Raw genomic sequence first — 72,089 nt, forward strand, 5'->3', positions numbered from 1 at the left:
GACCGCGCCCAAACCTTCGGGCAAGCGAACTCCGGCAAGCCGTTCGGGAGTGCATTCGGGTTGGCTCCGCGCGTCCACCATTTATTCATTGGCGTGTTAACTAGCGACACGGTCGCGGCGACTTAAGTTGTTTAAGCGGCGCCGACTGCACCCTCGATGTCTCCACGGACGAGGACAGTGACTGTTTCAAAAAAAAAAAACATCGTCATTTGGCTATGATAGCCCAATCGACTCCTGCGCGACGATTTTGTAGCGATGCATTCCGCTCGATTCTATAGTCGCCCTTATCATCCACTGTTCTCTGCCGGCTGATACTATATAACGCAGGCGGAGCGCCGCTCTTATACCCATGACGAAGCGCAAGAAGCGGCAGCGGAAAAGACTTCTCTACAAAATCGCGGTCCTGTTGCCAAAGGTTGAAGATTTGGTGCATGCATTAATTGTACTTTCGTCTATTTGTGGCGACAGCATAACAATGGTAGAGATACGGACAGACTAGATTGTAGGCAAGCGTGCGTGCGTGCAGGACTGCGTTGACAAACTTCGGCTTTATTTTTGGACGATCCCTTTCCGGGATACTTCCACTTTCGCGACATTTCGCGCGACTAGCACTGGACACGTCTACGGATGATAGCGTTCCTGGCACACTACCAAGTATGCCGACGCTGACGCTAGTGACGCGAAATCCCGCGAAAGTGTACGTATCCCCGAAAGTGGTCAACCGAGAATAATTTCTTTTTTAGCCACTGGCGGAGTAAATTAAGTTATTTTCTGGCGAATTTGGATATTTCCGGCTCCCAATTATTTGTAATTTTAGGCAGTTCCCATCGAGCCCGAATTATCGGTCGCCGTTCAATTTATGAAGCTGCTTTAGTCATGCGCGCTGCGCACGTCTGCGGCCACCCACGTAATGCGCAGGCGCTAATTTTGGCGCACTTCGGCGCAAAATTGTGTATATTTATCAGGATGGCGCAGGAAATCTCGTATGGCGCAATCTGGCGCATTTTGCGCAGGAGTGGGAGCGCTGAAGTATGGAACCACAAGGTGATAATGGAGGTACTCACAAGTCTACGATGAGGACGTTCTCGGGCTTCAAGTCTGCGTGGATGATACCACACATGTGCACCCTTTGCAGAGTGGTTAGTAACTCGAGGGCAAAGTAGAGCACCAGGCACTCGGGGATGCAGCTGCGGCCTTGCTTCTGGTACCGGTCCACTAGACTCTGCCAGCACAGAGCACACAAGCCACATAGTTTCTCACAATGGCATAGACATCAAAGTGGCACTGCTGTGCTGACGTATGCATGAGAATGCTAGGATGCAGAAGGGGGGCTTAGGACTGGCACCTTTCCTGGAAAGCCCGGACATCTTGAAGAAGCATCTAGTGAATTGTTCAATTTGTCAGAGTGGTTTAGACTGTACATTCAAACCCACTTATAACATAAGACGGTGCAAAAAGAAACATGAAATTCTGGAAAAGAAAAAAATGTGAGCCGCCGTGCACGCCACGTGTCTTCACGCCAACACCAGCCGACGCCCGACTGCACTGTTGCCACAGTCGACTCGTGTTTTGGAGGAATGGAAGAGAGGTGGAGAGGGGAGCATGACGTGTGCAACACGCAGGCGGCTGCAGAAGCTCGCCTTTATTATGTGCTTTTTCCAGTATTTCACATTTGTTTTGCTTTCGGAACAGACACCCAGTAGTCAGGTTTAATTACTATACCAATAAAGTACCATGAGAACAATGGAGTTAGTGGTTTATTTTACCATAGAATACACAAAGTTCACAGTGCCACGGCTGCTCAATTTCTTACAGTAAAACATCAATATATTGAAGGTGCAGTATACTTGCAACGAAAACCTTTGTTAAATTGCGAATTTCGTTAATTCGAATTTTTAAAGTTTCAGTAGTAATAATAATTTCACTAATTCCCAGGACATTCCTGGTGCACAGTATCTTATCAGTAAGAACTTATAAAGAACTCGCAAGGAGGTCAGGCCATAATGGCGCAGTTATGAGCACCAGCACGTGCGGCGCAGATCGCGCTGAGTGCAATGCATTGGTGTGGCTCACGGCATCCGAGATCTGCGACTGTTCCGTTGCGTGGTGCTCACAATTTAAAAACGAAAGTGCAAAAAGATACAGATAATCGTTCATAGAAAAAAATTCAGATTCGATAGCAAGGAAACCACTATGCCAAGTAATGTCTGTAGTTTTATCGGTGTCCATGCGCCACACGTGAAGATATCTCAGATATCCCACGAGCACTTGGCTGTCACAGAGAGCGAAGGCTTCACGCCGTGTATCGGAAACATGAGATTATGAGGCTGCCAACACTAGACATGCGAGAACACAATGCACATCAAGGCACCAACCACCTTGGCTTTTGCCTTTGCACTTGCCGCAGATTACCTCCAAGATACGTAGCGCGGCCGTTGTATGGATCAAGGGTAGAGGAGGAGATGCGCACTCTTGGGGAAGAGCGCTGATGTGCACGCTTCTCCTGTACCCCCCACCTCCCTATCGCATGCTTGATCATGTTATCGCACGATCCCTCCATTCCCACCACCCTTGCGCTTAAGATATCTCGCAGAGATGCGTGCCTCACAACTCTGCAAATTTACCAATGCGACACATTCTTCCTGCATACTGCGTCGTGGTGCACACGCTTTGACATTTCTGCCACTCGAACTTTTCATGTGGAAGGACACTGCGAATAACGTTTTCCTCGGCCAACCTTTTCATACCTTTTTGCTTGATTTACCAGTAATACAGGCTCCAAGCACATGCTTGAAATGGTCAACAACTTCATTAAATGAAAACCGTGTCACAGAATTACTTTCTCAAATCGCAAAAAAGACACACAGTTCTCAATGGAACTAAACTTACGAAATTAAAGTAGTTTGTTACATCGTGCATCATGCTACATCGAGGTTCACTATATCGAGCTTTAACTGTATTCAATATATTGGTAAACCACCATTGTTGCTAAATTATTAGTTTTTAAGAATTTGTTATTCAAGGGACACTAATGAGAAATGGTAAATCAGTTGTAAATACCTATTATGTATTTCATAACTATTTTCAATAATTTCGCTTTTACATGTTTATTATTGAAATAGAAAACCACCACCAAACTGTTAGTTTTAGAACTTTGTGCTGAAATCCAAGCACTGCAATGTCAGAGTGACGTCACAGACTTCAGAATGATTTCTCTCATGTTTAGGCTGTTGCAGCACAGTAAGAGTTCTTAAGGCGAGACTAATTTCATTGAGAATCCTTTAGGAGACAACTTAGGCCATTTTAACCAAATAAAAGATTAACTACCCCCAAGCAGGCATTCTCAGAATTCACGACATCATGGTGAGTTAATGTGCTAGCTAGAAGGCAATTTCTTTCTTGCATTTTCTCTGGCTTACGACATTTCCTCTTGCAGTTAGAGCGGTTTTTTGGTCCAGTAGACTTCTGTTAATACTAATCCGGTTAATTCAATTTTTCGGGTAATTTTATTCTAACTGAATCTCCTACATTTCTGTGGGCCCAAATTTTTCAATCCTGAAGTTGGCCTTCACCGGATAATTCAAAGTTGGGTGCTCAGCATGCACACAAGTGACCCCAACAGTGAACAATCCAATAGCGAGAGCATCTGGCGCGGACCTTGAAGGACAGTGAATGCATCGGACACATGTCAATCTCCACTTTTTTGTAGGCCTCCCCAGGAAGGTTTTAAAGAGAATGGTAGCTCACAATTAATTATTACAGTATTTGCCTGATCTTAATGCAATTTTTTCACCAAAAATAAAGTTAACAAGGATGGTAGTTTCTCAAGAGCACTAGTCAGAAAATTGCCTGTGCAGTGCAATCTAACACAAAACCAAAACCGCATTCGCAGCATTCACAAATGCCTACTGTTTGAGCAAGCCTAGCCCGTGAAATTCTCATCACTATCACAAGATGGTGACCATGAAGAAAGAAAATTATGGCAACAGAACAAGTTCTTGGATAGCACGATGTCGACGATGCACCACTTTCAGTCTTATTATGAAGCACATTCAAACAATAAGATATGTTACATATTACCCACGCAGCAATATTTCATGTCACGTGTTCTTGGCGTTCCGGAGAATCGCATGCATCGCAGGACGAACTAACAAAGAGGCTACACTAGTCGCATGTCCTCATCCTATTTGCGTTTGCTGTGAAGCCATTACATAAATTCAGAATATCAAATACACTATAGACCGTATGGACAACAGAATGTCGAGGTTCTTCACAAACCGCGATAAACTGCTATCTAAGGGTGATCACAATGGACATAAAGGGAATGAATTTCCATTCTGTGAAGATAAGCAATGGTGTTATTTTTTTCTTATTGCCAGAATGAAAGGCACACTATGTTTTTCTCTATAAAAATTGGGTGTGTGTTAAAGTTTGATAAGGAAATGGTAAAAAATGGACAAATTCTGCCAAATGAACTAGCGGAGTTTTTTGAGAACAGCGTGAGAAGCAAGGAGAGACACACAAAATGCGAGCGCTGTTTTTTCTGCATCTTGTTTAATTTGACCCAGCAGATAACTTGAACAATTTCATCGGTGCCATCAGGCTCAAAATAATGGAAGTTGTCTGTATTGCAGAAAAGTTTACTACTGCAGATCAGCTTATTTTTTCCTTTAGTGTTCCACAGTACTGATATCCACAATACTGACTGGCACTACAGTCTATAGTTATTTCAAATGTGAACAGAACCAGCAAAGTTCTGAAGTTGGAGGATAGGCAATAAGGTATGCACTCAATGCATGCAAGTTTCAAGGACACAATCTGTTCTTGCTTTCGTCTACTTGTGCAACACGTGAGCAAATATTACTGCAGGATTAGAAGCAAAAGAAAAGTTCAAGGGACAATGGAGGCTCGAAGTAACGAACAGTGATTGAAGAAGGAATGTCGCCGGAGCCAATGTTTCACCAAGGGGTAAACACAAGAACAATGTTCCCAAGCTGTGTGTCTAAGTGTTTGTCCAGTAGCCTTATTCGTTACTTATCGCTTGTCTCCCTCCTAGCTGTTCTACAAGATGTCGTGGGCAAGAAAGGTGCGACGACCCAACCACTCACCAAAAGTGAGCCATAGGGGCTGTAGGGGAACACCAAGATGGCGCCATTGTTGAAAAAGCTGGCTAGCTGCAAGTCTGGTACGCACTTCGCCTGCAACAAACATGCACGACATCAATTCACTCCTAGCTGCTGCACCTAAGTTCCTCAGATCAGCCTTGACAAAAACTGAGAGGAGAAAAACAACAACAAAGACATTCCAAGGTGCTTACTATGACAAGGAGATGACCAATACCATACCATGAACAAGCAAAACCAATTTATTAGGGGTGTGCGAATATTCTAAACTTTCGAATAACGAATCGAATAGTGTCTTATTCGATTTGGTCTTCAAATCGAATAGTCAATAGAGCGCCTGCCTCAGCTGCGGGAGGTTGTGGGTTCGATTCCTACCGCCACCAGGTACCCCTGGTTCAAATGGGTACAAGCGTACCCCGGCCTGGCGTTAGGCTTCCTTCAGGGGTGATACGCTTGGGAAAGGAGCCTGCGCCCTGAATTCCCGTCGAAACCGTCGTGAGAACTGTCGTCTTCACTGTGTCCGTGTCGATTGTGTGCGCTAAATATTTCACTAGGAATAGTCAATATTCGTAAATGCGAATAGTTTTCGAATATTTTTCGAATACTTCAGATGTCAGCTACACCAAAATAAACACAAAATTGGAGAAAAATTACGATAAATTTTCCGATACGGCACAGTATGGTAAAACCCCATAGGCATAGTATAAACATAAAACATGAGAACCTGCGTAGTGAAGCACGCTATATTACTTAAGTAACCATACCTTACAGGCTGTACAGTGATCGTTCGCACTCTATGAAGAGCCCTGTGCATGCGAAGGAACTACTTGCTTGGCTCCAATGCTCCATTTGTGCTTTTAGCGCTTATTTATAACGTACTATGCAATTACAGGAACTTGTTAGCTTTAAGATTACTGGGATGTGAGCATCGTTTTATAATCATTGTGATAACGGCTGCTCATTATTAGAAAACTATTCAAAATGTACTCGAAATGTATTCGATATTTGATTCAAGTCTGGGAATATTCGATTCGTATTCGATTCGGTCTCAAAAATCACTATTCGCACACACCTACAATTTACAAAGCATCATGCAAGCAGATTGCACAGTGCCACATCATCACAATAGGTTTGAGCGAATAATTTTTTGTTGTTGCAAGTGAAGATGAAGCGAATGGTAATTAGTGTCAAAATATTTTGTATTGAATAGTTCAAATAGTTGTGGCATTTGAATTAAACCTTCACGCAAGTGCCAAATTGTGACCAATCTAAACAGAAATGGTTCTTTACTTGCAAAGAAGGAAACAGATTCATCCCTGGAGGTTGGAAAAAGACAAGACAATGTACTGGCCTCATTTTATCTGCGCTCTTGGCATAATGAACGTAAATAAACTAGCAGAGTCGTGCCGAGTTTACACAAATCTATTTCGTAGCATCTGTATGGCTCTCAGCAGCCAAGGGTGCATTTCGCGTTCACCCGTCGCAATGCGTGCGGTCGCAGTCTGAACTGTAGACATTACACATGCAACCTAACCGCCTCAGCTTTGCGTCCACACGCAAGCTTTCGCCGTTCCTACCAGTAAGGAGACGTACACATTTTGTAGGCGTTCACGCTATAGCTGCCGGCTTATCAACCAACCCAGACTTCACTTCATGTGTGCTGGCATCAGTTTAGCCAGTGTGCATTATCTCTCTCCCGAATTCCATGTAATGTTAAATATGTTTATGAGGCACACCATAGCGAGAAGCTCCAGATTAATTTTTACCACCTGGAGTTCTTCAGAGGTTCGCTAAAGAGAAAGACAATTCGAGCTGCATTAGCAAATTATCCATCAACAGCAAAAAAGCCTCTCTTACCGTAAGAAAACATGCTTGGTAAGCCGAGAAAAGGCACAAAAACGAGACATGTGGTGATGCCACCTCGAAGTTCCCACACCAGCCAGCCATGAGGTCATGAATTTTGGCAGAGGCTGCACGGGCCTAGTTAAGGTTTTTTGGTAAAGATCGACTGCATTGTATTGTAGAGGAGCAAACATAACAAGTTTGGAGAACCCCAACAGCCGAAATATGAGAAAGTACTTTAAAATTCGTGATGCCACACTGACATGCCGACGCTAGGATTTCAGAAATAGATCTTTGACCTTTATTCTCTCTTCTAATACTTAACCTGTTACTGCGAAAATAAGTAAAATAGTGTTACCAAAGAATCCTTTATCAGTTTAAACCGTTTAATTCCTTCTCTTTAGTGCTGAATTGACATGCGTCCAGTGTATTGTACTCGAGCGTCATTGCATTCCACACCTCTGAGAATGTGGCCGCTGCAGCCGGGATCCAAGCCGCGACCTCAAGCTTAGCAGCACAATGCCATATTCACTGGGCTACAGTGGCGAGTAGAAATCAGTGACCAAAACTCTTCAAAGCAAACACATGGCACTCAAAAAGCAGAGGAAGCAGCATCTCAAGTTGCAGTCTGCATGGCTTCTATATGGACCAAGAGGTGTCACTGCCACCTCTTGGTCCTTTTCTTTTCGACGAACAAAATTGGCAATGAACGCTGTGCAGTAATTTTTTTAATTATCTTGAGCCGTTTGCTGCCACAATTCCGGGAGCAGGTCCCTGAACTGGAATGATTCAATGTTTGACTAGCCTAAAAAACTGTTTTTTTCTTTGTTTTTGAGGGTGTGCAAATATTAAAATTTTTGAATACGAATACTTAATTTCGAATATTGAATCCAATATCAAATAATGATAAGCACATCCATATATTAGCAAGTTGGGTTAATTTGATATGTCGGAACATTGCAATTACATTCTCAATGTTACAAAACTAGACCAGTCAGCCATTTACTATAACATTGTGCATTTGGCTCATCTTAACTTAAAAATTTTGTAATTCCCACTAGCTTTCCTTGACAACCTGTGCCTTAATATACCGCATCAAATGCCCGTAGACGGGGAGGCATTTGACCCTGTGCCAGTCGTCACTCATCGCACTTACTGTCAAGCAATAAGCTCAGAATTGAATGTGGTGTTGCAAAAAATTGGCTGTTGCTTAACTCAGTTATGCCTGGGTGTGCGTAGCGAGAGGTACGGTTAATCTTATTGTTAAGCTTGGATCTCTCGATGGTTACATCTTTATCGTTTAGCTTCATACGTCTGAGTGTTTAGGTATGGTTGTTACCTCTCGTTAAGTTATGGTTACATTAAAGACTAAACATTTTTAAAGTGTAACGCATTTATTTTGAAAGTCTTCATCTTGTTGTTTCAATTGCCACAAAGACGGCCCGATGATCGGTGAGGTGGGAGGATAAGGGGTTGTCGTCCAGTGACTTGAACACGTTTCGGTTGCTATCCTCATCTGAATCCACTCGCCTGGCCACTTCGTACTTACGACGCTTCTCGAGGCGTGCGGCTCGTTCTTTCACCATCTCCTCGGCTCGCTGCCTCCTCTTAGTTTCGTTCCGACGACAAAGCCTGGCGTCGTCGTCTTCAGTCTCTCCGACTCACTTTCCATATCTGCCGACGAATCCCACTGAGCCACCTCTTCTATATATACGATGCAACGACGGCTCCTCCTCTGTTGCAACGCGGTTTCACCGGCTCCTCCTCTGACGTCATGCCAGATGGCACGGCGAGCGGCGCTACCAGCAGCGGTGGTTGCTAGGCAACAGCTCAGCTCGCGGTGCGGCCACCGGCCACAACGAAACGGCGAGAATGCGGCCAAGTCTTGTTACAATAAAAAGAACGAAAGTGCACCTGCGCTACCTATAAAACCGTGCCCCTTGCTACTGAAACCAGCTTTCCCGCAAAGTTTAGACGTTTAGTGGCTAAGTGTGGTTTACAGGCGAAATTTCACCAGCAGCACGAAATTTTCTGAAAATTCAGCACAATATCGCCCCAATATTCTTAGATTAGTTATAAACAAATGCTAAGAACCATGTTTGCTCCCGCACAGCCAGTAATATATTCGATTTCATTCTAATATTCGAATCGAATTCAAATAAAAAATTTGTTGGCCCTTGTACTCCATGAAGATGGTTAACCAGCGAAGTTGCAACATGCGGCCCCGGTGTTTATCATAGGGTTAATCTCGATGGTTCATTAAAGTATTTCTCAATTATGAGGTAACACGTTTGGCTGTGATGAAAAGAACGACGTCACTGACGCTATGCCCGCAGTATGCCGTTGTCGCTTGCGTTCGATGTCTCGAGTTTGCTCGGTGGCATGTTTATAAGCAGCATTCGCCTGTCATTGCCGCTTGCAATTCATCGAAATTAAATTGCTTCAAAATTAAATCTGTCCGTCACGTAGGATAATGAATGGCTCATACCCCCTTAAGCAATGGCTCACACCACCGTAAACGCGGCCTCCCCATTACGACGACACAAGTGAAATTCTACGCTGGAATGATGAGTGGCAACGGAGGCAGCTGTCGAAGCAGACGACGACGAATGCGGGAGCAGTGCAACACTGCGTGGCGGCAGCGTGCGTGACGGCAGCTTCTGGTGCAACGTTCTTGCCAACTCAGGCCGCGTCGACAGGAACGCTTGAGAGGTCGTTGTTCCGATCGTGGAAAGACATAAATGATCGTTCTAAATCGTTGAAACAGGCATAATGCACATGGTGCCGCATTGGCAATTGTACAAAAACTAGAGTGACGCCGTCGTGGCATACAATATTGCACCGTCGCACGCCTCGTCCCATGCTGTCTATGCTGTACGCGGCACGCCTTTAAAATTCGTGAATTTCGCGACTTTAGAAATCTGTGCGAGGCAGTTGCTCGCTCATCTCGAAGGTTGAAGGTCGCATGGCGCTACGTGCCATGCGTTCTTTATATGTGGTGTAGAGCGGGGCGCACGCTCCTGTGCGCTCAGTGTGGTCGTGCTTCCGGGCTTTGGCACTTCGCGTGTGCCCCTCTTTTTACCGCGACCGGGTTCGAAGCGTTCGTTGTATCAGTACGGCCATTTTAAAAAAAACGTTTGTTATATCTGGAAGCAGTTTTCATAGAGAGGGTCGGAAAATCGTGAATGCACTGAAATGTGGTGGTTGTGACCGACAGATCGTTATATCTGGGATCGTTATAAGTGGGTTCAACTGTACTGACACATGCACTTACTTATCCGTTTACCGGGGACTGCATTTCACCGGCTAACAACTTAATGTTATCGCTCAGTGCAAGACCCACCACCATATTTTGGGACTTATTCCAATGTTATCATTGATTCTACCTGTTGTGTGTTCTCGCCGAACCTCGTGTAATCAGATTGTATGCTCTACAACAATTGTGTAGTCGTTTCCGGACCGCGCGCGGGCACCAGCGTTTACGCTGGAAACTTCAACCAGTCATGCACAACAGTCGACGTGCTTGACCGGCACATCTAGTGATCGCCGACTTTGCTCACCGCTTTCGTTGTGCTCGAATGTTACTTGTTTTGCTGGGCACAAGTTTGCCCAATAAACAGTTAAATTTGTAACTCAGTTTTGACACTGCACCATTCTTTACCGTCACTACAACGTGACAGTATCAAGGTGCGACTCATTTTAATCTTGGAATTAGTAAAGAACTGATCCGTGAAGCAATGGCATGACAAGTAAGTACAGTTATCCCGGTCTCTACTGATCTACTTTGCCGTTATTTTTGGGGTTGTGTTGGCTGGCCCTATCATAGACATGGCTGGTCGGTCAAGTAAAATATTCCAAACCAGCCTCTTGCTAGTTTTGTAGCATATATCTTTCCCGAGGGCAAGAGTCCCAAGTGCCTTCCCTCTGTGGCATGGCTAGATTATCATGACCAGTAAATGCAGACTGCAAAGGCAAACACAACTAGCCGTAGTTCGTGACAAGTCTTGGCCAAGCGGTCACTCACAGGTGCCCCAGAAAAGGCCTCGCTGAAACGCCGGCGCAGTTCGGAGCAGATGTAGGTCTCCCAGCAGGCACTGGTTCTGCTGTTGTCTGCCTTCAGCACAACCTTTATCTGGGAAGGTGCCTGCACAAGGTGGAGCAAAGCTTATACAGTAAAACACCATTGGGGATACAATCTGAGTACCCAAGTAACAATACCCTCTCACCAAGTTAGCTCAACTCAACTACGTTAGTACCAGTTACCCCTTTTGAAACAAGGTCCCAATAATGTCACAGCAGGAGCTGATGAAAAAGTTGAGTCACTTTAGCATACACTAAAGAGGATGAAGATGAAAGCCTGGACACTCACGAGACATTCATTAAATTACTTCACATTCTCATTCGAATGCCTTGTTACTTCCTATTGTTTTTTTTCTCACGAAAGGTCATGGGTTCGACTCCCACCAAAGGTTGTGGGTATGAGTGCCTTAATTAACAATACCTTAATTACCTGTGACTAATTAACTTTACCATCAACATCAAAGGTCGTAGGTTTGACTCCCACCAAAGGTTGAGGGTTCAAGTGACTTAATTAACTATATTAATTAAGGTAGAGTTCATTAGGGCACTCTAACCCACAACCTTTGTTGGTGGCACCATAAATTTTGGTGCCATAAAATAGGACGTCAGATTTTTTTACCATGAGCCTTAAGTGCTGTTCCTCTTGAGTATGTTGCGGATCTTATATCCAAGCCCCTAGCTCATATTATCAACAGCATGTTCGATTCTGGTATTTCTCCTTTCAATCTTAAACTTGCCCACGTGTGGCAGCTAATACGCATATACGCCTCCGGTGCGTGCAGTACACAATAGCAGCAGTCACCCTTGCGAGTGACATTGTAAACAGGGTATGCCCAAACTATCCACAATACAAGAAATTCTCACTTCAAAACTATCGTCACTGTCCAGGTAGGTCTCGTCGGTGTTCAATATCTGCGCCAGATACACCCGTGCATAGGCACCTGATGCCAAGTGGTGGAGCACCTTAACCTCCTGGCCACCTGGAAGCAAGAGAAGGACCGGATGAGCACCCAGACACACACCACTGCTGAATTTAAGGGCCTTTTTGTACTACTATGAAAAGGTGGTGCAGCTCATAGTTCACGAACCCTAAGCACACAAAGGTCTGTTCTCTGATTTCAGATAATTTCGAGTCATGTCTGTACAATCGAAAGGAGTGGTGGAAATTCAGGAGACTCCCGGAAAAAGATGCGAAGTTGGCAGGTACGTACCAACAATTATTCTCACCTAAGGGCCGCGCTCATCACATGCATAGATGTGTGCCCGAGTTTCTTAGATTCGGAAGCCGAAATTACTTGGTTATATCCACTACTTCGTTATATTGACTATTGCCCTTTATGCAGTATATGCCAAATGGTGTGCACAACATGAAACATGCAATGAAGGCTACGGCTCGGCGGCCTGCAGAACGGCAGACGTGTTCTGCCCATGAAGGCAAAACTATCTGATTCACCACTCTCTCGTGGCCCCATCTGCCCCACGGCTGCCACAGCTCAGATGTGTGAGCAAGCCGCCTTGGCCGGCTTGTGCCAGTTTCACACAATTTTGGAGGTTATGCCTGTAGAGGGCGCTACGCGCCATGCATTCTATATATGTGGTGTAGTCCAATAAAGGTGTGCATTGATTCATTCTACTCGGCTCCGAGTCACTTGTGTAGATGCGGCGAGCGTCGAGCTTCGAACAGCTATCGATCTTCGACTTCGCCGACCCAAGTGCATGGTCTACCTGGATTGAGCAATTTGAGGAGTATGCCTACGCTACAGGATTGCACCGAGCTATCAACGAGGTTCGGGTTTGAATGCTTCTTTATTGCCTGGGTGTTCAAGCTTGACGCGTGCTGGCGTCTTTCAACTTGTCGGCGAAAGAAGTTTAGTCGTACATTGTTGTGAAAAGCAAGTTCACCTCGTATTTCGTGCACCCACTAAACGAAGTTCACGAGAGTTATCGTTTTCATAAGCGGACGCACCAAGGAGACGAATGCATCAATGCTTTTTATCCCGCGTTGTGGAACTTTGTAAAAAGATGCAACTACGGCTCAGCGTCCGTCGAGTACAGGTTCATTCGAGACTCGATTTATCGTTGGTTTTTTGGAAAGCAGGTTATCGGAACAAATCTGTCGCACTTCCGACTTGACACTTGATAAAGCGCCCCTACATGCGCGACTGCATGAAGATGCTGAACGAGAAAAACGTGAACAAGAAAACCAATTATCTGGGCCAGTCGCCATTGATGCAGTGAAACACGGGCCAGCGAGAAGGCAGTCACGTAATCAAGCGTTAGGGATCAAGAGAAACGCTTCTCGGCGGTACGCGCAGATCGTGTCACTTCTGCGGACGAGAACAGCATCAGCGGATATTTGTCCTGCCAAGAAAGCTGCTTGCAAGTTTTCGAAAAAGAAACGACACTTCAAAGCAGTTTGCTTAGCTAAACAATGCTCGCAAAGCCGACAGTCACATGCCATCGAGATGCATGCTGTCAAGACCAATCGTGAGGCTAACGCTAAGTTTGTTTTAGTCCACATGAATGGAGTCCAACTCAAGTTCAAGGTCGACTTAGGAGCGGAAGTTACCGTCATTCCAAGCACTTTTTCGGGACTACCGTAGCGACTCAAAAAACCGGAGGGTCATCTCAGCGGTCCAGGAAATTATTCTTTGAAAGGAACTGGCCAATTCACAGCTACGTTGGAGTGGAAGAGCCACACCCACGTACAGCCAGTGTACGTCATGCCTTCACAGTCTACACCTTTACTAGGTTACCCTGGTATCCTCGTATTGGGAGTCATGAAGTTTATCGACGCTGCACAGTGACCTGAAAAGCAAGCCAGCCTTGGAAGCGAAGCAACCCTTGGCCAGGACGTCTTTGAAAGGCTTGGTACCGTAAAGGAGGAGTATACACTATTCGACTCAAGCCAAATGCCAGGCCATTTGCTCTCAGTGTACCTTGCAGAATTCCCATTCCTCTGTACAACCAGGTAAAGCAGGAGCTGGACCAGAAAGAAAAACAAGGTGGTGTGCCAGTCTGGTCGCAGTACCTAAGGCTTCAGGCGGTATCCGAACATGTGTGGCCTTAACAAAGCTCAACAAAGAAGTTCTCTGTGAAAGGCATGTGCTTCCAACAGTCGAATGGGTGCTCAAGCAACTGGGCGATGCCAAAGTGTTCTTAAAGCTGAAGGCAACAGCAGGATTTCACCAAGTGCGATTGTCCCAAGAATACCAAGAGTATACGTATACCACATTCATCACGCCATTTGGACACTACTGCTACTGTCATCTACCTTTTGGAGTGACTTTAGCACCAGAGTATTTTCAAAGAGAAATAGCTCGAATTCTGGAGGGGCAACCGAACGCCGTCAAAATAATAGAACACATCCTGGTTTTTGACAAACATCGAAAAGAGCACAACAACCGACTTGTGGAGGTTCTTGAACACGTGAGGACAGCCAGAGTTAAACTCAACAAGTCAAAATGCTGCTTCGGTCAAGATAAAATAGAGTTTCTGGTTGTGGTCATCGATGCCAATGGTATCTCGCCAAGTCCCAGCAAACTCGAAGCATTGCGCAACTTTCAGCTAGCCAAGAACGTTGCTGGGGTTAGGCGACTCATCGGCACGGCTTATCATATTGGTCGCTTCCTGCCCAATCTTTCGCAGGCAAATGCCCCTATTCACACCTTGCTAGGCGAGAAAAATGCATGGTTATGGGGACCGCTTCAAAAGACTGCTCTTAATCGGGTAAGGGCAATGCTCCCCTCAGACCTGTGCGTCGTGAAGTATCATCCCGGTCGTAATACCATTTTCTCATGCAAGGCAAGCTGATTTGGATTGGGAACTGTTCTTCTGCAGGATCAACCATCCGGCAAGCGACGCGCGGTAGCGTTCGGATCCAGGTCGCTTACTGAAGCGGAACCGCCCTAGAGCCAAACAGAGAGAGGCGCTGGCGGTAGCATGGACAGTGCACAGTTCTGACTAATGCGCGCGTTGCTTAAACTTCACGGTAGAAACCAATCACTAGCCGCTGGTAACACTATTTGGTAACGCTGACTTGGACTCGATGCCTCCATGTATTCAAAGGTTTCACATCAAACTTATGTGGTACCAATTAAGCGTGGTCTACAGTCCTGGCAAACAGCTAGCCACTGCGGAAGCTCTTCCAAGGGCTCTGGATGATGAGAAGCCGTCGATCAGTCCGGTGGATGTGGGTGGAATTTCAAGTTGCTACGGTCACAGACACGAAGCTGATTACTGTAGATGATGTTCGCAGGCACCAAAAACTGGACGGGGAATGCAACCAGCTCGTCAAATACTGCACCCAGGGATGGCCTCGTTGAGACAGGCTTCCAAAGCACATAAAGAAGTACCGGAGCCATCGAGGTGATCTCTTCTTGTGCAATGGTGCCCTCCTACAAGGTAATCGCTTTGTCATCCAGGCTTCGCTGCAAAAGGATGTGCTCAAACTTATCCATAAAGGCCACCAGGGAATTAACCGATGCCGCCTAAGGGCCTAAAATATGTGGCGGTACGGACTTTCGCAGCAAATAGGGGACAGTCACCCGCTGCAGAGAGTGTGAAGTCACACGAGTTCAAAGAAGTGAGCCATTGGTGGTAACGAAGACTCCAGCTCAACCGTGGCAAGAAGTAGGAACGGACTTGTTTAGTTACAAGGGACGCAACTACCTACTAGTAGTTTATTATCGTTCTCATTACCCTGACTACATGTGAAGCATGAACTCTGAGGCAGTCATCGATGCAGTCAAAAACATTTTTGCTCGTTTTGGCATTCGCGCAGTAGTACAAAGCGATAATTGGCCGTAGTTTGCTTCACATGCCTTTGCAGCTTTTGCGAAGAGCTATGGCTCCCAACCCATCACCTCAAGTCCAAACTACACGCAGTCAAATGGGGAAGTTGAAAGGATGGTGCTCACATTCAAAGAATTGTTTGAGAAAGCACACAATCCTTTTCTGGCTCTTCTGTCGTACAGACACACTGCAGGCGTCACAGGGTTCAGCCCAGTGCAGCTACTTTTGGGCCGCAGCCTGCGAACCAGGCTTCCGAAGACAAAGGACCACCTAGAACCGAAGTGCCCTGTGCCAGACGATGTCAAATGCCAAGACGAAGAGGTGAGAAGGCGCCAGAAAACTTCAATCGCTGTCATGCCGCGACCGTGCTTCCTCCGCTGCTGCCGGGAGATACGGTGTGGGTTTGAGACACCAAGGATATGGCGTGTGTTCTCAACCCAGCCTCCAAGCCCTGCTCGTACGTCGTGGAAACACCCACCTCTGCACTTGTGCGTAATAGGGTGCATCTAGTATTCTAATCAAACCCAACGATGAGCCAGCTCAGAGTGAAAACCGTGAGGAGCACGAATAGAGGACCATGGTAATAAACGCCACGTCAACAGCGACACGACAAGTCTCCAATGATGGCGGAATGAGAGTCACCAGGCTGGGGTGCCGAGTCAAGAGTCCGAGAAGACTTGACTTGTGAAGTATTTGGAGTTTCTTGTGTGCATATCTCGGGGGAGAGATGTAGAGCGTGCTACGCGTCATGCGTTTTATATGTATGGTGTAGTCCAATAAGGGTGTGTGCATTCGTTCGGTGAACTCGGTTCCGAGTCACTTGCGCAGACGTGGCTAGCGTCAGTCAGCACCCTTCATGGTACAACGCCTAGCTATCAGCCAGCGTGGCACGCCACAGTGAGAGAGAAGGGAAGGCACTGGTTTTTAGCACACCGCGAACAAGCATCATCGATATGTGGCACGGTCTGGTTAAAGGTACGGTCGATTCACCTGCACCACCTGAACCAGTTAATTAAGTGTGGCACCCTGCCATTTGTTTCAGCGGTGCAGCAGTGGCACCCTCTAAACTACGCCATTCATTTCAAAGGTGCAGGAAAGGCGCAAGGCTGGTTCACGATTTTGCTGCACCCTCTCTACTGACGGTACTGACCTGATGCAGACATACAGATGCGAAGCAGCAGTGTACCAGACGACACAGTACACGTGCGCAAGCGCTATTAAAATCTCGCTTACGTGCGTCACCCGTGTATACGCAAGCATGAGAGGGTATTTACGCCTCAGAAGCCAGCCATACCAACACTCCAGGACCTATTATACCTTACGCACTCTGTGGACATTAATTGGAAAGAACACCTGCACTGCCTCTGCACCTTGGCATTTGTTTCGAGTGTCGTGCTGGACCTGCACCACGAAAATCAAGCTGCATGGTTTCTGAACTTTTCGTGAACCGACGTGAGCTGCTTCACAGTGGTGCAGGCAAATCTAGCGGACTTTTGGTGTGGCATGGTGTAGCTATGTGTAGCCTCCGAGATTGCGATCTTGGAGGGTGCGCCTAGCTTTCCCAGCTTTGTGCCAGCGCGAGAGAGAGCTGTGATAAGACAGAAGCGGTGACCGTGCATGCAGCTACATGTAGCGGTAAGAAAGACTAGTGTTACTCGACCCCATATTCAATGGGGAAATTTTCAAACTGCCATGAAGATTAAGTATGAAACCCCGTGGAAAGTAATATGCTCAGTGTGCAACTGTTGGCATTTTTCGTTTCCAAGACAAATCTAGTTCATTATATCCATTGGCTGAAAAATTTTATTTTGTTAAAATCGTCGCTTAGTCGCTTTTGCGCCACTAAACCCATTTAGCTAACAAAAATAAGGTTTAAAATCCATGGGTCTCTAGTGGATTTCAAGGCGAATTGCATTTACTTTGTTATATCCATTATTTCATTATATCCTGTCTCAATGTAACGAGGTTTAAGTGTACTTTTGAAATTTTTACATGCTTGCTCCAGTGTTCAACCTTGGGAGGCCTTTATTTGAGCTTTATTTGCTGGCTCCATTCGTCGTCGCTGGCTTGTAAAGTCAAATCTCATTAATTCGAACACACTTAGTTCGAACTTCTGGTTTAATCAAACTTAGGCTGTGGTCCCGTGAAAACTCTGTGTATTTGAATGGGCGAAAACGGCCAGTAATTCGAACATGCAAGCATTTGCGAACATACCACCCTCCGAGAATGCTCTCAGCAGCGTGCCAAATCACACGGCGGCGCCTCCGACCAGCATTGCTCTGACCCTGCCATAGAGCAAAAGCTTAAAAGAGACCCCTGAACGCCGCACGCGAAGAAAAAACAAAAAAAAAGATTGCGGTAGACGTTTCACCCTCTCTGAAATGGCAAGGTCGCCATTTCTGCATAGCGCCGGAATACGCCCGTACGTGCCGACGTCTCAGCCACGCGGAGAAAATGGCAGTGAACCCTTCTTTCTGCTTCCTCTACTTTCTAGTTGCGTTTTGACGTGCTTGTAACGCAGCGGCTGCGGTGCAGAGGGAAGCAGCGGTGGAGGCCCAGTCCGGCCAACGCTCACTTCCCGATAACGGCAGGAAACGTAACTTCAGGGCGTGGGCTAAACTGGCGCTCGGCCGGCGGGCATGCACAGAGACTTGAAGGTGAGGGAGCTACGAGGGAGTTGAGAGAAGGGCGAGGGGAGCCACCGAAGCCACTTCCACCAAAGCGGCAGAGTTGCCGAGGCCAAATCCACTTCCCTGCTGTCCCCCTCGCTTACCTTCACCCGTTTCCGCGCACGTCCATCGGCGCTGTGTCGGCGCCACCACTCCAACCGCCTCGGCGCCAGCTTAGCCCGTTCCCTGATGTTTCGTTTCCTGCCGTTATCGGGAAGTTGGCTGGCGTGGGTAGTTTCGTGGTCCTTGCTCGCTATGTGCTTGTACGCTGCAGTATTTCACGACTTGTACCGTTCGTGCATCGTGCTATGGTGCATGAATACTTCGAGAATAAATCCTTTGAATTCGAACTTATTCCAATTCGAACAAACTTTCGGGCGCCTTCGAGTTCGAATTATCGAGATTCGAGTTAACTGCGAAGCTGTAATCTGGTTTACCGCAATTGCACTACTACAAGATGAAGCGGTGCGCAGATGCGGGCTTGGACAGTGCTGTGTGTAGGGTTGGGCGGCAAAAAAGAACTACTGGAATTTTCATGCAGAACATGAACGGATTGTTTCAGTCGTAAGCACCTAAGTATCTATGTTTCAGCTGGCACAGGAGCACCGGAATCTCGCTGCACAAGTGTGTACACAAAGCATACACAAAGTGCAGTAGGACAAGCCCTGGATTGCTAGGATACAAATTTAACCAGTGCTTAGTTGACAACTGCATAACTGACAACTGCATGATAACAAAATGTTGCAACCGAACGACTGCATACTTTTCAGGTCATGCGGGAGACCGTCGTGCACAATGACCTTCGTGTGTGCGATGCATGCAACTGCCTATAAAAGACATTGTGACCAAAATGGGAAACATTATGTACGCAAATGCTCTGCAAGAGTTACAGTACAAACTGCGAGGCACCAGAAAATAAATTTCATGGTGGCAAATGTACCGGTCGACAAGCTACCCAGCAAGCAATTTTATCAACTGTGATTACAACCAAGAAGTGACAGCAACACACAATTTCATACTGTGTCGAAACCATGCAGAGATACCACTGTGCAGCTGTGGCTGATGATGTGAACACGTGGGAAGGGAGTGCGACCCACACATCAATTATTTTTTTCTGAAATATTGCAGGCCAAATTTAGGGGCACTGTCCTTACACAAGAGTCCACCACCAGCCCTTCATTGTGCTCAGCATACAAACGCCACAGCCCCTCAGCTGCGATGCTGGAAAGCCGTCTGCGAGCAAGAGTTCTAGATGAACTCACAGTCCTTACCCAGAGTGATTTGTGCGTCTGCCTTGAGCTCAGGGCACTTTCCAGACGACTCAAGGAGCTGCTCTTGGTCGCTCTCCTGAGGCTGCCACGAGTTCAATATTGTACACCGCAGCTTCTCTGAAAACGGGTCCTTGCAGGCCACGGCCAACGCTGCTTGCTTGGTCCTGAGATGAGTAGGCACGGCAAGGGGCACAAGGGCATGTAGAAAAATCTCTGTAGACCGATAATCAACCGCCTTTGCCGGGCAGCTGTCATCTTAAAGCGCAACCTCAGCAAAGGTTTGGACCACATAAAAGGCCTAGTTTCCCAAAGTGAAGATGCGCAGGAGCAGTCATGGAAATTCAACGTTTCAAATACGAGTTGATGCATCACAGGAAGCTAACAGAAATAAACATTTTCGGTGCCTAAGCTAAAAAAATTTTACAATTATTATGCAGCCATTATTGCTTGCCAAAAATGACACCGAACATTGAGAACCAGCTCGGTTACGGGGCATGATATTCAAGGTCAGTCAGTGCTCGAGCGCACCACGCTGGAAGTCTCGGAGGTAATGGTCTAGCATTTATAAATCTTTATGTACAGTCAAACCCGTTTATAATGAACTCAATAGTTCCGCAAAAGGCAGTCATTATATCAGTAGTTAGGTATATATGAGGTCGTTCTTTAGAACGTGCAACAATTAAAGACAGTGACGCTGGCTTTGGCAACTCTGATTTGAGATCATTCTGTTTTAGCTTCACTAACTTCAACATAAACGCCTACCAACTGGCTTAGTTTTCCATCTTAATGCTGTTTATTTTTGTTTTCTGCACTTTCCCACATCAAGCTGCAAGTTTCTGTTAAATAAGTCGTCTAAAGAATGAAATATGGCTAGTGGATATTTCTAAATGGCACCCGACTGGTTCTGATTACCTGCCCTTTCACGAAGTGCAGCCACCGCAGTATTTTCTTCGAGAGCTAGTGATATAATTTGCTATCAGAGGGACACAAGCGGATTCTGCACATGATAGTGAAGCGTTCTAGATGGCTTGAAGCAGAAACTACTGTCACATGCGGAAATTTTGCAAAGATGTTGCCATTACAGCTCCAGCATCAGCCATACATCGAGTGCTGAGAGCCACAAAGTTACGCTTTCTATGTTGGTTCGGCTGGAAAAGTACAAAGTTCGAAGGGTAGAACACCATCATGAACTTTCAATGATGTAAACAAAGCAGCGATGAACAGTAACCAGCAACTTTTGTGCACCCAGTTCGGTTGCGATTCCATTCTTGGAATCTCAATGCGCACCCTCCTTTTACGGCGACCAGTTTTGTAGTGTTCGTTGTAACAGTACGGTGCTTTTTAAAATGTTTGTTATAGCTGGATGCAGATTCAAAAGGCAGGGTTGGAAAATTGTAAATCCTGTGAAAAGGGTATCGATAAATCGTTACCTCAAGGATTATTACATAAGTGGGTCCGACAGTATTGCAGTGAAAGCTCAATTTAACGAAGTTGTACTTGCAATGAAGTTGAACGAAGAATTTTGTTAATACGAGTTTTAAAGTTCTAGCAGCAGAAACACCTTCACAAATTCCCAGAGCATTTCTGGTGGACAGTACCTTGTCCTTAAGCAGTTCTAAACAAATTGCAAGGAGGTTTTTTTATTTACCGGAGTACCCACAGCGCCTTCAATAGGCATTACAGTGGGGGATTACTTAACAGAAAACAAGAACATAATACAGGCAACATAGGATAAAACACCACAACCTGTTCATTACTATACTATTATATCCTGAAGCAACTGTACAAACATATCATTTGAGGTTATTTTCACAATATCATGTGGTAACCTATTCCAGTCATGGATTGTGGGGAAAAAGGACTTGCAAAACACATTAGTTTTTCATAATGTTTCTTTCACTTTGATTTCATGATCAACTCTCATAGACAAGTAGTCGGGCAAATGTAAATAGTTCATGCAATAAATACTCGTTTTGAATGAAAAATATCATGGAACAGTTTTAATCTATGACTTAAACGTCATTCTTGCAGCATGTCCCACCCAATTATCTTTTTGGCCTCTGTTACACTAAAATTCCGTGTGTAATCTTTAAATACAAAGCGCACAGGTATATTCTGAGCTCTTTCCAGTTTGTCTATGTTTGTTCGTGTCCAAGGATCCCAAATTGTGCTGGCATATTCAAGTATTGATTGGACACTGAAAAGATACAGTACAGCCTTTGCTTTGATTTGAAATTGTATTGTGTTTCTTTTTATAAAACCTAGAACATGAGATGCTTTGGCAGCAATGTGATCAGTGTGACGTGTCCAAAACGAATCAGTGGTGAAATACACTCCCAAATATTTAAATTCTGACATAGTCAGCAGTTGCATCCCATTAATTATTATTAAAATTATACTGAAACTGCTTCTTTTTCTTTCTGTAGAAACACATGTGCACTGTTTTTTTTACGTTAAGGTTCATATGCCATGTTGAACACCGTGTAATCCTGTTGATGTCACCTTGTAATGATGCACAATCATTTATATTATCAATAACTCTGTACAATACGCAGTCATCTGCCAACGTGCACACAGCACAATTAATATTCTCAACAGTGTCATTAACACTCATCAAAAAAAACAGTGGGCCAAGCACCGATCCTTGTAGTACTCCCGACGTTACGACAGCCTCATCCGATTTCTCTCCATTAATAACAACCCTCAAACGTCTAAGCTGCAGATAATTTTATTGTGATAGCAACTATATAGGCACTTCAAGCGCATTTCTGCCGTCGGCGTCGCCGTCGTGAGGTTCTGTATAAAGTCCAAGGGCGATAAAATCGTCGCCGCGCGCCGTATGTGCGAGTTAAAGCGTGCGGGGGATGCGTACTTTCACGGAGAGCGAACGCATGGCGGAGAGCAAACGCCTTTTCTTCCGTCGCGCGAGAGCCGTGGGAGTATGGGAGGGAGGGAGGGAAGGGGGGCCACGCTGCGCTGCGGCACCAAATGTGTATCTTTCAACCGGGTGCAAAGAAAACTGATGACTCAATCTCTCACGCGAAAGGAGGAAAGCGGGAAGGCAGTGCGGGAGCTAGGAGGGGGGTGCTGCTTCTACTCCGCCAACAACCGCGCACTTGTACTTTGCGTCGGTGTGGGCTCTCCCACGCACCGTATCTTGCAAGCGATCTCCACATGGCTCTGATCTTTGTATGTGCTGTGCTCTCGCCGCTCAGTTTCCGTTGAAGTGATAGACCGCATGAACCTTCGCTCACTGCGACGGCTGCGCTTGCGCACGCCAGAGTTTGTACAGTGGTTGTCTGCGGTCATAGAGCGAGATCTATCCATGTTTGCTTGTACGCGCTGACACCACGCTTGTTAATTCAGTTAGTAAGCGATTGTGTCCAAGTTTGTGCAGCCGATAAAACTACTATCCCTACTCTGTATAGCTCTCTACTGATTTGCTATCGCAATTGATGCTTCGCCTTTCGGGCGAAACTGCGACATTTTTGTATTCATTTAATTACATTAGCATCAATGCCATATCATGACAGGTTTTCTATCAACAAATCATACTGCACAACGTCAAAAGCTTTCTTGAAATAAAAAAATATAAAATCGTTCCACCTATATCCAATACACTTGCTAGGTCATGAGTTAATTACGTGAGCTGCATGACACAGGAAAATCCACTGCGGAAACCATGCTGGCAATTGTTTAGCATGGTGTTCTCATTTAAATATTTAATTAAGTTAGAGAAAAGAACATGTTCCAGAACCTTGTACACTGTACTATGGTACCACAGGTTGGGCCATATTAGCATGGTTACGAGTGCCAGCGCATACAGTGCCGAGCACGCGGTGCTGTAAATCTTGGAAGCCATGGCTGACCATGCTTAGTACCCGCGACAGTCATCAGATGGCGCCCGCAAATTAAAAATATACGAATATTCGTCTCGATAAAAAAATCAGTTTTGCTCAAAACGCAAAGCATTGAAAGCGATAGCAAAGTACCGTACATCCTCGCATAATGAACGCACTTTTTGCCCAAGATTCCGAAGCAAAGTTGGGGGGGGGTGCATTTATTTTGCGGGGTAAATTTTATGTGAACTTTTTCGAAACAGCAAAAATTGAAAGGTAAGATGGCAATTACTTGAAAAATGCATTAGATAACTTATCTTTGCATTAAAAATACACATACTATGCTACAGCGGAACCCTGATTATACGACTTCGAGGGGACCACACAAAACCGTTGAACAATCGGGGCGTCGTATAATCAATAAACAAAGAATATAGGCAGCGATGCTCAGTCTTACTACAGTGCTAGAATTGGGAAGGTTGACGACCGCCAGCCAAGCGGCTCGTATGGGAGGTACCGAAGCCCGTGGAAAGGGAACCGCGTGCGGGCACTCGCTCCTGCATACATGTCAGGCTCAGGCAGGCCCGGGAAACGCGGCACAGAACACCGCCTGTTTAGATTGTGCCATGTGTGTGCAACTGTTCGCTTGAAGTGTACGCGCAGTGCATAGTTCACCCAATTGAGTTTCTCTCCTGTGCTATCATGCCTAGCAGGCAGAACCACTGTTTTGTGCCCGGGTGTACAACAGGCTACAAGTCTAGCAAGAAGAAACTGTCCTTGTTTGGGGCACCCAAAGATGTAAGTGCGCTCGCACAATGGCAGCGTGCTAATCCTCGCAATGACAAAAAGCTGGAAGAATGCTGTGCAGTGTGCGAGCTTCACTTCAATGAAAGGTACGTCAAGGTACTTTGAGCATAAAGTGAACGGTGAGCTCGTCCGTATCGATATATATATAAGCAGGTCTGTGCTGCTTCTGGGCGCAGTTCCTACTTTGTTTCCGAACCTCCCGGCTTATTGTTCAAAGAAGCTGCCCCCAGTAGGAAAGCGTCCTACAAGAAGTGAACAGAATGTGCCACCGGGAAAGAAACGTGCACAGGGAGCTACAACACGTATAAGTTTCGAGAGTACGGTCAGCAGTGTCGACTTCGAGAATGCATCGTGCACGCGGTTTGACAACCTCACATTACCGTCGTGCTCATGGGGGAAACACGCTCAGTGTTTCGCCCCTAACTGTTGCGTACAGTGTGTGCGAGTCCACAGAGGACAAGAGTATTCTGTTCACCAAGAAGTTGGTTTATTCACTCAAGGTGACCATGGATTGAAGCAAAAAGTGTTCTTGAAGGGGGTGCAGATACTGCATGGTGTGTCACATGATACTGAGTGTTAAGAGACATACATAGATGCTCTCAGCGTGTGCGCGGGTGCAGGAACTCTTCAAAATTTCATCATTGGAAATTAGAAATTTTCTGTCACAGGAACCGCAATCTCAAGCAAGAATTGCGAGGGAACTGCTAAGGAAAGCAAGACAAGCCACGCTGCAAACATCTGAGCAAAGCTCTTTGCAATCAAGGATCTGCGAGGAAACAGCGCAACCAGAGTCAAGCTGTGCGTATTCAATGAGAAGGTGGACGCAAACACAAGCCATCAGACGGCTGAAGACTAGGCTTTCGCTGTACGAAGAAACTATTCAGAAACAAGCAGCAGAGTGAGGAGCTTGAAGAAAATGTCCTTGAGGGCCGACTAAAAGCTCTCGCACCCAAGCAAAGGCTCGCCGTCATGCAGCGTTTTGAGGGTGCTCGAAGGAAGTCACCAAAAGGTATGAAATGCAACCCAGACTGGCTACTGGAATGTATGATAATGAAGATGAAAAGCCCAAGGCTTTATAAACACGTGACATGCGAGGGCATACTGCTGCTGCCTAGTCGATCATGCCTCAAGATTTACACGCGCAAGGGCAACAGTGGGTTCGGTTTCAATTCTTCTGTCTTGGCAGGGATTGCAAAGAAATCAAAATTACTGAATTCAAATGACACGGCGGGTTCTTAGTGGATGAAATGAAATTGTCAGAATGCTTGAGCATTGGCACTGGAGGAAAGGTGGAAGGGCTCGTGGAATTGGGAGAGCTTACACCTGACACCGAACGACGCATTCCTTGAGATCACGGTATGGCAACAATGTTTAAACCATTGACAGGTTCTTGGCACCAGGTACTGGGTTGTTTTCCATCTAGGGGAAGTGCGAAGCCTGCACTGCTTTCTAAGATCATCCTTGAAGCCATGCTGTTTACAGAGAAAGCAGGCCTCAAGGTGGACTTTATCACCTCTGATAGAGCCTCGTGGAATCTATCCATGTGGCGCCAGTTTGGGATATCTGGGTCTTCATCCTCAATAAAGTCATCCGTGCCACATCCCGTTGAAATAGGCAGGCGCCTTTTTTCATTTCTGATTTTTCTCATTTAGTGAAATGTGTCTGGAATTGTTTATTAAAACTCCAAATGGCGCTGTTTACATAGAGCACATCAAAGTGGCGTATGATGAAGATAAATGCACGCTAACGCTGAAAGTGATGCTTAAAATCACGGCGTCTCACAAACACTCCAACCACTTCGCAAAGATGAAAGCAAACTTCGCATTCCCTCTGTTCAGTGCTGAAGTCCTCCGTGGGCTATTCTTTTACAAGAATGAAATATCAAAGCGTTGGAGTGACCCTGCACCAACACAAGCATTTGTGCTCATGATGGTAAAATTAATTGAAGCTATGACAGCAAGCATCCCATCAAAAGGGAAAAACATCACCGATTTGCTAGAGTACCTGAACAAATGGGAAGCTTCTGTGGACACTTCCAAGCTTGGATTCATTTCTGCAAGCACCACTGAGTCACCCTGCACGCTACTCTGGGACATTTACTCAGTGAGAAAGCTGGTGTCAAGTACGTCTTCACAAGCCGACTCAGCCAAGACTGCATAGAAAAGTTGTTTGGCAGTATCCGTCAGTTTTCAGGGTGCAATGATCACCCGACAGCTACCCAATTTTTAATCACAGTGAACTGCCTAAGCTTCTAGGATCTGGCAAAGGCACCAAGCAGCAGCCACTGTGCAGGAGGCTTGCTTACCTCTCTGTTAGCCGATTGAAGTGAGGCCAAACAAGTGGACTCACTGCTAGATAAAGGAAAGCTCGAAGAAGCTTCTGAGGTTCTCAAGAAATCAAAGTTCCTTCCTGATCCTGTGTATCCCGAAAAGACAAGCGATGCCTGACTTGTCTTTTACATAACAGGGCATGTTGCCAGGAAGACGATAGTAAAAAGTGGCTGCATGCAGTGAGCGCTTTGATGAGCTTCTGGTATATGCAGAAGGTGAACAGAGACCTCGCTCTGCTTAGAGACTTTTGTGATAATGATAGGCTTCTTTATCCTTCGGAGAAGCTCTTTTCCTTTGTGGATGCCCTCGAGATCACCTTCACGACATGGTTCAGCGACAATGAGCTACACCAACACAGTATGAATGAGCTGACCTACTGCCTGCAGAAAAATTCTCTCGTGATCAGCTGTGCACGCCATGGCGTCGATCTTACGAACCAGATTATCAAGTTTTTTTTATCACACGCCTTCACTTCTTCACGAAGTCACCCTCCCGCCCCTCCAGACAAAGTGGTTTAGCCCAACTGCGCGCGTGCGGCACTGCTTTCACTCCCTCGAACAGCCTCCCTCTAAAAAAAGTGGTTCGACTACTCTCTCTCTCTCTCTCTCTCACTCAAGGCCACGTTCGCCTGCATGCGATCGGCTAGGCTGCTTCAGTGTTCTGTCATTCGTTAAGTTGCAAGATTGTGTGCGTAGTCGCGTCCTCATAACACAGCGCTCGTCCGCTCAGTAAGAGATGGCTGCCGTGAAACGGTAGAACCTGCCAATATCCGCAAAGCTGGAAATCACCAGAAGAGCTGAATGCGGAGAAAAGAAGTCAGATGTCGCCGCAGCATACAGCATCCCAAGAAGCATGCTGAGTACGATATTGAAAAATAAGGCAGACGTTAGGGCTAAGGTGGACAAGAGACCAGGTGCTACTGGTGCCCAACGAGTACGCACGGCTGCATATGAAGACGTGGAGGCAGCACTGTATAAGTGGTTGATTGATGTTAGCTCGCGAAACATCCCTATTTCTGGCCCCATAATTGAACAGAAAGCGAAGGATTTCGTTTTCATTCTGAACAGACCCGACTTCAAAGGCAAGTCAGGTTGGCTGCAGCATTTTAAGGAGAGTCACAGTATTGTTGGCCGGGCTGTAACCGGTGAAAGTCGAGCGGTGGACGTCAGCAGTGTGCAGAAGTGGATTGAAGAGAATTGGAGTGACATCACGACAGGGTACGATCCCCGTGAGATATTTAATACCGATGAGACTGCTTTGTTGTGACAAATTCTTCCAAACAAAACGCTGGCATCTCGCGATGACAAGTCCCACGGCGGGAAAGTGAACAGGGCTCGAATATCGGTGTTGCTCGCCACCAATATCGATGAATTGACCAAGCTTCGACCACCCTTGATCGGAAAGAGCAAATCGCTGCGGCGCCTAAAGAATGCACAGTCTGTTCCGGTGATCTACAGGTCCAACAGGAATGCTTGGATGACAAGCGAACTTTTTGGCAACTGGCTTAAGTCGTGGGACGATGACCTGGTGTGAAGGCAGAAAAATCTGCTTACACGATAATTGCTCTGCGCACCATTATAAGGTAAGCTTCCGCAATATCGAGCTTCGTTTTCTGCCACCGAACACAACCTCGGTGCTGCAGCCTTTAGACCAAGGTGTCATTCGTGCACTGAACACAGGCTATAGAAAGCGCCATGTGCAACGGCTTTTGTTAAACCTTCACACTGTCCAGGAGTTGAAAATTGACTTCCTGGGCGCAATAGCGATGTTGAATGCATCATGGAATGATGTCAAAAACGAAAATTCAGAATTGCTTCCATCATTGTGGACTCGTTTCCGGCGAGGCTGGCACAAGCTCATCCAAAAATTGTGCTGAACCACTTGAGGAACTTGATCACTTCTTTAGCCAGCTGTCCTGAGTTCCCGGGTGCCGTTTGCGATGGACCTGCAGCAAGAGACTTCGTCACCGTCGACGACCATGTTGCGACCACCGGAGAGCTGGCTGACGAAGACATCGTTGCGGATCTGGCTAAGGATCTCGCTGGCGAGAGTAACTGCGAGGACCCAACGAGTTCCGACCCGTCCACATATTCCGAAGCACTTCATGCACCGAGCGTTGTTCACCACCACTGCGCACCCACAGGAGGCTGTGGGCTCAGCTTTTTCGAGTCACTCAACAACGTTGAAAAGTGTATGCTGAACAATGCTTTGAAAATGAAAAAGCAGAAGAAGATGGGTGACTATTTCTCCGCTGATATGCCTGCCATACATGTATTTATGAAGTAAAGAACACTTCTTTAATGAGATGCGTGTTGTAGATTGTCAAATTCTTTAAATGTTCTATATCGAATTACTCAATATGTCGAACTAATTCCGGTTTTTTCGCGAGTTGAATATATGCGGATTTGACTGTAATAGACGATGAGAGCTGGGCTGTCCATAAGAACTGGGGTTTTTTACAAGTCCAGGCTGCACCGGCACCATTTTGACCGAAAGGTTCGGTCCTGTGTTAGGGCCACATCTTATCAAAATTGTGAAAGAAAAGTGTGGCCGTTACATGAGTCTATACGGTATTTGATTTCCACGCACCCCTAGTTGAAAGATTATTAACTTGGACAATCATGAAGTTGGTACAATGTCGCACAGTTTCTACGTAGTCTAAACTGCTACGGAGAAAGTAGCGGGGAGTCTAATGGCGCCTCAAAGCATGCACTGACACAAAAGCTAGAAAGTGGCACGGTGCGCAATCGGCGAGTGTTTCAAAGAGATGGCTGGCTTTTGAAAGAGAAGCATGCTTGCGATCGTCACCTGATGGTAAGAGCACCGGGCTGCTGTGCTCGAAAGCAGACGTTCGATTCCACCATCAGTCGCACATAATTTTTTTTTGTATTAAAACAAGGTGAAACAGGAACCTACCCGCTACCTACGCAATTAAATATTTGGCATTCACCACCTATGCAGCTTCGATGTTATGCCCTATTCACTATTCCATATGTCTAAGTGATTTAGACAAGGCAAAATTTTGCTTCAAGGCCTAACCTCAACAGATATGTGCAAGGGTTTTGTGGTTCAAGAAATATGAGCATAGAAAAGTCGACACGAGCTGGACCACGCACCCCTCGCCATGTTCCTGCAGCTTCTCTTGCGGTGCTGGTGTTGCCGTGGAGACACCACCAATATCATTGTCGTCAGGCTCCTCCTGGACAGCAGGCAGGGCGGAGCTGCCGCCAGCCGGGGGTCGGCCAGTGGTGGTGCTCAGTGTGGCCACGCCCACCGAGTGCTGGGACGAGCTACTCAACTTGTCCTCCTTGCTGCACTCCAGGATGGTGCTGCAAAGATTATTGGGGGTGCATCCGTCCTTCAGAGATGTGAATGCAAACCTTAATGCAATTAGCAATCTTATGATAAATGCGAAATTTTTTTGTGTTTTATATAATTATGAAAAGCAGCACATACCCAGAGAGCCAAAGTTTGCATCAAAAAGGTTCACTGAAGAGCAGAACATGCCCCAGTGTTACCTACCCAGTGACCAAAGTTCGTCCAGTCGTTTTTCAACCCGGTTTTTTGAACCCGGTACACACAAACACACTGGAAAATGGGTGAAGTTCCCAAAGAATGCTAATCACATTAAAAGTATTGCGGCAGAACCCACCTCACGATGACAGTTGACGCTAATGTGATTAGCATTCAAGTAATGTAGCAGTAAACCGTACTGCTGAAGACACCTTTTGTACAATGTGTAATGGGGGAAGAATATTACACTAATAGACTCATATGCTGTGGCGCACCATAGACCACAGCGTGTACACTTTCGGACGCCACATAGAAACTGAACACAGCCTCTCAGCTGCATCCAGTTTTGTCCCACTGGCAGTACAGAATTAGGTTTTAGCATGTTGGACTTTGAACTACAACACAAATGCATAGGCGTCTATTTCAGGCGTAAAGATTTTCAGCTAGAAGAGCAGCCACTCTCACCCGTCGAACTTGCGCCTACAGCATGTTCTCGCAGCAACAGAAAAGCTGCCGTGAAAGAGGTTAGACACCGGCAGACCAAAAAGTGTTTAAAGCATTCAAAGAAGGCTCATCGCCTATACCTCTTCAGGCACTGTGTACACAATCGCGCACGCCAAGATAATACAGTAGAATGTTGTTGACTAAACTCCAAGGTGACCAGAAATCTATTCGAATAAAATTTAGTTCCAACTAAGGATAGATATATAGCGCTAAATATAGCGCCCAATCAATTGTGCGGTCCTGCAAAAGCCAAACTGTATCTGGGCTCCCTCTGGAAAAAGACTTGCTACACCAGTGCATGACAACATGTGCCGGAAGAAGCCTAGGTTCCATATAAAGTCCAAATGTAATAAGAACACCCCTCGCGCACCATTTACTGTAAATGCAATGGCAAACGTGCGAGGATGGTAGCTTGATGCACATGTTGGAGATTATGCAATTGAGAGCATGCGGTAATGTGATCACGTGCATGCTGAGAGGGAGCGCGTAGGTGAGCATGCGGTAATGTGAAGAAGCCCATGCTGGGGACTTGCTCCTTTCAAGCCAGATGGGAAAGAAGGGCACGCGCTGCTCTGCTTGCTCCAGTCTTTCCTCATTTTTACAGCAAGCGGCATAACGAGAGCTAGCGAAGCACCAAACCTTCACCTTTGGCTAGGGTTTGTCTGAAAAGCAGTCCATGGGAGTGAAAAACTTTGCTCAAAACAACCTTTGCACAGTTTTTCGAGATCGAAATGTAAATAGGTATACCTTTGCCTGCACCAATGGAGCAGTTTGGAGCGAAAGATGCATGTTTTTCAGTATTCTAGGTAAGGACAAACGTGAGTTAAATACAGACAAATAAGGATGTTGCTTATTTGACTTTGCATAACACTGTTACATTACAGCGAATCGGTTCTGCCAAAGCCCACAAGGTGGAGGAAAATTCACTAAAAGAAAACAATGTCGTATACCTGGCAAAGGAAACCTACATGCACTCTCGGAAACCACTAATAAATCTCATACCAGATGAGCCAACTAGTAATTGTGGCCAAGAAAAAAGAAATAACCGCTACGGCAGATTAAAACCGAAACTTTACATTCTCTGTTTGCGTGTTGCGGCCGCAAAATTCTGATTTTGTATGGTGTAGTTGGGGAGAATATGGAGTACCCGGATTTCAAATTTGAGTGATGATTATGGTTGCCATTGCATATTTCTGGTCAAAAAGTTTCATGAAAGCAGGCAGCTCGTTTGTCAGCGTGCCACACTACCATCCCGGTAGCCGGACATGGTGCACGTGCAAAATATATTTTACCGTTACACGCATGGTGTTCTCCATTAATCGACGCACATTTACCAATAGGGCATACAAGCAAGCCCTAAAATGTATAACGATAATCATTCAGCTGAGAATGCAGCTTTCTTTCCCGACTGCCTCATAAAAAGAGTGCCAATTCAAATCATCTCTAGCTTGTCGGCATATTACGCAAACACGTATAACACTTTAGGACGTGTGTACACAATTGTGTATGTCAAGAAAGTTCATGAACAGTAATAGCATTGATAAAAGTAATGGTACTTAAAATGTGTTGCATACATATTGAAACTGTACTGATTGGAATCATGTTGCAAGTTTGAATAACGGGTTCAAAATGTTTCAGTAAAACCAGTAGGAAGGTAGACAGTTGTGTGTAACTTGCTTGGAGCAAATATGTCGTATGTAGTGGGTTTACTCCTTTCATTGTTTTTTCAGTGTGTAGCATCAGGCATAATTTCCAAGTGCTTGGATGGGTGCTTTTTAAGCCTGCTAGACATGAAATAGTTGATGCTCTCATCTGTAATATTCCTCTAGTGTGTTTTCGCATGGAATCCATGCTCTGTACATTTGACAAAACTCACTAAAGAATGGAGAATTCATAATCCATTCTGCAGCGGTATGCTATTTACAATTCAGAATATGCAATAAATGCGGCGAAAGTAACATATTTACTCGATTGTAACGCTACCGCGATTTAGAGCGAGGGGTGAGTTTTCATTGCGTCCACCAAGAAAAAATAAAACCGCGAAAGTAATGCAAAGCGTGACTTTTTGCCGCGTCCAGCAAAAAAAGAACAAGAACAAAACCGCTAAAGTAATGCGAGGCCGCCGGATGCATGAAAAAGTCGCAGCTTCACCCGAAAGGCAAAGCATCAATAGCGATAGCAAATTAGTAGAGAGCTATACGGAGTAAGGGTAAGGATAGTAGTTTTATCGGCTGCATAAACTTGCACACATTCGCTTACTAAATGAATTAACAAGCCTAGTGCCAGCGCACACAAGCAAACATGAATACATCACACTCGATGACCGCGGACAACCACTGTCAAAACACTGGTGTGAGCAAGCGCGCCATCAACAGTGAGCGAAGGTTCGTGTAGTCTATCACTTCAACAGAAACTGAGCGGCGAAAGCACAGCGCATACGAAGGTCAGAGCCGTGTGGAGATCGCGTTCAAGATACCGTGCGCGCGACAGCCCTCAACCGCGCAAAGTCCACAGGTGCGCAGTTACTGGAAGAGTAGAAGCCATGCCCCCTCCCTCCCACGCTTCCTTCTCGCTATCCCCCTTTCGCGTGGGATATTGATTCGCCAGCTTCCCTTGCAGCCGGTCGCAAGATACGCATTTGGTGCCGCAGCTAAACGTTGCCTCTGCTCCCTCCGTCCCATCCCCCCATGGCCTTTCACACGACGGAAGGCGCCGCGTTTGCTCTCCGCCGTGCGTTCGCTCTCCGTGAAAGCACGCATCCCTCGCGTGCTTTCACTCGCAGATTTCACTTGTTGATTAGAATCGGGTTCATCATTGCACTTTTTAGACAACTTGAATTTCGGTATTCGATTGTAACGCGAGGATCTACTTCAGGTAGCAAAAATTTGCAAAAGAACTTGTGTTACAATCTATAAAGTACGGTAAGTTTTCAGTCAACAGTATTCATTGGCGTCTCAAACGGTTAAGACATATAAAACGTTCGTAATGCATTGTATACCACATAGGATTTTTGTTTTCCTGCAGCCAAGTTACAGTGCACCACCAAACACACTCACACTCTAAAGACGTCGATGCTGAAACGGTTTGCTTTGCCTTGGCTTCTAACCTCTAGGGTAAAATGCTAGCCAACACATGGCTGTGTGGTTGCCACTGAACACGAACATCCCACAAAATTTTGCGACTTCAATCGAAGTGTTTTGGCGCAAGTTGGCGCAGCTTGGTGGTTTGGCGCAAGATGCCACAATTAGCACAGCACTTCCATGCCTGCTAAGGCCTTCAGTACATCATACCACTAAGCCCAAAGTGCAACCTTAGTCGGCCATAAAGTGTTTGGCCAGAACAAACCATTTGCTTTTAACAAAACACTGCAATTGAATATCGCATTTGACGAAACATGTGATACCGCTCAAGCTGGGCACCAACGGAGTCACAGATAGAGTCACAATCTTTGCACAACTGAGGCACACCCTCTAGAATCTAGATGAAATTCGCCAATGTGCTTGCCGAAACCAGAAGTCAACTCCGAATTATAAGATTTTTCAATTAGCAAGGGTCGAATTAACGAGATATTACTACAGCACATAGCAGCACAGTTTGGCACTGCACTTTACAAACAAGGTCAAGCAAAAGCTAGTCAAAGGAAGTGCTGCCCTTGCCAAACTCCTAGCATCACATTGTCCAGCGCGAAACATGTGTATTGCTCGAGTACCTCAGGTCCCCAGCAGTAGCAACGGAGAACAGGCGCTTGGCTAGGGGCACGTTGTTGCCGGTGTCTGCACCAGGGGGCGCTGGCATTTCCATCAATGGCTGCACAGCAGTAGGCTGCTGATGTTCAAAGTTGCTAAGTTCCTGCGAGATAGCCAAGTGTTGGCAGGCAATCAATGTGTTGATGTGGCAGTATCAAGATCCACAACTAAAGAACAAAAGAGAAGACAATTTTCTTGCCCCTTTGACACATATGAAAACCCACATGAACTGGGCCCTGAAAAACTTTCCTAATAGACCGCGCGCACTATTTAAGGACGCCGTCCAACGAATGTCATGGGGGGAAATTCTTTTAATCCTTCACTTATAAGAAGTAATTGGACCAATACGCGTCCTTCTCTCTTCTCGCCTCCGCTAGCGCACTGGAAGCTACACAAAGCCCCCTGTGTAGTGTCTCTGCAACGTTGAGAGTCTCTAGTGTTGAGTCTGTGTGGTAGGAGGACGACAATTTAAGGTTTGCGCTCGGTGTGCGGGGCCGAGAGATGAAATGCGCGGGCTTTTCCGTTCTTGTGTTCGGCGTGCGGGGCCGAAAAGCGCGGGATTTAGCGTCGCTGGTGCGCGTGGACGGCGCGCGTGCCGGGAGAGACCATCTAGAACGACGGGGCAGCCAGGCTGACAGAACGGGCAGTGCAGCGAGATGGAGCGGACCGAACGCCGGCCCACGTCCCGGCATCCCGGTCCTGCACTGTGAACTGGGCACCGCCCCGGCTTCTACCATCGACGCGGGTCCTGCGGAGCTGGGCCTCGTTCCCGCTCGCACGACCGCTGCCGTGCTGCCGGGCTCGGGCCACGACCCAGAGCCCCCTGGTCCTGTTCCGAACCGGGCGCCGCCCCGGCTTTCACCCACTGCTGTGCTGGGCTTCGCCCCGGCTCTCATCCCACCGCTACGGTGCCGAGCTCGGGCTACGACCCAGAGCTAACTCTCCGGACCCGGGCTACGTCCTGGTGCCACCCGGAACGTCAACCGCCGCCCGGATACCCCACCGCCGTCAGAGCCAAGTCCGCCGAGCCGTCGCCATGAGGCCGGACTCCTGTGTAGAACTGTGAGTGCTCGAGCGTGACACTTAACCAGCTTATCTGTATAGTTCATGTTCCCGTATTCGTCCCACGTGCCGTTCGTGTCATAAATACGTCTCTTTGTGTCTCTGGTTGCTTTCTTGTGCGTCTGGCTGACCTGCGCCCACACATAATCATCACAATTTTGGCGAGCCTGCCAGGATCGGCTTTAACATCTTGCCGACAGCTAGACGCACGAGGGGAGACCATGGATATTGAGAGACTGTACGCGATCGGCAAGGACATGGGCTTGGCTGGCGCCGCTCTTCGCGAATGGGTTGACGCGGAACGTGCGACAGAGAGGGACCTTCGCGCCCAAGCTCGTGACGATCAGCGCGCGAACATCGAGCTAGAAGAAAAACGGCTACAAGCCGAGGAACGCGTGTTGCAGCTGAAGCTCAAGCTTCAAGAACAGGCAGCCAGTTCTAACGCGCTACCGGTGAGCGGCGACGCGGCTGTACCAGCTATGATGGATGGCTGTAGTCCACATAAGTTACTGCCACCATTTAATGAAGCGCGAGATGATCTTGACGCCTATCTGCAACGTTTTGAGCGCGTCGCAGCCTCTCAAGAGTGGCCTCGAAGTAAATGGGCCCTATCGCTCAGTTTGTGCCTGACAGGGGAAGCTTTGGCTGTGATTAGTCGGCTTGATTCCGCGTCCGCCTCAGACTATGACCAGCTTAAGGCTACGCTGTTGCTGCGATTCCGATATACCGCCGAAGGTTATCGTGAGAAATTTCGCCAAGCGAAACCAGAAGAGAAGGAGACGGGTCTCCAGTATGCTTCTCGTCTAGCGGGTCATTTCGACCACTGGATGGAAATGGCGAAGATCGAAAAAACTTACGACGCCCTTCGTGACCTAATAATTTCAGAACAATTTATGAAAGGATGCTCCCCTGCGTTGCGAGTATTTCTCAAAGAAAGAAGCTGCAAGAAACTTAGCACGCTCGCACAGCATGCCGATTGTTTCTTAGAGGCCCAGGATATTTCCAATCTGAGCAAGAACAATGGAGAGATAAGTCGCCAGACAGAGTCCGCTAAGAGACCACCAAGAGGCCACACTCAATGCTTCTTGTGCAACAAAACAGGACATCGGGCATCTGAGTGTTGGTCTCGGACAAGAAACAGCCCGTCAGCAACTGGCTGGTCGAGTGGCAACACCGGTCCTCCAGGCGAAACAGGAAAGACGCAAGAACGGAGGCAAGCGTCATGCATGTTGTCTACCGAAGAAACCAGGGGGACCGGGGTACCAGAACAAGGATACGTCATTTCCCAAAGCGGGGAATCCATCCCCGTCGTGAATACGATGTCGACAAGTACTGCGGCCGTGGCGGACGTCGGAACTCTGCCAGTTGCGAAAGGTTTTCTTGAAGGCAAGGCTGTAATAGTACTGCGAGATACCGGCTGCAACACGGTAGTTGTACGGGAAAGGCTTGTCCCGAAAGAGAAGTTTACGGGTACCACAAGCCCAGTTGTCTTGTTGGACCGGACAGTCCTTTGCTTGCCGGAGGCAATCGTGTTCATAGACACGCCATTCTTCACGGGCACAGTGCGAGCTAAGTGCATGCAAAATCCCCTGTATGATGTGGTGCTCGGGAATGTTAAAGGTGCCCGACCTGCGGAGCAGGGGGTTTCCCTGGAGTCGCAACCACAACTGGAAACCAGGCACTTAGAAAGCGCTGTGGGAAGTCTGCCGAAACACCCCATGACTAAGGACACACATCGTTACTCGCGAGATAATGAGTATCCGCGAGTGTCCGAAGACGACCGAGAGGAATTCTCGAAGGAAGGTGCTGCAATGGCGGAGGGAATACGCTCCCCCTCCAGCCTCCCTGTGCTAAAAGCCACCGCCATGTCTGTGGACAAGGCGGCTCTCGAGAAATTACAAAGGAGTGACGCGTCTCTACGGCGTTTCTACGAAAGTGTGGGTAACACTATGGTTGTAAATAACCGTGAAACATGCTACTTCCTATCTGATGGTATTTTATATCGGCGACACAAACTACTATCTGAGAAGGAATTAGAACAGCTGATCGTTCCCAGACCGCTTAGACCGACTGTGCTCAAGCTCGCACACGAGGGAATCCTCGCGGGGCACCAGGGGATATCTCGAACAACAGACCGCATCCTCGCTGAATTTTACTGGCCGGGAGTACAGTCTGAAACCAAGCGGTACGTGAAGTCCTGCGATGTTTGCCAGCGGACTGTACCTCGACATGTAGTCGGCCGTGCCCCACGTGGCACGATGCCAGTCATCGAAAGCACTTTTTCTTGCGTGGACAGTGACATCAACACCGTCGTAAATCGACATCGTCGGCGCCGTCGGCATCGTCGGACGAAATGCCAGCGACGTGACCTGACCACAAAACTGACTCACTGATTTGTATCCTATCTCTCTCTGACGATTGGGCGAACTCCGCACTCAGTGTTTTGGTGTTACGTGTGGTTATTCGACGCGTCTTATCTCACCTCCGCGTCGTTCTTGAACAGGGGGAAGTGTGGTAGGAGGACGACAATTTAAGGTTTGCGCTCGGTGTGCGGGGCCGAGAGATGAAATGCGCGGGCTTTTCCGTTCTTGTGTTCGGCGTGCGGGGCCGAAAAGCGCGGGATTTAGCGTCGCTGGTGCGCGTGGACGGCGCGCGTGCCGGGAGAGACCATCTAGAACGACGGGGCAGCCAGGCTGACAGAACGGGCAGTGCAGCGAGATGGAGCGGACCGAACGCCGGCCCACGTCCCGGCATCCCGGTCCTGCACTGTGAACTGGGCACCGCCCCGGCTTCTACCATCGACGCGGGTCCTGCGGAGCTGGGCCTCGTTCCCGCTCGCACGACCGCTGCCGTGCTGCCGGGCTCGGGCCACGACCCAGAGCCCCCTGGTCCTGTTCCGAACCGGGCGCCGCCCCGGCTTTCACCCACTGCTGTGCTGGGCTTCGCCCCGGCTCTCATCCCACCGCTACGGTGCCGAGCTCGGGCTACGACCCAGAGCTAACTCTCCGGACCCGGGCTACGTCCTGGTGCCACCCGGAACGTCAACCGCCGCCCGGATACCCCACCGCCGTCAGAGCCAAGTCCGCCGAGCCGTCGCCATGAGGCCGGACTCCTGTGTAGAACTGTGAGTGCTCGAGCGTGACACTTAACCAGCTTATCTGTATAGTTCATGTTCCCGTATTCGTCCCACGTGCCGTTCGTGTCATAAATACGTCTCTTTGTGTCTCTGGTTGCTTTCTTGTGCGTCTGGCTGACCTGCGCCCACACATAATCATCACAGTCTGTCTCGGCGGCGAAAGAGCTCGTCATGGCACCCCGTGGCAGTTGCAGACGACTATGCTACGCAGCCCGGCACTGCTATCTTGGAGAACACGTGCAGCAGACGCAGCTATGTGCAACTGTCGTGCGTAAACCAGCAGTGCGAAGATAAAATAATTTGTCTTTTTGAGATGGAAGACAGTCTATGCAGTGATGGAAGCGGCACTTGGTCTTTTGGAGCCGCTTTTCGAGCAGAAAAAAGCCAGTTTGGAGTATGCTTTCGGAACGGAAATATTTGATGCTTGAAGCAAAAAAAAAGAACAATGCTTTGGAGCAATAATTTACTGCTCCGGTGCAACGAGGAATTCTGTATTAGTACTTCGTGAAACATTGCATTCCATATGTATTATACTAAGATGAGTTTTTTTCTACATCTTTCTCTTCCTTTTTTTATTGTTGTATAAGCTAAAAATAAGCACTGATCTAACCCAAATGTCCAGTTAATTCAGCATTTCACTAAGGAGTTAATTCCCTGTAAGTTTTCCTTGGCTTCGTTATACCATTTCATCTGTTTAAGTGTGTCATCCACTTAATAAGTTGACTATGTATAGGCGCCCCATTCGTTGATATTGGGCGAGTGCTTAATGCAGTGAAATCTCCATATATTGTACTTAAGAGGACAGCAGCAAATTGATCGTTATTCTGAAAGGTCGTTATAGTGAAACCCCCAAAATTAACCATCAGTTTATCAGTTGTTACCTTATGAGTTATCCCCGAAAACTTTGCTGCTGGCTCTTGGTCTCCACAATGTTACCATTTTCGATAGTTTCACCACCACGCATCACCGAAACACCGTGTAATAAGAGAAACGCACGCAAAACAGACACTCAAGCCGAGAAAACCTCCGGCAAAGAGGAAGCTCCATGTTGCCAATGATTATTTTTCTTTGTTCGTTTTTACATTCCTTGTTGTGGACACTGCAATTAAATTCGAAAGTGCAAGCGCGCGTAAACGACACCATCCGGAAAGTGCTACCCTGTATTATCCCTGCGAGCATGGAGATTATATTTCTCTATGCGCATAGCTGTTACAGTCACAGAAAGAAGCGCGAAGAAAAGCGGCATGTGCAGAAAGAAAGGCAAAAGAAGGAAGACAGGCCTCAGTTGCTAGACGACATTTGTCTGCATGGAATATGCGCTGGCAAAACGTGCTGCATAGTCACTTCCGCAATATAAGAAAAGAAATACAGCAGAAACACTCCACTGGGGAATTGTCTTATACAGTAATACCTCGTTAACTCGAACTTGCATATCTCGAAACACCAAGCTAAGTCGAAATTTTCCGCAGCACCAAACCATTTCCCATACATGCCATGTATTTATTGCCCTTAATCTCAAAGTATTTTTGGGCCAAATCACGGATATCTCGAAATTGTGACCGAGAGTGGAACAATAACTCTACCGCCAAACCGTTTAATAAGCTTCGTGCGAGGCTGCCGAGCCTACCACAAAGCGGATGCTTTACCCGAACGTGAAGTCGGGACCTAGCGGCATAACAACTTTTTGAAGCAACCACGTCGGCCGTCATGTCCTTCCTTCGCCCACGAAGGCAGGCCCTGTAAAATGGCATGCTTGATGCAGTTTGTTTTGTTCTCTTTATGCAATTCATGTGATTTACGATCAGAAGTGTGATTTTCGCTTTAATTTTATTCTACACAACGCACGCAGCAAGAGTACGCGCTATGCGAGAAGGATGTACTGGTGACAGGTGAATTTAGTAATTCCGAAATCACTGGGATGGCTGCAAATGGAGAGGACGGTGAAGACGATGGCAACAACAACAAGGGCCGCGACAGATACCGACATCAGCAGAAACAAGAAACATGCTTCGTTTGCTGCGAAATAAAGCTGAGTGCAGCGGCGGGAACGATTGGCTTATGCAATGTGTGAAGCAGCTCAAGGATGCGTTTCTACGTGCTACCGCAGAGCCTTACGCAGTTTTTCCTGCACGTAATAAAATCACAGTGCCGCAAACAGAGCTCGCTGATATCTCTGGTATGTTTTTATTTTAAATGCTTAGGCAATTCTGTGCTTACCCAACGAGAAAACTGTCCGTCCATCTGTCCCTCCCTCATGCAAGACGATCGCTTTCAAGAAAGAGCCTGCAGTGGTGAGGGACCGTGCCACCTGGCACTTCAACACAAGCGAAGCAGCAGAAACCCAGCGCGCGGAGTTACCAGCAGTCAGCACTCTCTTTGCTCTCCGCAGATCGCTTTCAAGACATGGTCTGTGCCGCCACCGGAGTCCTTTGATCACGGTTCATAAAGGTGCATTCACACGACCGGACGGAGGAGGAATTTTCACTGCGGATGGCGTATCACGTGACGCGCGCGTCATCAAAACGTGTCACCCTCGCCTAGTCTGGCTTCCTCTACTCGCGGTCCGGATCGAAAATGCTCGCCGGTATTTCCATCCATCCGTTTGGCGGTAGTCTGACCTCAATTTAGCGTAGTCAGTGTGAAATCTGTCAACATTGGACAGATTTGTGTGGCTACCATGGCGTGTTTTCGGCTTGAAGCCACGTGTGTTTTTGTTGCACAGCAGTGACTGCGTGTGCTTTTGTTGTGATGCAGCGGGAAAGGAGAGTCGTGGTTGCGCACGCATCTATATTTACTCAGACCGCGCAGCCTGCGTGACACCTCAACATGAGTGAGGTGCACAAAAAAAAACGCTAAGTGACGAGGCAACTGTCACTTTTTTGGCTCTTGTGGGATTCACAGCGCTATGGAATATAGAGCACGCAGATTATGCAAACGCGCAGCTGCTAAGCGCTGGAGTAGAGAGTAACCATGCGGATTCCGCAAACGGTGCTCCGGCTGTGGGAATGCGACCTAACTCGGCTGCGTTGGATTCAAGAGATCACGTGATTGTTTGGCTCGCGGAGCAGGCGGTATTTTGCCCTCGCGTGTGTATCCATCTTAATGGTTCAACACGGATGAACAAGGAGCTAAAGAGCGATAATGGCTTATGATGATCGGAACGCCATCAGTGCACAAGCCGCCACTTACAGTAATTCGCTTGCGTTATAAATGCACCTTGCGCCTCCATCCGCGCACCAGTTTGTGTCGCCGCAGCACTGTCGTTTGTACTGGCCGGACCAAGTGTCATAACACTGATAATGGCACCGAGCTGCTGGAGATCAGCAAGTGGCACAATGCTTACGCACACTTAGACAACTCCGGGAGGAGTTTCTGCTTGAATTTTTTTCGTTGAAACTTTTATGAAGAAGCAGTTAAGAAGCTCTTGTTCAAAAGTTGGTCAGTAGTGAATTTATTCGAAAGAACTCTACTTTCCACTGCAATTTCCGCAACTTTGCTTATCTCGAAATGTTTTCCGGTTTTTACTACATCAAGTTAACGAGGTATTACTGTACAATTGAGTCCCGTTACAACGAAATTCACAGAACACGATTTGAACACGAAGCGATTTGAACACGAAGCGATTTGAAGCCGCAATGAAGCCGCAATGAATTATCACAATTTCACTGCCTATTTATGACAGTCAGCAAGCTTGGCAAACTTATGCTCATGGGAAGTTTTATTTCATGAAGTCAGTCAGCCTGGACTTAACAGTCAGCTTTACGGCAAGCAAAGGCGTTATGCGAGTCTCGCAGTCCACTAAAAGGGCCATCGCAATGTCACTGTCGTGGGCTCTGATAACTTTTCCGATGAGGTGAAAGGGATCCATTACTTTCAAAGCAGCCGCCGGAGTCGGTGTGTCTTGCGGATTGTCATTTTCCTTATACGACGAGACGTTGGCATCATGTCGACAACAGCGGCTTGCCTACGGCAGGGCTGCGATGGCGCCGTATTTTGAACGCGATCTGCGATGTGGGCAAAGTGCAACTAGTGCTGGTAGAGTCGTATGCACGGTGCTTTCGATGTTTAGTTCGCGTTTAAGCGAGAGATGGCACAAAGGTCAATTCGCTCGTTGCTACTGTCGCGCCTCGTACTCCAGCGTTTCAACAACGTTTGGCAGGTATAAGCGAATGTTTACAAGTTTATACAGCCGAAGTCGTGGGGTCTGCGTTAACATCTGAAGTGAAATTTGAACTGCGCACCACAATTACATTTCAAAGGCGGAGCGGTGTGGCCACACCCCACCTCGCCGTAGCCTTTGCAGTGCAAGGCATTGACGAAGGAACATGAGCACAGCGGAGGCCATGTTTGATTGCCTATAACTCTGCTTCTGCTGAATGCATTTAAGTACTTTTTGCATCACAGTATTTCTGAAATAGTCTAACTTAACCTGAAATGCATTTCTTAACTTCGATAAAAAGTTTTTCAGAGCCCCTTTAAAGCTCATGCTAGTTACAGCGTATCATCTAGGTTCTTCCATTCACAGCAACATATCTGTCTCCCTGTAAAGACACTGACGAATTATCTGGTCAGCACTCCTACAATGTTAAAGAATTCGGTTATATATCCTACAATTGAAATTACTTGTTGAGCAAGTTGGTAGCTGACCAGAAGCATGAATAAGAAGACTATTGTTGTCCTCACTTGCATAGATGGAATAGTGTGTGTTGTATGGCTTGTGTACTACATATCTACTCTTCCTTGTGCCCTTTTGGCAATTTTTTTCCTTGTCCGGGCTGCCTAGTATTACAGTAAAACCTGGTTAATTGTGACTTCACGGGAACGAAAGAAATATTTGAATTAACCGAAGATCTAATTATCGAGGGTATCAATAAAACCAACAAATGTGTACTGCATCAACACGCTTTTATTTACTCAATGAATCGGCAAGAGCCATGTCTATTTTACCCAAAAGCATGCGAAAGCTGCAATTCTGAATCCGATTAGCAATTCTGAATCCAAACTTCTTGCTCAGTGCAGCCATGGCCACACGTGTTAATCCGAGACAAGCATTTCCCTACCGTGCGCACATCCGAATAATTTTTGCGCCAGTGAGCTGGTTGCCAGCAGATCGTTCGTCGCAATGTAGCCGGCACTCTTCATACTCTACAGTTCTCGCTGTTTATGACACATTGCACACGCTGCCTTTCCACCTAGTCAAAAGGAAACTACTGTTTGCCGCAACCAGTACGGAGAAACCATGGTCACTATAGACATAATAATAGATGGCGCGACCATGGAGTTCTTAAGGCATGGGGCCAATGCGTGCACCGAGTCAAGACAAAACTGTTGTTTGCCCCAACCGCTACAGATGAAAGTGTGGTCCCTATCAAAGCGACCATGGATAGAGATTACGCAGTTGTGAAGGCACATGGCCAACGCAGCGCTACGTGCGGCATTAAACACAAGTATGACGGCTATAAAGACACAAATAAGCACAAAGTGTTCCCCGTACGATTTACGCTGATGTCTACGACAATGTGGATTCCGCACTTCGTTTCAATAGACCGATCCCACCGACCGATCTGCGCATGCGCCGGTTTTCCGGAAGTAGCACTTCCACCATCTTGGTTGTAGTCAACTGGTCAACCACACCACCGCAGTCCCCGCTCGTTGAGTACTGCGCACAAGCTTCCCAGTCTTCTCTGCGACTCCACCGCCGAGAAAAATTCATGCATTTTAAGAAATTACATTGGCTGTTCATTGCATGATGCGAGGCGAACGTTGAATAGTGCCTGCTGCTTTTTTATTTTGGTTGTTACCCGCTGAATACGCGTTGAGAATCGTATTTGTTCGAGCTTTGTATTTAGTACATGCTCATGTACGCGGTCGTTTTGTGTTATTTTTGCACACGCGCATCTCGGTGACAGCAACGTTATGTTTGCTTAGCGACGGACACAATAGGATTTGTATACCTGTTGGCGACAAGTTTGAAATGCAGCGCCGAAACTTTCGTGCCCTAATGATGCTTACCTACATGGGTTTTCCGCACGAGTTGCAGACTTCGGTAACCGCGATATCTAGAAGTTATTAGGTAAGCTAGGCAGCCTTTTTAACTGCGGAGCTGTTTAAGCTGGCCGTTAGTCGGTCCGTCGCGAACAAAAAATGTGGGCCGATCCTGGCGGTAGTGCAGAAGGGGTCCAAGCGCAATGGCACTACCCCTGTGAACTAGCGAAGCTGAGCTGGCTAAGCCTAGTTAAGCATGGTTGGGACTACTTAAGCTTAGTCAGTCATCGATAACTATTCGATAGTCAATCAATATCTAATCGATAATCGATCAATAATTAATAAATTCTGGAAAATAATGGGGATGACTAGGTAGTGCTTAGCCTAACCCAAATACGTAGCCAATACCTTGCTATAGCCAATCGATAGCCAATCAATAGCTAAGTGATAATCGATCATTATTCAATAAATTCCGGAAAATGCTGGGGATGACTTGGTAGTGCTTAGCCTAGCCCAAATACGTAGCCAATACCTTGCGATAGCCAATCGATAGCCAATCAATAGCTAATCAATAATCGTTGAATAATCAATAATTTTCGGGAAATAATGGGGATGACTAGGTAATGATTCATCATCATCATCATCATCATCATCATCATCAGCCTATTTTATGTCCACTGCAAGACGAAGGCCTCTCCCTGCGATCTCCAATTACCCCTGTCTTGCGCTAGCGTATTCCAACTTGTGCCTGCAAATTTCCTAACTTCATCATCCCATCTGATTTTCTGCCGACCTCGACTGCGCTTCCCTTCTCTTGGTATCCATTCTGTAACCCTAATGGTCCACCGGTTATCCATCCTACGCATCCTACCATCCTGCCCAGCTCCATTTCTTCCGCTTAATGTCAACTAGAATATCGGCTATCCCCGTTTGTTCTCCGATCCACACCGCTCTCTTCCTGTCTCTTAAAGTTAGTCCTATGATTTTTCGTTCCATCGCTCTGTGCGGTCCTTAACTTGTTCTCGAGCTTCTATGTTAACCTCCAAGTTTCTGCCCCATATGTTAGCACCGGTAGAATGCAATGATTGTACACTTTTCTTTTCAACGACAGTGGTAAGCTCCCAGTGAGGATTTGGCAATACCTGCCGTATGCACTCCAACCCAATTTTATTCTTCTGTAAATTTCTTTCTCGTGAGCAGGGTCCCCTGTGAGTAATTGACCTAGATAAAAGTACTCCTTTACAGACTCTACAGGCTGACTGGCGATCCTGAATTCTTGTTCCCTTGCCAGGCTATTGAACATTATCTTTGTCTTCTGCATATTAATCTTCAACCCCACTCTTACACTTTCTCGGTTCAGGTCCTCAATCATCTGCTGCAATTTGTCTCCATTGCTGCTGAATAGAACAATGTCATCAGCAAATCAGAGGTTGCTGATATATTCACTGTTGATCCTCACTCCTAAGCTTTCCCAGTCTAAGAGCTTGAATACTTCTTCTAGGCATGCAGTGAATAGCATTGGAGAGATTTTGTCTCCTTGCCTGACCCCTTTCTTGATAGGTAACTTTCTACTTTTCTTGTGGAGAACCAAGGTAGCTGTGGAATCCTTGTAGATGTTTGCTAAGATATTCACGTATGTCTCTTGTACTCCTTGATTATGCAATGCCTCTATGACTGCTGGTATCTCTACTGAATCAAATGCCTTTTCATAATCTATGAAAGCCATATAGAGAGGTTGATTGTATTCCGCAGATTTCTCGATTACCTGATTGATGACATGGATATGATCCATCGTAGAATATCCCTTCCTGAAGCCAGTCTGTTCTCTTGGTTGGCTGAAGTCAAGTGTTGCCCTGATTCTATTAGAAATTATCTTGGTGAATATTTTATACAGTACTGAAAGCAAGCTAACGGGTCTATAATTCTTCAATTCTTTAACGTCTCCCTTCTTATGGATTAGTATAATGTTGGCGTTCTTCCAGCTCTCGGTACACTTGAAGTTGTGAGGCATTGCGTATAAAGGGTCGCAAGCTTTTCAATTGTGATATCTCCTCCGTCCTTGATTAAATCGACTGTTATTACATCTTCTCCAGCAGCTTTTCCCCTGGACATGTCTTTCACGGCCCTTCTAACTTCATCACTAGTTATAGAAGGAGCCTCTGTATCCGGTTAATCCCTATTTCGAATGAAAGTAGTTTGGCTGTTTTGGGTACTGTACAGGTCAGTATAGAATTCTTCCGCTGCTTTTACTATGTCATCGAAATTGCTGATGATATTACCATGCTTATTTTTCAGTGCATACATCTTGCCATGTCCTATGCCAAGCTTTCTTACTGATTTAATGCTGCGTCCATATTTTATGGCTTCCTCAATCTTCCCCACGTTATAATTTCGAATATCCCTTACTTTCTTCTTGTTGATCAGTTTTGACAGTTCAGCGAATTCTATCTGATCTCTTGAGTAGGACATTTTCATGTTTTGTCGTTTCTTTATTAGGTCCTTTGTTTTTTGGGAGAGCTTGCCTACTGGTTGCCTTCGTGCCTTACCTCCCACTTCAATTGCTGCTTCTGAGATCAACCTAGTTACGGTTTCATTAATTACCACTATGTTGTCTTTATCTTCCTGTTCTAAAGCTGCATATTTGTTTGCGAGCACCAGCCTGAATTGGTCTGCTTTTACCCTTACTGCCTCTAGGTTGGCCTGTTTCCTTTTGACTAATTTTACTCTTTCTCTCTTCAAATTGAGAGAAATCCTGAGCCTCAATAATCTATGGTGACTGCATTTTACCTTACCTAACACTTCTATATCCTGCACTATGCTTAGATCGGCAGAGAGTATGAAATCTATTTCATTCCTTGTTTCTCCATTAGGGCTTTTCCAGGTCCACTTCCTGTTGCTGCGCTTCCTGAAGAAGGTATTCATTATTCGGAGCCTATTCCTTTCCGCGAATTCTACTAACATCTCTCCTCTTGCATTCCTAGAATCGATGCCGTAGTTGCCAATGGCTTGCTCACCAATCTGCTTTTTCCCCACTTTTGCATTGAAGTCGCCCATGACTAAAGTATACTGAGTTTGCACCTTTCTCATTGCTAGTTCAACATCTTCATAAAACTGTTCAATTTCTTCATCATCGTGACTAGAGGTTGGGGCGTAGGCTTTTACTACCTTCATTTTGTACCTCCTATTCAGCTTTATTACGACGATTGCTACCCGCTCATTAATGTTGTAAAATTCATCAATGTTGCCCGCTATGTTGTTATGGACTAGAAATCCTATCCGGGATTCTCTCTTATCTGGAAGACCTCTGTAGCAGAGGACGTGGTCGTTAGTCAGCACTGTGTAAGCCTCACCAGTTCTTCTAACCTCAGTAAGGCCAATAATATCCCAGGCAATGCCTGACAATTCTTCAAATAGTCCTGCAAAGCTAGCCTCACTCGATAGGGTGCGCGTGTTGAGCGTTGCCAGGTTCAGTTTCCATTGGCGGCCTGTCCGGACCCAGATATTCTTAGCACCCTCTGCCGCGTAGCAGGTCTGACCGCCGCCTTGGTCAGGTGCTCCGCAGCCACTGGGGACTGAGGGCCATGGGTTAATTGTCGGAGTTATGAGGGATGTAGTGGCCGAATACTGCACCAGGGAGGCCAATTCCTATTCTGGTAAGGGAGTGAGTTTTTGATGAAGCTTAGTGGGCCTTCCTTGTTTGGTTGTACCTGAACTAGTATAGCCCCACTAGCTCTCGGCAATTTTTTTTCTTGCCGGTGTCAGGCACCACTCGATGCCTGAAAATGAAGTGGACTCGAGTAGGATTCTAACTTACGACCTTCAGATTTGAAGCCAGGTATTCTACCTCTACTCCACGCCACCACGCTTAGCCTAGTGCTTAGCCTAGCCCAAATACCTAGTCAATACCTTGCAATAGGCAATCGAGAGCCAATCAATAGCTAATCGATCAATAATCACATTCCGTAAAATGCTGTGAAGGACTTGGTAGTGCTTCATCATCATCAGCCTATATTTATGTCCACTGCAGGACGAAGGCCTCTCCCTGCGATCTGCAATTACCCCTGTCTTGCGCTAGCGTATTCCAACTTGCGCCTGCGAATTTCCTAACCTCATCATCCCACCTGTGCTTAGCCAAGTGCTTAGTAGTGCTTAGCCAAGCCCATATACGTGAAAAATACCTTGCGATAGCCAATGAATAGTTTATCGATAATCGATCAATAATCAATAAATTTCTGAAATTGCTGGGGATGACTTGGTAGCGCTTAGCCTAGCCCAAAAGCCAGGACTAGCTATAGGTGCCCATCAGCTCCGCTGTCTCTATAGCATTGCCCTCTAGTGCAAGCTACGCTAATTTTTTATTTGTATTCAAGCGAATGGTACCCTTTCTGCTTCAAAAACTCGGGCTGCGTGGCGTGAGGCGAGCATCCCATCTTTTGCATAGCAGCCGCAATATACTTTTATCAGTGGTTCGTACTGGTCGATTAAGCCATTTAAGACCGTATCATTATTAATTATATTAATTTTCAAAGTGTCCGACAAAATGCATGGGCATTCCAGTTAACTTTTCGAGGAAAATGCTGTTTTATACATTGAAGCATAAAGTTAACTGGACCGCCCATGCATTTCGTCGGACACTTTGAAAATTGATATCTCGAAACTGGTTCAGTCCTGAGAATTCTTTCCAAGTGGATACGGCTTCTGAACTCTGCGGCTATAATTCGTAGATTGAAAGATGTGCCGTAAAATAATCAATTATATTTTAATTAGCGTAATTATGTTACCTATTCAATTAGGCATATTGATTTCTCATGGAAGTAATGGCTACCTGATCAAGTAGTTTAGATTAAGGATTATAATTGTGCTATCTGCCACAGGCAATTCCAAAAAATTGGTGCAGCTAAAATGAAACACCCTGTACATATTATTTCAAATATAAAAGAGGCTCACAAATGAAAAAAGGTTAAATTTAAATTAAATTATGGGGTTTTACGTGCCACAACCACGATCTGATTATGAGGCACGCCGAAGTGGGGGACTCCGGAATAATTTCGACCGCCCGAGGTTATTCAACGTGCGCCTAAATCTAAGTACACGGGTGTTTTTGCATTTTGCCCCCATCGAAATGCTGCTGCTATTCGTCCCCGTGTTTCTTCTCACGCTGTGTATTACCAGTACCACCTATTAGTTCGTTAGACCCTCGTGTGTCGAAGCTTTCGCTCTTTAGGAAACAGATAGAATCCGAAGGCTCTGCTTCTTGTGCAGTTGTTGTAGCACCTAGGAACGCAGCAGATGAATCCTCCGATCAGACGATGAAACAGGACGCACAGATACTCCAGGCGGCTAGAGCGGCGGGATGACTACAAGTACCAGCATGCACCGCGGCAGCGGTGGCGTCGTGAAACTGGCCGGTGGGATCAGTCCATTAGATGCTAGTGCCGCTTTTGCTCTCTTGTGTCGCACATTCGCACCGCCCTGCGCTCACTGTGCCCAGAGAGTTGTACAAATGAGCCAATATGCAACCAAATACGTTCGAATTAACGAGTTTGATTCCATTAAATAATGCACACTTGCTCGGACCAGAGGACGAGTCCGAATTATCCGATTTTCCAAATTAACGAGGGCCGAATTAATGAGGCTTCACTGGAATAAAATGTGCCTCATGTGCGTTTGTCAATATACTACTGAGCGACCACGAAAAATGTACATCGAGCACCTGTGCACCATGCGTTGACATAATCACATAAAATAATTATTACGGTAGCAATTACACGGACACTGCAGGCGATTTTCCTTGTCATCGAAGTCTGCTCAAGGTTATGCATAAAGTCCAAGTGCGATAGGATCGTGGCCATAGGCCGCATAGGGTAGTTGCAAAGGATAGCGTGCGAGAGTGCGTCAAGAAGGATATTGGGTTGGTGAGCGGGGAGGTGAGCAAGCACTAGGAGGGGAGTGGAAGGAGCAGGTTAGCGCACACTTATTGTTCACATAGCGCAGTTGATCACGGCCACGTGCGCGCTATGTTGGAGAAACTTTGCTGTGAGTGCAAAGGTTGGCCAGCCGACAAGGCTGATAGCTTTTTGTGCACTGTGTTTTTGCGTAGCTAGTTCACGTTGAAGTGAGAAGCTGCACGAAGGGGAATTTGCTTGCCGCTGCAGCTGCTCTTCATCCTGCTAGCATTGTGACAGCAAGTGTTCACAGTGCTCGAGTAAGGTGTATTGATGTATTCCCATGATGATTCCAGGATGCACACCTAGGCCCCGTACTGAGATTTTCAACACCGCTATCCCACACTACTTTTGTGTAAAAATCTGATTTCCCGCATCGTTTTTGTTCTGGGCACTTTCCCGCATCTACTGGCAAGTTTCCGTTAAAAGCGTCATCTAAAGAATGAAATACGGTGGCGTAGCTCTTTTGAAACGACGCCCAGTCAGTTTCCATCACTTGCTTTTAGAAACTATGAGCACAGCCACCATCATTTTTCAAGAGTTAGTCATATTTTGTTATCAACAGGACATGACTGGATTCTGCATACTATCGCAAAGCATTCTAGTAAGCTGAAAGCGGAATTAAACTACTGCATCATGCAGGCATTTTGCAAAGGACTTGCCGTTCCAGCTGCACCATCATCCACACACGTTGAGAGCCGCAAAGTTGTGTTTTTTATGTTGCTTCGGCTGAAAAAGTGAAGTTCAAAATATAGAACGCCACCGCGGACTGTTATCAGCACCAACGTAAATGATGTGTCAATAAACTGTGATCTCCTGATAACGGTGTAGTAATGACATGATAACTACTCGGGCCTTATGAATATCGACAGCAACAAAGTAGCAATGCATGAGCGACCCTTGACACAAATTGGTAAGAATCTTCCAAACAGCACATATGCAAATAGTGCTCTTGATGCCACACAAAAAAATTTCACGAAACCAAGAGTGCCACCGTGAAAAAAAAACAAGGGTGCTATTGTGGCCGCCGAAAATGCACGCAGCAGCGCAAGAGGTGCACAAAAACTAGAGTGCAGCCCTCGAGGCCTCCAAGAAACGTGCATACCAGTGCTACCTTGGAGGTTTGGCCGCCACACTGCCTCGCTTTAAAGCAAGCAAGAGACATGCCTTGAAAGCATGGTTGAAAGTGAGCTTCCTCTTGGTGGTCATATTTTCGTGACGGTTGGACTGGAACTGAGGGCGTGCTGCCGTGCACCCAATTTGCTTGCACTTCCCTGCTCCAGAACATCGAGATTGCTGCGACCGAGATTGAAGTGTGCGTTGGAAAAGTATGGTGCTTTTGAAAATGTTCCGTTATAGCTGAATGCAGTTTCAATACACAGGTTCAGGAAATCATTAATTAAGTGAAATTAGATCACTATAACAGATAAATTGTTATCTCTGGGATCGTTAAAAGTGGGTTCAACTGCATATGCGAACACAGTATTGTACCATTTTCCTGGCTATGGTCACAAGCTGACCACAAATTCAACGTTTCATAAGATCCTGCAGCACAAACTTTTGTGGTTGGCTGTACATTATCACTGCACATACTGGCTGCTGCTGCTGCACTTGTTGACGTGGCTGCAGAAGAGGCTCTGCGAGGTACGGCTGTCCAGATGCTGCTGAGGAGGCCGATGGAGACATTTCACAGATGGACACCTCCTGGACCAGTGCAGTCAGACCGCCCACAGTGAAGTCCTCGCCCACCTGAGGCACTGTGTGGTACATCGGGCAGGGGGTCGAAGTCAACTGCAGCATCCACGAGAATTCGAAACACTGCATGTTTGACAGGCTTTTCTAAAGTTAATCTTCTTTAAAGCCCTCAAAACACATGGTGTGGGAGTTGTGTTCATAAATGCACAGAGCTGGCAGCCTTTCTTTTCTCCGATGAAGGGAACCAACCTAATTGCGACTGGCAGCACAACCCCAACTTCAAACCGGGTGCAAGCATAGACCGTCACATGGTTGCGGAAGTCTCTCGTAGTGTCGCCAACATTGGCGTCCAATGCAAACCTGTTATTTTGTTGGCTGTATGCGCGACTGCACGACATGGGAACAAGCATACGAAACAGAAATGCATCTCTCTTGCTATGGTATGAAGTAAAACAAAAACACTAAGACATTCGGTTTGCATGTTTTAATATTTCTCTAAACATTATTTCGTCTACTGAAGCAAGAGCTTAAACAAATAATTAATTTTGCCTTGAATAATTCTCGAAGTCATGCGTCACTCGCAGTGACGTAACAGGACAGCGATGCACGTAGGGCACTTGCGTGATTAACAACTCTCCGGCTGGGAGCGTAGCACCCATGACGAGAAGGGCAAATACTGTTTGTTTGAAATTTCAGCTCTTTTCATGACGCATAGCAATGTAATATTTAGCAGACACGATTGTTAACGCATTGTATGCACTACGCTTGTCAGCTCAAAATGGTCAGTCCTGGCAACAAGGAAGAGTTGTTTTCAATGCCTTTTGAAATACTGTGGGGCTTCCGAAATTCAGAAAACACGAAAGCACTTGCTCCATTCTCAAGTAATTTAGGTGAAATTCATTTACAACAACGCTCACGAAATTACAGCCAATACCAATCTCTCTACTCCACTTTATACAGTGAAATCTCGTTTTAACGATTTTGCATAATGCATTTTTCGAGATAATGCGTTTTCTTTCCCGGCCAATGTCTAATAGGAGCAATGTATTTCAGATGATACGTTTCATTTTCCAATTCCCGTGAAAACTGCATCAACGAGATTCCACTGCACAATACTGTAAAGACCAGAGCAACTTTTCAGCTTACCTGCATTCGCAACAAAAAAATTGTACATGCCACATTACATCATGGCGCGCGCTGTCGTAAAGCCACATTATGAGGTGAGAGTCACGCTGACGTGAGCCCACACCTAAAGGCGTATATGGGGGGGGGTGACTTCGAGGCTAAAGATTCTGGGAAAAAAACCTTGCCTCATATTCGATTAAATGCCATATGTGTACTAGTGCACCATTTACATAGCTTCTGCAGTGTTGCCTGCTAAGTATTAAATTGTTATACAGTGAAAGTTGGATATAACGAACTTCAGAGGACCGTGATAAGTGGTTCGTTATTTTGAAAAGCCGTTATAATGAAATCCCCAAAATGAACTGTTCCGCTCATTAAAGGGACACTAAAGGCAAATCTTGTTTCAACGTGGAATAATAAAATACGATCACAGAAACCTCGAAATGGTTGTTTCATGCCAAGAAAATCCAGTCGAACCCATTTATAGCGATAACGGTTTTAACAATATATCGGTTTTAACGATGAGAAGCTGCTGCACCATCAACTTTTGCATGTTTTCTATTGTGAAATAACCTACTTACTAGAATGCCCCCGTGCCGCATTATCGGTTATAACGATGAAGACTGGCTACGGGCTGTCCGTACCGAAAGGGAATGGAAAGCGAACTCCTTGAAAAGAAAACAGAAAAAAATTTTGAGCCGTTGCAGGCCGCCGCAGGCTTTTTTTCTAATCTTATCCGCATCGCCAGCCTCGCGCGCCTCTGTCCCGTTGCCCTTTCACCCCTCCGAAGACAAATGGGCTGCGCCAATAGCTCTACACCGGGCCCCCCTCCGAAACACGAATGGACCGTAACAACTGCGCTGATACCGCTGGGCTGGCGGAGCGCCGCAAATGTGCGACGCAATAGAGCCAAAACGGAGTTAGCGTCCACCGAAACGAAGCGACGGAGTTCGCATCGCCATAGTCATCAGTGAAAATCGTGCTGGAATCAATGAAGGCAACGCCGGAACGCTTCGTGCCTATTGTTGCGGATGAGATGGGTTTATTTACAAGATGATAGACGGAAGCAGCAAAATATGGACGCAGCATGAAATCAGTAAGAAGAAAACTAGGCATAGGACAAGGCAAGATGTATGCACTGAAAGATAAGCATGGTAATATCATCAGCAATTTCGATGACATAGTAAAAGCAGCAGAAGAATTCTATACTGACCTGTACAGTAGCCAAAACAGCCAAGCTACTTTCATTCGAAATAGTGAAGAACCGGATACAGAAGCTCCTTCTATAACTAGCGATGATGTTAGAAGGGCCTTGAAAGACATGACCAGGGGAAAAGCGCCTGGAGAAGATGGAATAACAGTAGATTTAATCAAAGATGGAGGAGATAGCATGCTTGAAAAGCTTGCGGCCCTTTATACGCAATGCCTCACACCTTCAAGTGTACCAGAGAGCTGGAAGAACGCCAACATTATACTAATCCATAAGAAGGGAGACGTTAAAGAATTGAAGAATTATAGACCCGTTAGCTTGCTTTCAGTATTGTATAAAATATTCGCCAACATAATTTCCAATAGAATCAGGACAACACTTGACTTCAGTCAACCAAGAGAACAGGCTGGCTTTAGGAAGGGATATTCTACGACGGACCATATCCATGCCATCAATCAGGTAATCGAGAAATCTGCGGAGTACAATCAACCTCTCTATATGGCTTTCATAGATTATGAAAAGGCATTCGCTTCAGTAGAGATACCAGCAGTCATAGAGGCATTGCGTAATCAAGGAGTAGAGGAGGCATACGTGAATATCTTAGCAAATATCTACAAGGATTCCACAGCTACCTTGGTTCTCCACAATAAAAGTAGAAAGATACCTATCAAAAGAGGGGTCAGGCAAGGAGACACAATCTCTCCAATGCTATTCACTGCATGCTTAGAAGAAGTATTCAAGCTCTTAGACTGGGAAGGATTAGGAGTGAGGATCGATGGCGAATATCTCAGCAACCTTCGGTTTGCAGATGACATTGTCCTATTGAGCAACAATGGAGAGGAATTACAACAAATGATTGAGGACGTTCATCGAGAAAGTGCAAGAATTGGGTTGAAGATGAATATGCAGAAGACAAAGATAATGTTCAATAGCCTGACAAGGGAACAAGAACTCAGGATCCCCAGTCAGCCTCTAGAGTCTGTAAAGGAATATGTTTATCTAGGTCAATTACTCACAGGGGACCCTGATCACGAGAAAGAAATTTACAGAAGAATAAAATTGGGTTGGAGTGCATACGGCAGGCATTGCCAAATCCTGACTGGGAGCTTACCACTGTCGTTGAAAAGAAAAATGTACAATCATTGCATTCTACCGGTGCTAACATATGGGGCAGAAACTTGGAGGTTAACAAAGAAGCTCGAGAACAAGTTAAGGACCGCACAAAGAGCGATGGAACGAAAAATCTTAGGAGTAACGTTAAGAGACAGGAGGAGAGCGGTGTGGATCAGAGAACAAACGGGGGTAGACGATATTCTAGTTGACATTAAGCGGAAGAAATGGAGCTGGGCAGGCCATGTAATGCGTAGGATCGATAACCGGTGGACCATTAGGGTTACAGAATGGATACCAAGAGAAGGGAAGCGCAGTCGAGGACGGCAAAAAGTCAGGTGGGATGATGAGGTTAGGAAATTCGCAGGCGCAAGTTGGAATACGCTAGCGCAAGACAGGGGCAATTGGAGATCGCAGGGAGAGGCCTTCGTCCTGCAGTGGACTTGAATATAGGCTGATGATGATGATCATGATGATGAGAGGGGGCATAGAGACGGGATCGCAGGCAGTTAGGCATTCTCTAACACACGCGCGGTTCTTCGCTCTCCTCTTCTTCGGCTCCACCACGCAGCGTAACATCTTCCTCCGGTGCAGACGAAGCTCGCCGAGCGAGTTAAGGAACCCCATGGTTGGTACCGCTGGATTCGGGAACCCTATGATGGTAGGGCTTCAGGCGGGCCACATGAACCACTTGTGTCTTCCACGACCGGCGATTACTGGAGGTCAGTTTTGCTATGACGTAGTTGACGTCACTTAATCGGTTTAGTATCACGAATGGACCGGTGTACGTTGAGATAAACTTGCGATACAAGCCTTTCTTCCGTAGAGGTGTCCACAGTAAAACGTGATCGCCTGGAGCGAAAGTGACAGGTATATGCCGGGCGTCATAGCGTGCCTTGGTTGAAACTTGCGAAGAAAGTGTTCGTAGTCGAGCAAGCCTGCGTGCTTCTTCGGCACGACACAGTGTTTCTGCAATGGATGTGTCTTCGTTGAGTGTGAATGGCAAAACTGTGTCCAAGAAACTTAGGGGACTGCGAGCGTACAGCAGATAGAAAGGCGCATACCCGGTTACTTCGTGTTTGGCTGTATTGAATGCGTACGTGATGAAGGGCAGCACGGCATCCCAATTCTTGTGATCATCCGAGACGTACAATGACAACATGTTGGTAAGAGTACGATTTGTGCGTTCGGTGAGGCCATTTGTTTGTGGGTGGTATGGCGTTGAATGGCGATAAGTAGAACCGCAAAGGCGCAGCAAATCTTCAACAACGTCGGCGGTGAATTGCCGTCCACGGTCACTTATCACAACACGTGGAGCGCCGTGGCGCAGAATGACAGAATGAAGGAGAAAGCACGACACATCGGCGGCAGTGGCAGAGGTAAGCGCCGCAGTGTCAGTATAGCGCGTCAAGTAGTCGACGCACACAATAATCCAGCGACGGACAGTAGAGCTCTTGGGAAAGGGGCCCAGCAAGTCTATACCAACTTTTTCAAAGGGTAAAGCAGGAGGTTTCACAGGTTTCAATAAGCCTGCAGGAGGCGTCGCCGGCTTCTTATGACATTGGCAACCTGGACAACTGGCAACGTATTGTCTGGTGCTCTTCCATAGCTTCGGCCAATAAAAGCGCTGGCGTAATCGATGAAGCGTGCGGGCAAAGCCCAGGTGAGCCGATGTGATATCGTCATGCATAGCGCGAAGAATCGCAGTACGCAGGCATTCGGGAACGACTAGGAGCAACGAAGCGCTGTCAGCAGAGTAATTCTTTTTGTAAAGCAGGCCGTCACACAACGTGAACGGCGTGGTCTGACCTGACGTGCGGGCAGCCTCCAATAGGGGTATTAGTGTAGGATCTCTACGTTGTTCACATTTAAAGGTACCAACGACAGGAAACTCGGTAATGCTGGCAAGATAGTTGTCGAAGTCGTCGTCGTTAGCGTTGGAGTGTGGCGACGGGAGACGAGACAAGCAGTCGGCATCGGTATGACACCGACTGCTCTTGTAGGCGACAGAAAAGTACTCCTGAAGGCGCAACGCCCAGCGTGCCAGCCGTCCAGAAGGATCCCGCAGTCCAACAAGCCATCAAAGAGAATGATGGTCCGTCACTATCTGGAAATGGCGACCGTACAGATATGGCCGAAACTTCTGGATGGCGAAGACTACTGCCAGGCATTCCAATTCGGTGACAGTGTAATTTCGCTCCGCTGTCGTCAGTGTCCGACTTGCGTATGCAACGACGTGCTGGAGCCCATGGTGAAGTTGAAGGAGGACGGCGCCAACGCCCACACCGCTAGCATCAGTGTGTAGCTCAGTCATGGCCTCGGGATCGCAATGGCGCAAGACTGGCCCAGAGTTGAGTAAGTACTTCAGCTGACGGAACGCGTCCTCGCACTCTGTAGTCCATACGTACGGAATGTCTTTGTGAAGGAGGCACGTGAGTGGGTGAGCAAGTTGGGCGAAGTTCTGAATAAACCGGTGGAAATACGAACAAAGGCCCAGAAAACTTCGGAGGTCTTTCGCTGCCTTCGGTTGGCTAAAATCGCGCACTGCAGCAGTCTTGTCAGGGTCAGGTCGTATACCATCTTTGTCAACGAGAAAACCGAGAACGTGAGTCTGGCGCTCACCGAAGTGACACTTTTTTGAGTTTAAAACCAATCCTGCGTTTTGTATGCGGTCCAGTACGACGCCAAGTCACTGATTGTGCTCCTCGAGTGTTTTTCCAAAAATGATTACATCATCGAGATAGCACATGCAGATCTCCCATTTTAATCCGCGTAGCACTGTGTCCATAAACCTTTCAAAAGTTGCCGGCGCGTTGCATAAACCGAAAGGCATGACATTAAACTCGAAGAGTCCGTCCGGGGTCACAAAGGCAGTTTTCTCCTTATCAGTCGGGTGCATCGGTATTTGCCAGTATCCCGATCGTAAGTCAACGGAGGAAAAATAGGAGGCTGCATGAAGGCAATCGATAGCATCGTCGATGCGTGGCAGAGGGTATACGTCCTTCTTCGTGGCGGCGTTAAGTCTTCGATAATCAACGCAGAACCTCCAAGAATTGTCCTTTTTCTTAACTAGTATCACTGGAGCTGCCCAGGGACTGCAAGACTCCTGGACCCCCAACCCCACCCGTGGAGTTGGGGGTTTCACCCCCAACTCCACGAAAAGTAGTCTTTCGGCGGACGATTTTTAAACAACACACTCATCACTGAAACTGTAGCACCAGTATCCACTAAGGCATGAGTACTTAAACCATCAACACAGACACACACTTTGTTTTTGAGCAAGGCGACAGGTGGAGGACTACGTGACCGTCCCGCGACCTCACCTCCATTGGTCGCACCAGCTAGTTTCCCAGCTGGAGTGGTGGTGAAAGTGAGCGACGGCCAGGCGATGGCGAGCGGCGATAGCCGGTCGGAGGTGGAGTAAGGCTGCGGTCGGAAGCTGGAGACTCACGCCGGGATACATGTTCACGCGGATGTCGTCGAAGAGGCGCAGCGGTCTCCCACGGCGTACTGTAGTGCACTCCAGATTGATACTCGGGGATGGCCGAAACGTGCTGCTGCCATCTGTGACAATACCTGGCGATATGTCCACGGATTCCGCAGCTAAAGCAAATGGGTGGCTCGCGGTACGCAGGGTTGTCATAAAATGGGGTCTGAGGCTAGTTGTATCGGGGTGAAATGCGTTGGGGTGGTGCGGCTTGACGGCGTCCGAAGTTACGCGAAGGATGCCGGAACTCCATCGTGTCGATGCGGACACGTTCATCAAGCAAAGGCCGATTTTCGTTGTTAGTTTGCAGTTAGCAAAGTACCGGCTGTTCAGGACAGCGTGCGTCAGGTGTACATTGCTGGTACTCCCGTCCTGTGTCTCTTCCTCCACCTGGTGCTTGAAAATGCGCCAGTTCTTCCTTAACGAGTTGGCGTACCAACAAAGCGATGTCGTGGGAGGTGGAGACGTCCACACTTGCGACCGTGGTGACGTTGTCAAGTCTACCAAATTTTGGCAATACTCGTCGCGTCTTCAGCGCCTCAAAAGCACGACAGTGACGTCTTAGATCAGAAGAAGTACGCAGATCTTCCTTGGAGATAAGAAAATTGTAGACATCTTCAGCGATGCCTTTCAGGAAATGTCCAACCTTATCTCCATCCGACAAGCCCGTGTTGACAATTCTGCACAGTTTCAATACTTCTTCGATGTAAGTTGTGCATGTTTCCCCGGGCAACTGTGCTCTTCGCGAAAGCGTATGTTCAGCCTTCTTTCTTTTTGAAAGTGAGTCCCTGAAGCAGCACTTGATTTCCTCAACGAACCTTTCCCATGTAGTCATCGTGCTCTCGTCGTTATCGAACCAGAGAAGTGCGACGTCATGGTGATGATGATCATTTATTGGCATACCTTTTGAAACGGGTCGGCGACAGTCACCTAGCCTGCTTGATTTAATCAGGTGTACTATACATGTTCTTTATGTAGCATTTTTATACCTTTCATTATTCTTTATCTTTTTTTCAGAAATTTACCTCTACCGCTACCTATGATTTTAAGAGATCAGGTCAAATCCATCTTTTCGCTGATCTTTTTCCTCCAGTACTCTAATCGTCTCTCGCTTATCTCTACGGCTGTTCTGTTGATGTTTCCTTCCACTTTAAACCCAAGCAGTTCTGGGAGTTGCACGTTACCTACGGTTCTCGCTGGGTGGATCCCGTCGCATTCCATGAGGATGTGCTGAGTGGTCTCTGGATCTTTACTGCAGCATACACATGCCTCATCTAGTTCCGAATATTTGCTCCGGTATGTTTTGGTCCTTAGGCAACCGGCTTCAGCATCAAATAGCAAGGCACTGCCCTTTGTGTTATCGTACAGATTTTCCTTTTCAATTTTTCTTCTCATTCTTGTAAATCTCCATCGTTCTCTTTGTTTCCATTCTTTGCATCCAATTCACGGTCTCTATTCCTCTCACTTTCTTTCTGATGACTCCTGGTTGTCTATTTACAGTTTCGATTATCCTGTACTTAGTGGCCAACTTGTTTGACCTCTTCCTCCATTATGTGTCCACGCTTTTCAGGTACAGATAGTTGTGCATTTTAGCCGCCCATTTATTGTCATCTATGTTCCTGAGCCTTTCTTCAAAACTAATTTTGCTCTCTGCTTCTCTGACTTCAAAAGAGGCCCAACCTATGTCACCCTGCACTGCCTCATTTGTGAAATTTCCGTGGACTCCCAAAGCGAACCGGCCTACGGATCTTTGGTTAACTTCCAAACCCGACAAGATATCCGATTTTAAGCATAGAATGGCATCTGCGAATGTTAGCGCTGGTACCATTACTCCTTTCCAGATTCATACCTCATACTTATTGTGGCCCCACAGTGCTCTGTGTTTCATTATTGCTGCATTCCGCTTCCCCTTTATTTTCAGATTATCTTGGTGGTTGCTTGAGTAATTCTTTCCTTCGTTTATGTGTACGCCGAGGTGCTTATATTGCTTCACTATGGGTATTACTTGATGTTGAATTGACACTACGAAGTTGCGTAATGAGCCCTAGATGCCTCTTTACGGTCTTCTATAGCTTGTTTTATTTCCTTGGTCCACACTTACGTGGTTTCCTCTTTCCAATCCAACAATTCTTTTGCCGTGTCTGCCTTATTCCATGAGTCAAGACAGAGCCGATGGCAGTGTGAAAGCGGAAAGAAAAGGGTGCACTGAATTGTAAACATGATGATCCTCGACGCTCGTCGCAATGGACCTTGTTGACGACACTGACAACAACCTATTGGCTCGCGGTACTGGGCTTGATTTCAGCGATTTAAGCTTCGATGAGCGTCACATGCTGCTGGAAGCTCGCGTTGCCGGCGTCGTTGCTTACTACGACGGCGGCCTCGACAGCGGCTTTTCCGAGCGCGAAAGCAGCGAGGACTCTAGCAATGCGACGTCGGGCGACGAAGCTGATCACCGTCTGGACGTGTCGTCGCGTGGACCGTTCTGGCCTCCCGCGACATCACATGGACGTGGCACTCTCTGCTGCTTACATTTCAAGTGCGAGTTTAGCGAGCCAGTAACACCAGCGCAGCACTACGCGATAACAGATCTACTGAAACTCGAAAGTGAGCGGCGCAGAGTCGAGCGAAAACTAACCCTCTACTGCACGAATTATTATAACATGTGGTAAAAAAATTTTTTGCTGTGAATTTGTATTTTTCATCAAAAGAAAGCATTCTGAAAAAAATAATGTTTTTTGGACACATGGTCAAGATATCGGTACGATATGGGACCTCCTTCTGTATACTAAGTACTGGTAATATGTCCCAACCTTTAATAATAAAGTTATGATTCTGATTCTGATGTGCCAAATATGGCACATTGTGCAAATTCACAGAAACCTTTTCCGCATTAGGTGAAGTGAAAATGGCAACTGAAGGAGGCGCTATCTTGCCTCGTGAAACAGAACAAAAAAATTACTTCCTGAATTCAAGCACAGGTTGATTGTATTTACTGCAGTGCACAGATTTTTTTGTACAATGTGGGCGCTTGCAGCACTTTCTATTGTCGTCAAATTCGGGCCAGTGTCCCACTTGGTCGGCTTGAACATCCTACACAGCGCGCCTCCAGCCAAGAAAAGATGCATCGGATCCTGTTTTGGTGCCAAATACAAAAGCGCGCCAAAGTCGACACTGCTTTACTATAATTTACGAATGTTATACGCAATTGTTTTATTAGTGATCCATTCGATAATCATCATCTGAGTCCGAAAGGTCTGAAGCTTCACTTCCAGAGGAAATATCAGCACCAGTCGTCCTCTGTCGACGCTTTCTCAACCCGTAAAATGTGCGCGAGTCCATGCTCTCACTCCATCTGCATTCATCCGGAGATTTGCACAGTGTGCCAAATATGGTAAATACGGTCTTGCGGTCCAAGACCACCAGTTTCGTACATGAAAAAAAAATCTTTTTATTCCTGTTTGCTGTTTATCCCTACAATTAGAAAAATATGAGTTTTAATTGTTGTTGCAAACATTTAAAATACAACAAACGAATGTTCAAACCCAGCCCATAAGCCAAAATAATTTTAAGCGTTTTTTTAAGACAACAAATGATCCTACTTTGGAAAGCTTTCAATAGATGACAGTACACATTTAATTCAAGATCAGGAAGGCTATGGGCCTTGTTTTGGGTGCATAATTTTCATCGCCGGCTTTCTTGCAATAGCCTAAAAAAAAGAATAGCCACTATGTGCCAAATTTGGCACGCTGTGCAATAGAGGGCTAAACGTTTACCCCACCCATGTCGTTATCAAGGGTAGCGCCAATAGGTTTTTTTTCTAAGTATCTAATAGAAGTAGACAAGTAACATTTCTTTTCATCTTTTAATGCAACGAAACGATGTTTTTATTCCGAGCGGTTGAGTACTAGTGACAAAATTTTTTTGAGGAGTGCCTTTGTCATCGGGTAAGTGCCTGAATGTCCCTGGGGAGTCTCTCATCATGTCCTGCATTTACCTCAATTTCTCGATTACTAACCCAGCAAACCACAAGTATCCATTGGACGTACCACAAAAGACCAAATATCCAAGACATTTAACGACGTCTAGTTTACATCTATAGTATGTTCGACTAGTACGTGGCAGTCAAGGATCATCCAAAGACATCGAAACTATTTGTGATTTGGACATCTCTTGCACATTCAAAGCTTTCGCACATTGATCATACTGACACGTATACATGTTTATCTTTCACCGGTGGCCGCTTCCCACCGGCTAACAAATGTTAAACGTTATCGCTCGGCGCAGGACGCGCCTGTATCGGAAGTTTCTAGAACGTTATCGATGCTTCTTTCCGTTGCCTGTTTTCACCGACGCTTATGTTATCTGATTGTATAACCGACGCGAATTGTCTAGAACTTTCTGAGAGAGCCGCGAGCATCAGGGATTAATCTGGAACCTTCGATGACTCAGGTATAAAAGCCGACGCGTTTCGCCGCTGATCAGATTTTCGACGACCGCCGACTGTGTTCGCCGCTTTCGTTGTGCTTCGAGTGTAGCTTGTTTTTGTGGGCACAGGTTCGCCCAATAAAGAATTAGTTTCGTCATACACAGTTTTCCAACTGTTTACTTCAGCGTCACTAGTACGTGACATCTGGTGGAGGTGCTAGTGCGTTCATGGAGCGAACGCCTCCGCAAAGCCGCGATCCAAACCCGAAACCGGAGGACGACGCCAACGTCGCCAAGGACCAGCGAGCTAGCCGTAGGCAGCAAGGACTTCCGCCGGAGTACGGACTTCTTCCCGAGAAGACCACAGCGATCAAGGCCAAGTCAACGACTCCAATGGCAGCCCCAGCGTCCCCCATCCTGCTGCAGCAACCTCGGGAGCCACCGACCTACCGTGGATCATCAGCTGAAAACCCTGAAACATGGCTGGAGACGTATGAGAGGACCGCGACATTCAACAAATGGAGCGACGATGACAAGCTGCGCCATGTCTATTTTTCGTTGGATGACGCTGCTCGGACATGGTCTGAGAAGAGAGAGACCACCCTGGTGCCTTGGGACCTATTTCGCGAGAACTTCGTGAGGACCTTCACGAGTGTCGTACGAAAAGAAAGGGCTGAAGTTCTCCTGGAAACCAGAGTTCAATTGCCGAACGAGAGCATCGCGATCTTCACGGAGGAGATGACTCGCCTCTTCCGCCACGCCGACCCCGACATGTCTGAAGAAAAGAAAGTTAGGTTCTTGATGTGGGACGTCAAAGAGCATCTATTCACCGGATTGATGCGCAACCCGCCCAAGACTGTGGCAGAATTTGTTTCGGAGGCGACAACGATCGAGAAGACGCTTGAAATGCTAGCCAGGCAATACAACCGCCGTGCGCTGACAAACTACGCCGAAGCTCAAGCTCTAGGCGCCAACGACCTGCACGAGACGATCACAGCGGTTGTACGGGTGAGAGCTACAGAAATTATTCCCAAGATCGCAGCCTCAGGTGACTTCAATCGCTGACATAGTTAAAGAAGAGGTTCAGCGATCACTGGAAGTGCCAGAAATTCCGGCATCGCCTCAACCAAAGCCGCAAGCGATGACCTACGCCGCCGTCGCCAGTCGTCAAGGCACCCCTCCACGCTCGCGCCAGGGCCCCGTAACGCCGCAGTTCCGTCGTCCACCGCCGCCGCCGCCAGCACGCCTGCCCGTCGCCCAGCGCAGTTACCAGAGGAAGGCGGACATTTGCCGTGCCCCCGACCACCGCCCGCTCTGCTATCACCGCGGGGAAGCCGGCCATGTCTACCGCCGATGCCCATACCGCGAGATGGGCCTACGAGGGTTCGCCGTCAACGCGCCACGTCCACAGCTTGGCGAGCGACCACGTGACATCGCTGACTACCTTGCCGGAGCCCAGTGCATGGCAACCACGACGACCCTCACGCTCACCCTCACCAGGACGTTACCTGTCACCACAGCGCCAGCCATACACTGGCCCAGCCCGGGGCCGGTCCGAGAGCCCCTATCCGGGAAACTGAAAGCAGCAACCGATGGAGGTGCGGTTGCTGTACGACGCAATATCGAACATCCTCCGCCGCCTACGACGACGATTCGCGCATCATCACAACGAGGTACCAGCACACTGCCTAGCAAGAGCCTTGACGACAACTCTTCGCCGCCGAAAGAAGACCTACCGACGCGACGTAGCAGCAGCGAAGCAAGCTGACGTAGCCGTGATCCGACGCCACGACTTAACCGCAACGCCACACGACGGTCTACCGACTTAGACGTGCTAATCGATGGTCATAGCGTCACCGCTCTCGTCGACACTGGAGCTGACTATTCCGTCTTCAGTGGCCCGTTCGCCGCCAAGTTGAAGAAGGTGAGGACGGCCTGGCAAGGACCCGATATGCGGACAGCGGGAGGCCACCTAATAACGCCGGCTGGAATCTGCACAGCGCGAGTCACGGTTAACAATCGCACTTACCCGGCGAGCTTCGTAATCATGCAGCACTGCTCCAGGGACGTCATCCTAGGCATGGACTTTCTAAACCAACATGGCGCAGTCATCGATTTAAGGTCCAAGTCGTTAACGCTTTCAACGCACAACGCGATACCACCGGATACAGACATCAGTTACCATGCCTTGAATGTGCTAGAAGAACAAGTCACCGTTCCGCCTCGCTCAAGCGTAATGATTTCCGTCGGTACCGAAGTGTCTGCAGACATGGAGGGCGTCATCGAGGGCGATCATCACTTACTGCTTGACCGGGAAATTTGCGTCGCTAGAGGCATAGCTGAGCTACGTGAAGGGAATGTAAGAGTGATGCTTAGGAACTTCAGCCACGAATACAAGCGCATTAACAAAGGCACCACGGTCGCCTACATCGAGGGAATAGTACAAGCCAGCAGTGCTTTCGCCTTCACGGATTCTAGTGCACCTGCAACGACGACTGTAGTACCTGAACCAACTTTCGACGTCAATCAGAACCTTCCCAGGCATAAGAAAGAACAACTAAAAGCTCTGCTCCTGCAATACAAGGACTGCTTCTCGTCGTCGTCAAAAGTTCGACAAACCCCTGTCGCCAAGCACCGCATCATAACCGACGAAAATGTCCGCCCACTCCGTCAGAGCCCATACCGAGTTTCGGCGCGCGAACGCGAGGCCATAAGGCAACAAGTCGACGAAATGCTACGCGATGACATCATCCAGCCGCCCAAGAGTCCGTGGGCGTCCCCCGTGGTATAAGTGAAGAAGAAGGATGGAACCCTACGTTTCTGCGTCGATTATCGTTACCTCAACAAGATCACGAAGAAGGACGTATACCCCCTCCCACGGATTCACGACGCCTTGGATCGACTCTACAGCGCAAAGTATTTTTCGTCGATGGACCTCAAAACCGGCTGCTGGCAAATCGAAGTCGACGAGAGGGACCGGGAGAAGACTGCCTTTATAACACCAGACGGACTGTTCGAGTTCAAGGCCATGCCGTTTGGTCTTTGCTCAGCATCTGCGACTTTCCAACGCGTCATGGATACAGTACTGGCAGGCTTGAAGTGGCAGACTTGCCTCGTCTATTTGGACGACGTCGTTGTGTTTGCCTCAAGCTTCGAAGAACACCTGCGGCGCCTTGAAACAGTTATTCAAGCAATCAAAACCTCCGGACTCACGTTAAAGCCAGAAAAGTGCCGCTTCTCATATCAGGAGCTCTTGTTTTTGGGCCACGTAATCAACAAGTCTGGAGTGCGCCCCGACCCTCAGAAAACTGCGGCCATCTCCAACTTTCCTCCGCCCGCTGACAAGAAGGCAGTGCGTATATTTCTTGGACTGTGCGCCTATTACACGCGCTTCGTCAAGATTTTTTCACGGATCGCTGAGCCACTGACGTATCTCACGAAGGCCGACGTCGAGTTCAAGTGGGAGACGCCGCAAGTCGAAGCATTTGAAGAACTGAAGCGACGCCTGCAATCGCCGCCAATACTTGCGCATTTCGAAGAAAACGCCGATACCGAAGTCCACACCGACGCAAGCAGCGTAGGACTCGGTGCCGTGCTTGTGCAGAGGACTGACGGACTAAAAAGGATTGTAAGTTACGCTAGCCGGTCGCTATCGAAGGCGGAAGCAAATTATTCCACAACAGAAAAGGAGTGCCTCGCCATCATCTGGGCTACATCAAAGTTTCGCCCCTACCTCTATGACAGGCCCTTTAAAGTTGTGAGCGACCACCACGCCTTGTGTTGGCTAGCTAACTTGAAGGACCTTCAGGTCGCCTCGCACGATGGAGTCTGAGACTTCAAGCATTCGACATCACCGTCGTTTACAAGTCCGGCCGAAAGCACTCTGACGCCGACTGCTTGTCTCGTGCCACGGTCGAACCGCCGCCAAAGGATGACCAGGATGACGACACTTTCTTGGGACCCATCAGTGCCGACGAATTCGCCGAACAACAGCGAGCCGACCCGGAACTAAGGAGCCTTGTAGACTACCTGAAAGGAAAGACCGTCATTGTGCCCAACGTGTTCAGGCGAGGATTGGCGTCGTTTTTCTTGCAAAACGACATTCTCCTAAAGAAGAACTTCTCGCCTCCCCGAGCCAACTACCTCCTCGTGGTACCCTCAGCATTGCGTCCAGAGGTTCTGCAAGCTCTCCATGACTCCCCAACGGCTGGACACCTCGGTTTTTCCCGCACGCTCGCGAGGATACAAGAAAAATACTACTGGCCTCGCCTCTCTGCCGACGTGGCCCATTACGTAAGGGCATGCCGCGACTGTCAGCGACGCAAAACACCGCCGACAAGGCCAGCCGGACTTCTACAGCCGATCGAGCCACCTCGCCGACCGTTCCAGCAGATCGGGATGGACTTACTGGGGCCTTTTCCGACGTCGACGTCCGGGAATAAATGGATCGTCGTAGCTACGGACTACCTGACCCGCTACGCCGAAACAAAAGCCTTGCAAAAAGGCAGTGCTGCTTAGGTAGCCCGATTCTTCGTAGAGAACATCCTCCTGCGTCACGGTGCCCCAGAAGTCCTGATCACCGACAGAGGTACGGCCTTCACGGCTGAACTAACTCAAGCCATCCTGCGCTACAGCCAGACAAGCCATCGCCGGTCCACCGCCTACCACCCGCAGACGAATGGCCTCACCAAACGCCTAAATAAGACCATCGCTGATATGCTGGCAATGTACGTCGACGTCGAACACAAGACGTAGGATGCCATCCTTCCGTACGTGACCTTCGCATACAACACGGCCATGCAAGAAACGACGCACATGGCGCCGTTCAACCTGGTCTACGGAAGGAAACCGGCAACGACGCTTGATGCCATGCTACCGGATGTCGCCGACGAAGAAAATCTCGACGTTGCCACCTATTTGCAGCGTGCCGAAGAAAGTCGACAGCTCGCCCGCCTGCGCATCAAGAACCAGCAGAGAACCGACAGCCGACACTACAATCTTCGACGACGCTACGTCGAGTACCATCCCGGAGACCGTGTTTGGGTCTGGACTCCGATACGCCGACGAGGACTTAGCGAGAAACTCTTACGTCGCTATTTCGGACCATATAAGATCATCCGACGTATTGGCGCACTAAACTATGAGGTCGTGCCAGACGGTATTTCGCAATCACAGCGGCGCCGCGCACGACCTGAAGTCATCCACGTGGTGCGTCTTAAGCCTTTCTATGCCCGCTGACGAACTTAGGTCCTTTGTTGCTTTGTTATTTTTGTCCCTTTCTGTACGCGTGGTTTTGTTTTTGCTTTCGTATTTGTATCACCGGGACGATGCTTTTTAAGGGGAAGGTATTGACACGTATACATGTTTATCTTTCACCGGTGGCCGCTTTCCACCGGCTAACAAATGTTAAACGTTATCGCTCAGCGCAGGACGCGCCTGTATCGGAAGTTTCTAGAACGTTATCGATGCTTCTTTCCGTTGCCTGTTTTCACCGTCGCTTATGTTATCTGATTGTATGACCGACGCGAATTGTGTAGAACTTTCTGGAAGACCCGCGAGCATCAGGGATTAATCTGGAACCTTCGATGACACAGGTATAAAAGCCGACGCGTTTCGCCGCTGATCAGATTTTCGACGACCGCCGACTGTGTTCGCCGCTTTCATTGTGCTTCGAGCGTAGCTTGCTTTTGTGGGCACAGGTTCGCCCAATAAAGAATTAGTTTCGTCATACACAGTTTTACGACTGTTTACTTCAGCGTCACTACTACGTGACAATACATTGTGCGTTGTGAGTGGATGCACGCACTATGTGCAGATACACAAGCAAGTTTTCTCTAATGCCGGAAGCTAGGAGAGCAAAAGTCGTGCTGTTGCCTGTTACAGCCCTGCAGCGGGGCATTTACTTTGTTTTTTGACATCATCATCACTGTGCATGTTCGAGGACCTACGAGAGGGAAAATGTGTACCTGAATTGCAAAATATTCATGTGTTCATTCTGAAAAGATTCAACTGTAGTATTAATGCCCAGAATTTCAGTTGCGACCGCAGTTGTTTTGCAATTTAGCACGACCTCTGCATGCACTGCTGGAGGTCTAGTAAGGTTGCTGCTGGACACCGGGCGCAAAAGCCAATACTTTCGGCATTTTTTCTCTGTGCTTTCGTTCTCGGTTACGTCATTTTTTTCTCATACAAAGATGCTTTACTTTTCCGTTATATCTATTAGTACACTGTTGAAAATACGCAACCTTTAACTTGCTGATGCATTATGATAGTTTATAAACAAAAAAAGAAGCTTGAACTCGCAATAGCTTTGACTTCGCATCGCCACTGATATCAATTCAGCAACACGCGCCTCGATGCAAGTGCGCATTAATGTTCCGCGCGCGAGCAGCGTGTGCTTTATTAGTGTCTTTTCGACTTTTGTGCTGTTGACCATGGCCCAAGTACGTATATACTAGGCAGAACTACAGTTGCATACTGAAATTTAGAGCTGTGCTTCTGACTGCTATTTGTGGTATGTTTGTTCGCCTTGTGGAGCGCAGAAATGCTCTGAGGGCAACGTCTTGATGGTTCATTTTCGCACATATTTGTATCACTTGGTTTCCGGCACTCCTCTTCAAGTGTCAGGGACATTTCTCATTTGTAATGCCTATCTTTAAGTCTCTGGCAGCATTATGTTATCGGCGCTTTCATGGTGTGAGAAGCTGCCTGAGCAAGGGACGTATTCTGAAACGTTCCACTTCGGTGATATTTCGCTTTTCATCTTCAGATGCGTGCTGATTGGCTGGTTGAGCAAAACTGAATGACGTCGGGCTCAACCAGCTAATCAGCTCATCCAATTTCGCTAAAACAGCCAATCAGCTCGCGCCTGAAGGCGAAAAGCGAAATATTGCCGAAGTAGAACGTTTCAGAATACGTCCCCAAGTTTCCTATCAAGATGAACATTCCATCTCGGGAATCTGCTTGCGTGGAATTTCTTTTACCAGGTATTTTTAAATATAGCTAGAAAGTACTGGCTTTCTATCTTGAATCCAGCGGCCCCAGAAGCAGGTGCTGGCAAGCAAGCCATGCCCTTTTGGTCAATAATAAGCATGTGATATTATCTCCTACTAATCAGTTTCTCTTTTTAATAATAATTGTGGCACTGTGCCTACTAGTCATTTTCTGAGTGTTAACACCCTTTTCTCGTTACTTTTGTTTTAGTGAAGTTTAATTTTCAAGAATCTGTCTTTATTTTTTTATTTTTTAGATCCACGTTTAACCTGTTTGTGTACAGCTAGAACTTGTCATGAATATTTTCATACATGTGCCTGGCAGGGGGGCTATCATTTTTGTAATAAAGCTTTATGAGTTGTACAAATAAAAAGCAACATTGGTATGACATTGTGAGTTTCACTGGTGTGCTTTATCTAGTGCTTACTGAACTCACCATTTTTCATTTATCCATTGCAGGATTTGTAATGAAGCATAATAATCAAAATGCAGATTTACGATTTTGTTAGCACAGTTTTCGCATTTTGTTGAGCGCTAGAACGATATATAAAAGTTGACAGTCACTTTAGCGAACACTGAAGAGGATGAAGGCAGAAGCCTGCGCACTCACGAAGCATTAATTAAATTATTTGTCATTCTCATTCGCATGCGTTGTTACTTCCTATTGTTTCCTCCTACCAAAGTTGTGGGCTCAAGTGCCTTAATGACCTGTGCCTTAATTAACTTCGTCATAATTAACACCAATGGTTGCAGGCTCTACTCCCACCAAAGGTCAAGGGTTCGAGTGACTTGATTAACTTGCCTTAAGTAACTTTGCCCTAATTAACACCCAAGGTAGTGGGTTCGACTCTACCTTGACCATGTCAATTGGAATCCAACTTGGAGATAACTTGGGGATGTGACCGGTTCTCCCATATCTCCAAGTGGTTTCGACTCCCAACAAAGGTCGTGGGTTAGAGTGCCTCAATTAACTCTATCCTAATGAACTGTGCCTTAATTCGCTTTGACCTAATTAACACCAAAGGTCGATGGTTCAATTCCCAATTTTAGTGCCATTGAATTTTGGTACTGTAATGCTGGACATCGGAGCAGGTTAAAGAACCCCAGGTGGTCAAAATTATTCCGCAGGCCTCCACTATGGCGTGCCTCATAATCAGCACTGGTTTTGGCACGTAAAACCCCGGAAAGAAAAGAAAAAGAATAAAGAGAAGCTGGACATCGAATTTTTCGACTATTAAGCCATCTAAGAATTCCACCTTAATAAGTGTTGCAATTTATATTTTCACATTCACACGCTTACAAGTTAACAAAACATTTCAAGCAAGGTCACCACCTACATGCCGACCATGGGGGTAACTGTGCCATTAGTGTGCCTCAGCAGATGTACCATCAAGG

The 72,089-nt window shown here is 47.0% G+C and overlaps 1 protein-coding gene across 1 annotated transcript; it reads right to left on the bottom strand.

The window, feature by feature from the left end:
- Nucleotides 1–19,756: 19,756 nt before the first annotated feature.
- On the bottom strand, nt 19,757–52,529 carry LOC125943720 (uncharacterized). The gene is made up of 4 exons (XM_049663193.1): nt 52,240–52,529; nt 34,482–34,621; nt 29,872–30,084; nt 19,757–19,943 (listed from the first exon to the last, which is right to left on the bottom strand). Exons 1-4 carry the CDS (start codon nt 52,468–52,470, stop codon nt 19,757–19,759), a joined length of 771 nt encoding a protein of 256 aa, XP_049519150.1. The 5' UTR covers nt 52,471–52,529.
- Between the last annotated feature and the right edge of the window lie 19,560 nt (nt 52,530–72,089).

Source organism: Dermacentor silvarum, chromosome 1 (genome assembly GCF_013339745.2).
Source record: "Dermacentor silvarum isolate Dsil-2018 chromosome 1, BIME_Dsil_1.4, whole genome shotgun sequence".
NCBI lineage: Eukaryota > Metazoa > Arthropoda > Arachnida > Ixodida > Ixodidae > Dermacentor > Dermacentor silvarum.

Coding starts and splice junctions, on each gene's coding strand:
- LOC125943720 (XM_049663193.1), bottom strand. CDS start 52,470: ATGCAGTGTTTCGAATTCTCGTGGATGCTGCAGTTGACTTCGACCCCC. Junction 30,085..34,481: donor GCTACTGCTGGGGACCTGAG/GTACTCGAGCAA, acceptor TAATCTTTGCAG/CACCATCCTGGAGTGCAGCA. Junction 19,944..29,871: donor CTGCAGGAACATGGCGAGGG/GTGCGTGGTCCA, acceptor TACTCATCTCAG/GACCAAGCAAGCAGCGTTGG.